At 35.4% G+C, this 72,089-nt stretch overlaps 1 pseudogene; it reads left to right on the top strand.

Annotated features, from left to right (window-relative positions):
• Window positions 1–42,710: 42,710 nt before the first annotated feature.
• LOC140509134 (eukaryotic translation initiation factor 3 subunit H pseudogene) lies at window positions 42,711–43,770 on the top strand (annotated as a pseudogene).
• Window positions 43,771–72,089: the final 28,319 nt, after the last annotated feature.

The raw sequence follows: 72,089 nt of genomic DNA, 5'->3' as shown, positions 1-72,089 counted from the left end.
AGATTGAGAAGTGATTCAAACAATCAGTGCAAAGGCATAGAGATGGAAGATGGAATGTATATTATGAGAAAGAATAAGATGTCTATTCTGAGTGGATTAGTCAGTCAGTCAATAAATATTCATTAAATACTTGACATTTTCCAGGCATTATGCTCAGTTCTGGGAATATAAAATAAGGCAGAAGATATTCCCTGCCTTCAAGGAGATTACACTATACTGGAGGAAGAGAGCATTCAAAAGAAAGCAGAAAAGAAGGGTACAGCCAGGAAGGAAATGAAGAGATGACTGACCAGAGCTCCCTCCTTAAATGAAAATTCTGGGAGAAGTCTCTGAACTACAATCAGAGAGGATGAGGCCTCAGGGGCAGAGTACTGATGAACTAGAGTCCCAGAACTAATTTGATCTTACAGAATGGAAAAGTTCTTGGAGCATGATGAGGTTGAGTGCAGTCATGCTGAAAATGATGAGGACAAGTAAGACCATAACACATATGAAGTGTAACATAATGGAATTATGTTGGAAAGATAAGTTGAGACCAAGTTGTAAAGGGTTATATAAATTAACCAGACTAGTTAATAGTTGATTCTTGAAGCAATAAGGGAACCATTATTACTTGAGAAGAGGAGTAACATAAGAACTCCATTTTTGGAAAATCACCTTGGTAGCTGCAGATGATGGATTGAAGTTCCTTGAAGCAGGAAGTATAGTTAAATGGCTATTGGCAGTAGCACAACAGAGAATTATTAGGGTCAGAGAAAATAGGATGGATAGAAGAGAGGTTATGGAAGTGATAAAGATAAGACGGGGCTACTGATTAGATGAAAGAAGTGAAGTACATTAAGGAAAAAAGAATGATACCAAGGTTTTGAACCTGGGTAAGTAGAAGTATGGTGGTGCTCTTTACAGAAATGGGGAGTTTGGAAGAGAGAGATGTTATTGTTGGTGGTAGTGGTTGTTTTCTTTTGTTTCTAACCCACCCAAATATTGTCATGATAATAGAGGAGCACTCCACCTATCCATTTATAATCTTTCACTCACCTGATCACCCCATCTTCTATTGCTATTGTTCTAGGCATTTGAGTATTGCCTGGAATTGTGGGATTCATAAATTGAGAACAATCAGATCTTCAAAGCACTGAGAGTAATTTAAACTATAATAAACTTTAATCCAGTGATGGGAAATGAGTCATATACTCTGCAGCTTTTAAACAGTCATATCCAGCCCAAGAGAAAGCAGAGAGAGTAAGGATTATGGAGACTAACTCCAGTCCCATCAAAGACTTAACAAACTTAAAAGGTAGAGAAACACATGAACAGCAACCAGTAGAAGGGAAAGTAAAAGGAGAAATTGAAAAGATAAGAGACTGAGTTAGCCAACTGGACCTGTGGAGACTTTTGAGAACCACAGACAGGTTGAAACTGCTTGTTCTCAGATTTCAAGGACTTAGGAATGTACAACAAAAGTTCTGCCCCTTCCACATCTTCCCTTCTCCAAGCCTGTTTAGCAACAGATACTATATTACACTTTGTTTCTTTCTTTCTTTTCTTTATTTTATTTGTTTTCAGTGGTCTAGAATCACTTCAATATATCTAGATTTTTCCCCACCCTCCCCCCCAATCCTCCCCTACCTCCTCACTCCCTCCCTGAGACAACATACAGTGTTATATATGTTCCACACATACATTCCTATTACATATATTTTCACCTTAGTCATGTTGCACAGAAGAATTAAAATGAATGGGAGAAATCATAAAACAAAACAAAACATAATACAAAAGAAAATGGTCTGCTTCATTCTGTGATCAAATATCATAGTTTTTCATCTGGATGTGGAAGGCATTTTGCCTTAAACAACTGGAAATTTTTTAAGTCCTTACATCACAATGAAGTACTAAGTCTACCAGAAAAATTCCCCACATGTTGTGGTTGTTACTGACTGTGTACAAAGTTCTCTTGGTTCTGCTCCTTTCACTCAGCTTCAATTCATATAAGTCTGTCCACGATTCTCTGAGGTATTCCTGTTCATCATATTTTATATCACAACGGTATTCCAATACATTCATATGCCACAATTTATTCAGTCATTCACCAATTGATGGGCATCCCCTTGATTTCCAGTTTTTGGTTGCCACAAAGAGAGCTGCTATAAATATTTTTAAACATGTAGGACACTTTCCAATATTTATGATCTCTTGGGGATACACTCCTAGAAGCGGTATTGTTGGGTCAAAGGGTACGCACATTGCTGTAACTGTTTGACATAGTTCCAAATCACTCTCCAGAATGGTTGGATCACTTCACAGCTCCAACAACGATGAATTAGTGTTCCAACTTTCCCACACCTTCCCCAACGTTTACTCTCTTCCTGTTTTGTCATGGTAGCCAATCTGATAGATGTGATGTGGTATCTCAGGGTTGTTGTGATTTCCATCTCTCTAATCAATAGTGATGTAGAGAATTTTTTTCATATGACTATAGATATCTTTAATTTCTTCCTCTGAAAACTGCCTGTTAATATCCCTTGACCATTTATCAATTGAGGAATGACTTGTATTCTTGTACATTTGACTCAGTTCTCTAAATATTTTAGAAAATGAGATCTTAACCACAGACACTAGGTACAAAAAATCTTTCCCAGTTTTATACTTCCAATTTCAATTTAATGTAATCAAAATTATCCATTTTGTACTTCATAATGTTTTCTGTCTCTTGTTTAGTCAAAAATTCTTCCATTCTCCATGAATCTGATAAATACACTATTCCTTCCTCCACTAATTTTTTATAGTATCAATCTTTATACTAGATCATGTACCCATTTGAACTTTATTCATTGACTACTGTGCCTTAAGTACCTAGCATATTCCAGTGGTCTACCCTTCCATTTCTTAATCAGTATCAAGAAGTTTTGATAATTGCTGCTTTATAATATAATTTGAGATCTGGTAGAGCTAAGCCACCTTCCCTAGAATTTCTTTTCATTAGATCCTTTGATATTCTGGACCTTTTGTTCTTTCAGATGAATTTTAATATTATCTTTTTCAGCTCTAGAAAATAATTATCTGATCTTTTGATCAGTATGGCACTAAATGAGTAAATTAATTTAGGTAGAATTATCATTTTTATTATATTGATTCAGCCTACCCACGAGCAACTGATGTTTTCCACTTTCTTAGATCTGACTTTATTTGTGTGAAAAGTATCTTGTAGTTGTGTTCATAAAGTCACTGGATTTGTTTTGGTAGGTATACTCCCAAATTAGAATAGGCAAAGAAGAAACTAAGTTATCACTCTTTGCAGATGATATGATGATATACTTAGAGAATCCCAGAGATTCAAGTAAAAAACTCCTTGAAGTAATAAACAACTTTGGCAAAGGTGCAGGTAACAAAATAAGCCCACACAAATCTTCTGCATTTCTATATATTAGTAACAAAGCCCAACAGCAAGAGATAGAAAGAGAAATCACATTTAAAGCTAGGGTAGACACTAAAAAATATTTGGCAGTCTCCTTATCTCTTTTGGTTAGATCAATTTCTTCTTTTGCTTTGTCTGAGATTAGGATTGTTACCCCAGCTTTTTTGCATCAGATGAAGCACAATATATTCTGCTCCAACCTTTTACCTTTACCCTGTATGTATCCCCCCATTTCAAATGTGTTTCTTGTCAACAACATACTGTTGCATTAATGTTTTTAATCCATTCTGCCATCCATCTCAGTTTTATGGAAGAGTTCATCCCATTCACTTTCAGAGTTATGATTACTATTTGTATCTTTCCCTCCATCTTCTTTCCCCCTGTTTGTGCTCCCTTCTCCCTTCCACTCCACAATAAGGTATTAATTTTTTACCACCACCTCTCCCATATTCCCTTCTTTCTTTCAGCACCCCTCCCTTTTACTCCCCTCTAAGTTTACTACTTCTTCTCTCCTTTTTAGCCTCCCCTCCCTTTTCTTTCCCCCTTCCCCTCCTACTGTCTATAGAGATAGTTAGATTTATATACTTCATTAAGTTTGTTATTCCCTCCTTGAACCAAATCAGATGAGAGTAAATATCAAACAACGCTCATCTCCCTCGCCTTTCCCTCTAATGTAATACAATTTTGTGCCTCTTCCTGTGATATTATTTACCATGTTCTGCCTCCTCCTTTTCACATTACATCTCCTGTTACAATCCATTTGCACCTTTAAATCACATTTTTATCATCACATCAATTACTTTAAAACTCCTCTCTCTATCTATTTACACCCCTTTAATATTTAATAATAATTATACAGTTCTCAAGATTAACAAATCTCATCTTCCCTTAAAGGGATGTAAACAGTTTGCCGATTCTGAGTAACAAGTTATTGTTTTTGCATTTTTACCTTTTTATGCCTCTTGAGACCAACATTTGAAGATCGAATTTTCTATTGAGTTCTGACCTTTTCATCAGGAAGGTCTGGAAATCCCTTATTTCACTGAATGTCCATCTCTTTGTCTGACATATTATGCTCAACTTTGCTGGGTAATTGATCCTTGGTTGTAGTCCCAGCTCCTTTGCCTTATGGAATATCATATTCTAATTCCTTCAATCTTTTAATATAGAAGCTGCAAGATCCTGTGTGATCCTGACTGTAGCTCCTTGATATTTGAATGGTTTCTTTCTGGCTGCATATAGTATTTTCTCCTTCACTTGATAGTTCTGGAATTTGGCAATGATATTCCTTTGTGTTTTTAGTTTGGAATCCCTTTCAGGAGGTGAACAGTGGATTATTTCAATGAGTATTTCACCCTCTGAATCTATGATTTCTGGGCAGTTTTCTTTGATGGTTTCTTGGAAGATACTGTCCAGGCTTTTTTTTTCATCATGGTTTTCTTATAGACCAATAAATCTTAGGTTTTCTCTCCTAGATCTGTTTTCTAGGTCAGTTGTTTTTCCCATTAGATATTTAACATTTTTTTCTATCTTTTCATTCTTTATATTCTATTTGACTGATTCTTGATGTCTCATAGGGTCATTAGTTTCTATTTGTCCAACTGTAATTTTTCTCAAATTGTTTTCTTCAGTTAACTTTTGAATCTCCTTTTCCTTCTGTCCATTTATTCCTTTTAAGGAGTTATTTTCTCCAGTTAGTTTTTGTACTTTCTTTTCTATTTGTCCAATTTTCCCAGTAGGTTTTGTGCTTCCTTTTCCATTTGTCCAATTTTCCTTCTTAAGGACATTTTCTCTTCGGTGAATTTTTTTTTCATATTTTTAAAATCATTGGCCAGTTTTTCCTCCATTTCTCTAATCTGGTTTTTAAAATTCTTCTTCAACTCTTCCAAGAAAGCTATTTTTGCTTGTGACCCATTCATATTCCCTTCTGAAATTTCAGATGAGAGTACAGTCTCAATGCTGACCTCTTTGGTATTCATAGTTTGGTCCTTGTCCCCAAAAAAGATTCTATGGTCTTTTCTTTTCTGTTTGCTTCATACTCATGATAGCAATAATCATCTTTTTCATGGCTTTTAAAGCAGATCTCTGCTTCTAGGGCACAAGTGGCTCTCTGTCCCACAGTTTTCGTGCCTTGAACTTGAAGCTTTGTATGTTGTGGCCTCTGGTTCGTTCATCTAGAAACTAAAGTGCTGCAGCAGAGATCAGGTGAAGTCTTTTTGGGTTTCCCTGGATTTACCCTGGAGCTAGCTTATTAAGTGTGGGGAAGGGGTGGTTTGGCCACAGGAAGTCTCCTCTGCTGACCCAGAGCATGGACAAGTTCAGTGGTTGGTGACTCTGTCTGCCCTAGTGTCTTCCCAATTTCCCTGGGGTGCTGAGGCACCCCTGGATTCCCAGTGTTTGTGGTTGGGGACTTCATGCCCTGGGGCTCAGGATCTCCTCCCGGTTTGCTGAGGTGTGGCTGTCTGGGCCAGCTCTGGTTCTCCATTGATCCCCTTCAGCCACAGAAACTGTTTAGCAATTTTCCTAGCATCACAAGCTAAGAGACTGTTTGCCCCTCCTGCTGATTCCACTGTTCCAGGATTTTTTTCTGGGAAAATATTTTATGATTCTTTCAAGGTCAATGAGGGGAGGAAGAGAAAGCATTTATCAATCACTCTACCATCTTGAGTCCTGGAAATTCAAGTAGGTGACTTATAGACATTTAATCTGCAGGCTGATAGTCTCAGGAGCTGCTACTGCAGATACCTCAGGCTCTGAGGGTCTCACTCGGTTCCAGTGGAAGCACATTGTGGGCTTATATGCCCGAGATTCCACAGTGTGGTCACTGCCTCAGACCACCTGGGTCTTCCTGCTCCACCCTACCAAGGTGGAGATGCACTGGTAAAGCCTGTGCACTGTGCACTGTGTGCTCCTCCAGCCATGCAGAAGAGATCCTATTGATCTTCCAGTGTGTCCTGTGCTGTGAATCTGTCTTAATCTGTCTCCTAGTGGTTCTGCCCCTCCAAAATTCATTCCAATTCTCTTTTTAGAGGTATCTGAAGGAGTTTGTCTAAGAGCTTAGGTGAGTAGTTGTTCTCACTCTGTCATCTTGGCCCCACCCTCTGCTTGTTTCTTTTATCTAAAAGTTTCCAGTGTATTGATCTTACTTAGAATATGGAGGGGCCAGAGTTTAGCTGGAGGTACATAGAAAATTAAATTAAGAGAGAGCCAACTCTCTATCTGAATGTTATCGATTTTTTTTTTTTAAATGAAAACTCTGAAGAGAACATTGGCTGGATGGCAGAGTACGTCAGAAAATTCTAAGCTCTCAAGATTGTCTCCCGCAAAAGAGATGAAATAGTACTTTAGGACAAACAAAGTGCAAGGTAAAAATAAATATGAATAGGAGTACAACAAAGGTCTTCAGTGCACAAGGTTTGCTCCCTGTGAAGAGTAAACACCTCTGGGCTAGCTTCTATTTTAACAACTAGCAGCAAGCTTCTTACACAACAAGTGGAAAGCCCTGTGGTTAATTGGTTTGAGAGGCTGCCTAGGCCTCAGCCAAAGGAAATTTTACCCCTGAGATAGTGAGGAGAGTTGGGCATCTGTGCCAGGGAAGATCCAGAGAACCACTGCTGATAAGGAATGCCAGATCCAGTTGTGCTGTGAAGACAGTTGGGGGCAATAAGGAACCAGCACTCACTGGGTGAGTACAGAAGTAGTAAGGTAGAAAGCCCCTGCCTGTGGGCACTTACAAAGGGTTGGTGGTTTGGCTTTGGTTTCAGGCTGGAGAGGAAAACTGAAGGTTCGGGACAAAAGGCACCACCCCCATACCCTAGGACTAGAAGTGATTACAAAAATTTAGGTATTACCACAACAATAATGCACAGGCAAAGGAGAAACAATCCAATCATACAAAGCTATTATGGATACAAAGCTATTATGGGAAAAGAGAAGACTGGGGTTCATCTTCAAAGGAGGGTATTGAAGTGAAGAGTACCCCAAAGAGTAATATCAAATGGTCACCTGCTCAAAAAGAATTCATAGATCTTTAAACAGACTTTAAAAATCAAATGACAGAGATGGAGGAAGAACTAAAAACATAAATAAATAAGAATAGTCCAAGAAAAAACAAAAAGATTATGAGTCAATCAATTAGAAAAGGAAATCCAGAATCTTAAGGAAGAAAACAACACTTTGAAAGTTGGAATTGGGCAAGGTAAAGTCAATGAAATTACAAGAGATCAAGAAATAATTAAACCAAATATGAATAATGAAAAAATAGAAGAAAGTGAAGCATCTTATAAGAAAAACAACATATTTGGAGAACAGATAAAGAAGAAGAAACAAAAAAATAATCAAACTAAATGAAAGTTAGGGTCAAAAAAGATTCTTCATAAAATAATACAGAAAACAAATAAAGAAAATTGGCCCTAAGTACTAGAACAAAAGGAGAAAGTAGAAACAGAAATAATCCATCAATCAACACTTACAAGAAATCCTATGAGGGAAATTCACTGGAATATCAGTCAAATTTTGAAACTCCCAGCTCCAGGATAAAATATTAAAAGCAGCAAAAATAAAACAATTTAAATACAATGGTGCCTCAATTAGAATCAAGTAAGACCTAGCAGCAGAGATGTTGAAGGACCACAGATCTTGGAACACCATATATAAACTAGAAAAAAATGGGGGTTCTGGCTGAATATAACATATCCAGCAAAGTAAAGCATAATCCTGAATGAAAAATAAAACAAACATTTGATCAACTGTCAGACTTTTAAGACTTTGTTAAAAAACAAACACCTGAATTTAGAAGATTTGATTTGATCCACTAAGGACAGACTGTTTACTTTTTATATATGTAAAGGGTAAAACATATGTCTAAGAATCTTATTAATAACTGGGTTGCTCATAAGAGAGATATGGGGAAATCTGAGTATGATATGAATTTAAAAAGTAAAATAATTTAAGAACACCTAAAAGGAATAATTATTTTATACAAATGAGATATAAGAGGTAGAACTGATACAGAGGAATTAGATGGGGGAAGAGAACTGGTAGTTCCAATAACCTACTTTCATTGGAAATGCGTTTAACAGAGAACAATATATATAAATTTGAAAGCATATAAAAGTCTTTTAAATTCAGAAGAAATAAAATGGTAGGGGCATAGAGAGAAGGAGAGGACAAGGGATTATCTTTAGAATGAAGGGTGAGGGAACAAGTAAAAAGGGTGTTTAGATTTATGGGAATGGGAGGATAAGGGAGAAGCACTTGGAGGGGGATAGGCAAGTAATAGGAGGGCAAGTTAGTGGGTAGAGGAGGCAGGAGGGATGGGAAACAAGAGATATATACAAAGATAAAAACAAAGATCAGGAGTAGAATTTGTTTGGGAAAGTATATTTCTACATATGTATGTATATGTATATGTATATATCTGTAGTTGTAGAGAAACGTATTTAATTGTAGCTTTCTGGGGGGGCAGGAGGGAAAAAAGAGCTAAGTTTAAAAAGTGCATAGCAGAAAAGAGAACTTATAAGGTAGCAAAGAAAAAATGGACAGTTCTCAACATAAAGTGTATTGTTTATCATACAGGCTTTCCTAAAATGAAAATTTGCTATATATTTTAAATCTTCTCTTATGTTTTGCTCTGCACATGACAAGCTTTTTTTCTTTTTTTACTTTGCATTTAATTTTCAATGCTTCAGTTTATGATATGTTTTTGTTTTCTCTATTCTATATTTATATTCTGTCACATATATACATATATATATACATACACATATATGTATATATAATTTTTTTAAAGTGAAAAAATACCTTATACAAAATACACACATGAAATTATCATAAAAGCACGAATTGGAGAATACAATGTGTATCTTATCTTTTGTTTATAGATTCCATTTAAGCAATGATTTCAAAAGGAATAGAGATTTAATCAATCTGTGTGTGTTTATTAAGCAACACCTATACACGTCAGTGTTCTGCATGCAATAGCAAAAATAAGTTCCTGTACTCAAGTAACTTTTATTCTTTCATGCATGCATGCATGCATGTATGTATGTATATATATTATAATATATGTGGTACTTGAAAAATATTGTATACATATGGATGTATGCATGTTCCTATGTCCCTATCCATCTATATCTATCTATATGTATACATTCTTTTTTTCTTGACTACCTAGGTTCTATTAATTTATTTTTAGTTTTCAACATTCACTTCTACCAGACTGAGTTCCAAACTATCTCCTCATCACTCCCCTCCTCAACTCCAAAATGGCATGCATTCTAATTACCCCTTTCCCCAATCTGTCCTTCCTTCTATCACACCCCTTCTGTTCTCTTAAACCCTTCTCCTTTAGATAGATTTCTATACCCTATTGCCTGTATGACTTATTTCCCCATTGCATGTAAAAACAATGTTTAACATTTGTTTTTAAAGCTTTGAGTTCCACATTCTCTCAATTTCTCTTTCCCCACTCAGACCAATTGAGAAGGCAAGCAATTTGGTATCAGTTATACAAGTGGAGTCACGCAAAACATTTCCATAAGAATCATGTTGTAAAAGATTAAGTGTATTTCCCTCCATCTTATCCTGCTTCCCATTTATTCTATTCTTTGCTTTAACTCTAATCCTCCCCAAAAGTATTTGCTTCTGATTACCGCCTCCTCCCATTTTCCCTGCCTTCTATCCTCCCCTTTTCTCATCCTCTTCCCCCATACTTTCTAGTAGGTTAAGATAGATTTTTATATCCAATTAGTTGTGTGTTATTCACTCCTTAAACCAATTCCAGTGAGAATAAGGTTAACTCATTCCCTCTTACCTCCTCCCCTATGATGTAAAAGTTTTTTTCCCCTTTTATGTGATGTAATTAACCCCATTTTATCCCTCCCTTTCTCCTTCTCTCAGTATATTCCCCTCTCACCCATTCATATTCAAATCACCTTATGCCCTCTGTGTGTGCATGTATTCAAACATGAACATGTATATATGTCTGTGTATGTCTGTATATACATGTATGTGTGTATATGGACATATGCATACACATATGCACACACATGCATATATATTTACATATGTGTATATATACACAGGTATACATATATATACGCGTGTATGTATTTCTGGGAAGTGTTCTGTGGATTCTTTCAATTTCTGTTTTCCCCTCTGGTTCTAGAATATCAAGGCAGTTTTCCTTGATAATTTCTTGAAAGATGATATCTAGGCTCTTTCTTTTGTCATGACTTTCAGGTAGTCCAATAATTTTTAAATGACCTTCCAATTCTACTTTACAGGTCAATTGTTTTTCCAATGAGATATTTCATGTTGTCCTCTATTTTTTCATTCTTTTAGTTTTGTTTTTATAATTTCTTGATTTATCATGAAATCATTAGTTTCCATTTCCTCCATTTTAATTTCTAAGGTATTATTTTCTTCAGTGAGCTTGTGGACCTCCTTTCCCATTTGGCCAATTCTGCTTTTTGAGGCATTCTTCTCCTCATTGGTTTTTTCCTGTCTTTTGCCATTTGGGTTAGTCTATTTTTTAAAGTGTTATTTTCTTCAGGATTGGGGCGGAGGGGTCCTCCTTTAGCAAGCTGTTGACTCATTTTTCATTATTTTCTGGCATTACTCTCATTTTTCTTCCCAATTTTTCCTCTACTTCTCTTACTTGGTTTTCAAAATAATTTTTGAGCTCTTCCATGGCCTGAGACCAATTTATATATTTCTTGGAGGCTTTGGATATAGGAGCTTTGACTTTGTTGTCTTCTTCTGATCGTATGTTTTGATTTTCCTTGTTACCAAAGTAAGATTCTACAGTCTATATTTTTCCCTCTGTTTGCCCATTTCTCCAGTCAATTACTTGACTTTTTACATCTTCATCAAGGTGGAACTCTGTTTCCCCTTTTGGGGGTTTCATACAGTTGTTTTCAGAGATACTTCTAGGGAGTTATAAATTTTTAGCTCTTCCAAAATCAAAGCAGGGGTGTTTACTCCTCTCCTGGCCTGTGGTCCAGTCTGTGAGCGACCTCAATCACTCTTCTGTTTTGGAACTGTGTAGAGGATCCCCTTTCCACTGCTGCCACAAGCTCTGCAATGTCAATGGTCTTCTTTGCCCCAGTACTGCAACCCTGGACTGAGATCCAGATCAAAGCACAGAAAAAGAAAGATAATTCTGCTTTAGCACCAGCAAAGAGATCCTTGCAATCCCCCTCTGATCACTTACTCAATCCCCCTATTTTCTGAGGGCCAAAAGCTCCAGAAGAAGCCATTGTTGCTGCCACTGCCCTCATCACCCTGGGGCTGGGCCTGGATCATGCTCCTGGCTCACACAGGACAGATAGATTTTTCCTTCTGACCTTCTAGGTTGTCTTTGGCATTTTGAGGTTGAAAAGTCTGAAAACCACCACACCTTCCAGTGATTCAGTCCCATTGTCTGTTCTGATTCTGTCTATGCCGGGACTAGTCCAAGCTGGACTATGCACTTCTCTCAGACTGGTGCAACAAATCTTTCCTTTCAACCCTAAAGGTTGTATTGGCTGGAAATTTGTTTCACTCTGTCATCTTGTTGGTTCTGCTGCTCTAGAATTTATTTAAAGTCATTTTAGAGGTATTTGGAGGAGTTTGTGGGGAAGCTTAAGCAAGTCCCTACTTTTACTCCACCATCTTGGCTCCATTCCTCCTATATATACACATATTCTGCATCTGAAGACCTGTGTTTGAATTATGTCATGGATCATTACCATCCATGATCTTGGGCAATCAATTCTTTGGGCCTCAGTTTCCTTATCTAGAGGATAAAAGGACTTGGAGAAGTTAAGCTTTAAGGCCCCTTCCAACTCTAAATATATGAATTTATGATGATAAGTTTATACAAAACAAATAAAAAGTTAATACATGGTAATGCAAAACTTGCCACTGACTTTAAATTAGGCTACCCTATGCAAATTGTTTCATCTCTGTTGGCTTCAGTTTCCTTATATGTAAAGCAGGGATAATAACAACACCTACCTCACATGATTCTTTGGAGTAAAGATGTGATAACATGTGAAAACAGATGTGTAAACTTTAAACCATTATATAAATGCTATATAATAATTTTAGAACAGAGGAGCTGATGCTTGAGGAAGATTAAGAAAGGCATGCGGAAATTGACATTCCAGTTGCCCTTTAAAATAAACAGGGTATTCTAAATGTAAGATAAGAAGAAAAAATATTATTACCATGGAAGACAGTCATACAGATGTACTGAGGTAGAGAGACAGAAAATGGAATGCCACATGTAAGAACAACAAGAGGGCCATTCTGAATGGATCATTGAATGTGTGATTGAGAGTAAAGTGTTAATAAGTCTGGGAAGCTAAGCTGGATTCAGGTTATGAAAGACTTTAAATGCCAAACAGATGGGTTTCAATTTGATCCTAGAGGAAATTGGAAGCCATTAGGGCTTATTGTACAAGGAAATAACTTGGTCAAACATGTGATTTAAGAAATAACTTTAGTGCATGTCTTGGAGAGAGGAGAGACTTTAGGCAGGCAGGTAGACCAATTAGAAAGCTATTATAATAGTTCACCTGAAATGGTATATACAAGGATCATACATAGTGGTTAAGAGACAGAAAGTAATGGATGTGATAGATTTAAAAGCAAAAAGACTAAGCAATTGATCAATATATGGGAAGAGAGTAAGGGATTGAGAATGGTTCCAAAATCACAAACTTGGAGAACTAGACAAATGGTGGTGACCTTGATGAAAATTAGAAAGGTCAAAAGTGAAGCAGTTTTTGGAGATAGTGAAATCTCTTTTGAATATATTGATTTTGAGATGTCTGCTTCCAGATATCCAATTCAACTCCAAAAAGATTAGAGCCGAGGGGAAAAACCACAGATGGATATGTAGAGCTAGACATCATATCAAATGATAATGGAGGCTAACAACTGCATGGTTTCTCATAATATGAACTTGCATGTTTTTAGAACATTTTTCTTTCAAATTTTTATTTTACATTAGTACGATAATCAAGAAATTTAGTTAACCTAACTGCTGTTTTCAATCAACTGTCAGCCATTCACTAGCATTTATTAAACTCTCACTATGTGCCAGTCACTATGTTAAACACAGGTAACACAAATACAAGTAGAAAGAAAGACAGTCCCTGCTCTCAAAGGGCTTTCATAAAACGGAGGAAGACAACACATAAAACAAAGTTGAAATACATGTAAGGGACACCCAGGAAAATTGAAATGCAACCTGGAGAAGAATAAGACAAGTTTAGCCTTAAATGGAAGTTCTGAGAGGATCTATCCCAGACCTGCACAATTTGGCAGTGGGTAGGGGCCAAAAATAAAATTGGCTGAACTACTTTGAGCCACAGACATGTTAGACTGGAAAGACTGACTATGGTTAGTTGCAGTGGGTCATGTGACATACAAGAGACAATGTGCTTTGGCAACCCTACATTTTTCACAAGTCTCTTCAAATCCTTTGGTGAGCTGTAAGTAGCCCACAGCCTATATACTGTGCAGGTGTGATCTATTCTAGAAGAGGAAGGCATAGGAGGAACTGAGTATTTTTCCCCCACATGCAGATACTAGAATGGAAATGTAATTACAGATGGAAGAGCATGGTAGAGGGAATATTAAGTATAGTCTGGAGTCAAGTGAGTTTTATTACATATAGTATGAAAATTGAATTGTAAAAAGTTTCATATAATCTAACCAGGGGACATGTTTTAGATATCACTCAATCAGAACTAGCACTGAAAAGAGAGAAAGCTATCTACATTATATAATTTGAACTGTTTAAAAATATCTTCTCTACTGTTCCCAAATATCTCTCTCATAAAATGGCTCTGCTTATAAGCACTGAAATCTCTTATGGTATTAAGATCCAGTAAAATATTCTTACAGATTGATTTATCAGTGGCCTAACAGAGCTTTTAGACACTTCTTTATGAAGAAGTAAAAAAATGGTGGGAAAGAAAGAGCTAGAGTTGGCAAAAGTGCAGAATTGCCTGAACTGATACAAGGACATGAATATAGGGTACAGAGGGACACTAAAGGGGAGACGGAAGAATGGCAAAACAAATACTTTCTATTTCACCATTCTATATAGGGCCTGGCTTACCTGATACCAATTTTATTTCTTCCAAATTTAAAAGACTTTTATATTCTTCTAAATATTTTTGCATTATTCCCTCTTAAAACCATTCCCAATGAAAGGAAGTTACCAGAATTACCAACCCTCCTCCCCCATCTAATTTCTCTGAATTGATTCTTCCTCTTGCATCTCATTTGTATAAAATAATTGCTCTTTTGAGCTGTTCCTAAATTATTTTATTTTTTAAATTCATATCATACTAGGGTTAACCCCAGTCTTTCTTATGAGCTAAACAATTATTAATAAAAATTAGCATCTTAGACATATATATTTTACATTTTACATATACAAAAAGTAAATGGTCTGTCCTTATTGAACTCCATATAATTAGTCTTTGGTATGTACCTCATATCTCTCTTGGCTCTTGTATGTCAAATCTATTAAAGTTAAGTATTTTGTTTTATTAAAAAAAAAAAGTCTTGAAAGTCTGACAGTTGATCAAATTTCCTTTTATTTTTCATTCAGGATTACGCTTCACTTTGCTGCCTATGTTATATTCATCCAGAGCCTCCATTCTTTTGCTCTTTGATATATGGTGTTCTAAGATATGTGGTCCTTTAAGTTCTCTGCTGCTAGGTCTTGTGTGATTCTAATTGTGACACCAACATATTTAAATTGTGATGTTTTTAACATTTTATCCTTGAGTTGGGACTTCTGGAATTTAATATGATGTGCCTATGAGTTTTCCTCATAGGGTCTCTTTTAAGGGATAATTAATGGATTTTTTCTATCTCTATTTTCCCACCTCCCTTCTAATCCTTCAGGACAATTTTCTTTAATTGTTTCTTGTATTATTGTACCAAGATTTTTTTTTATCGTAATTTTCAGTTACTTTGATTATTTTTATGTTTATGTTTCCTCTTCTTGATCTATTCTCCAAATCTCAATGGAGACAAAAGATGGCCTAGTTTTCCATACAAAAGCATCAGTCTGAGAGGTGAAGACCCTTATAATTTCTGACCAGAAGAAAACAACTGCAATTTACATTCACCCTAAGTCATTAAGACCCAAACAATGAGCAACAGAAGATTAGACTGGGACTTATTATTGGGCATTCAAAAAAAGTGAGAGTGATTTGGGTGTAAAGGCATAGCCAAGTAGTTTTATTTGAATCACAGTGGGCTTTTTTAATCTTTTTTTCTTCAGAACTATACTTCAAGAAATCATAAATAAAAACTGTGCAGAACAAAGCAAATCATCCCAACTTTAAAAAAAAAAAATAAATGGGAAATTAAAAAATAATCTAGTACCCAAACCTCACAATATCATACAAAATACATGACCAAAACTATATTCCTTTGGATGGAGCACTCATATGTAAGGATATGACTCCCCCAGTGAAGAGAAGAATCATATGTGTCAAAGGGAAATGAAGAAGAAGGAAAAGAAGAAGGAAGAGAAGGAGGAGAAGAAATAAGAGGAGAAGAAGGAGAAGGAGGAGAAGGAAGAGGAGGAGAGGAGATGGAGCAGGAGGAGGAAGAGGAGAAGGAAGAGATAGCAGTATTCTCCAACACAAACTGGTAAGTTGGATCCCCAAAAGCCAACTCCTACTACTCACAGATTGTTGTTCATCCTTCATTTTTGATGAGGACCAATAACATTGCAAAAGTGATGTCTTTATATGGATTGGATTTAAGTGAGGCAGGGCTTCTCAGTCATCAACTTCACTATCTATTCCAGGGTTACCAGTCTAGATCACCTGGCCACGGCTCAAGGTATAGTGAATGACCTTGGCATCTTTGATGTCTGACCAATCTCTAAGTGCTTGACATCATCTGTGCCAACTGCCTTCATGACTGTTGCAACAAATTGTTCTCTGCCCATTCCTCCATGGGAAGTCTTCACATGATTCAAGTAAATATTTCCCTAATTCAGTGATTGGTTTAAAGATTATTGGTTACGTTCAACCTAGTTGAGCCCATCTCACAAGTAGTTGGCTACTGGGTTGTAGCCACTGATGGTGCTACAGTTTCTTGGAGCCACAGACAAGAATTTGGTGGAGGTGGACACCAAAAGTTGATGAGAAACCCTGAAAAGGGCATGGCAGGTTTCACATCAGAGGTAGTAGTCCTCTTTGAATATCCCACACCTTCTACTCCAGTGCACACAGCACCTACCATCTCACAACTTTGAATATTTTCACAGGACGTTCCTTATAACTGGAATTCTCTCATTTCTCCTATCCATTTCTTAGATTTCCTGAGTCCCTTTAGGTCACAGATAATATTCCAGCTTCTTTAAAAAGCCTTTCCTGATCTCCCTTAATACTAATGTCTTCCCTCTGTTGATTTTTTATTACCCTACTTATATTTTGTTTGGACATAATTGGTTTCATGTTGCCTCTCCAATTAGATTTTAAATCCTTGGGAACAAGGGCTATTTTCTTTTTATTTACAACATAGCATCATAGCTGACACATGGTAGGATTTTAATAAATGCTTGTTAATTTGACTTGAATTTCTTCTTTTGAAGTGATATAAGCAGTGAGAGAAACTTGCTGGATTCTAGGTATCCCCAGCATGAGGAAAGAGACAAAGAATAAAGGGCACCCAGAATGAGAAGTCATGTAGAGGATGTGATGGACAGTATATTATAAACAATATGTACTTAATAAATGTTAACTGAACTGAATTGTATTGAACCAAAGTAGACAAAGAGAGGGAGCACCTACATTAATAAACTCACAAGTCCACCAAAGTACTCCATTCTTATCATCATTCTCAGCAGGACCACAAGTAACAAGAGACTGCAGTTTTTACATGTTTATATGTGTGTAACATGAAGCACTAAGATAACTAAGCAGATAATCTATTCTGTTCAAGACCTTACACATTAAGTGGAAATATATTTTTAACAACATTAAAGCAACAGCATGAGACAAGGAAGAAAAAGTAGAAAAAATTTAGCTCAGTTTGTCTACAAGTGTGGAAGGGTTTTGTTGGCTGGTACCCGATGGTGGGGTACTATTATGAGAACTAAAGAACCATTGGAACTATAGGAAAGGGACACTAGTTATGTCCAAGTAGAACAACAATAACAACAAAAAAGAATTTGTATTTATGTACTGGCCTAGCAGGCCAATGAGGTAAAAAATCCTGTGTTCATATAAGTAAGGCATCCTGACTATGATGTTATTCTCAACAAAAACAAGTTACATAATCAGGATTAGAAGCATTCTGACTTTTTTCTAAAATATTTCTTATTTGCTCCAGGAAACTGGACATCTGATTTATGGAATATTGCTGTTAGTTGAAACTAGGATCTTCTAACATCTTTTGTTTTAATAAGACCTCAGACAATCCTCTTCCTGAGTTAAAAATCTCCCGGTAAAACAACACATCATATTCAATAGCTACAGACTGTTCAAATATGAAAGACTGGGGAAGGGACACACAAAGAAGTAGAGGTAAAATAAAGAGTATGTCAAAGTATCACTATCACAGAGAACTTTTCTTCAGCTGGGAAAGAGATTCAGGGCCCCAAAAAATTTTCCACTGGCTCTAATTATGCACTACATAATCTAAACTTTATTTAACTTTCAACACAATAAAAGAAATCAAAGTATGTCACACTCAAGTAGGATTCAATTTAGCAGGATAGAAAAAAGGAAAACATTTTATTTGTAAAATAAATTTGTAACATAATGATCTTTAAAGAGTGAATTTGAGCCAAGATGGTGGAGTGATCAGTAACTGCTAACTCCCTCTCCTTGTTGACCTTGACCAACCCAGATATCATCTCAATGGGAAAAACCCTAGAACAGTTGGAGCAGCTGAAGGGGTAAACAGACTCTCAGTCCAGAAAGCTAGAATGTTCGCTAAGGAGGCTTCCTCTTGCTGCAGACAAAGGTGACCAATGCAGGATCAGAGCTGCAGGATCATCAGCTCAACAAACTGGGAAACGATGCTGAATCCTAGGGGGGTGAAGCCAGAAACTGCCAACACCAAGACCCCAGGCATGCCTCAGCACCCCTGTGGAACAGGGAAGGCACTAGCACAGAAAGCTGAGCTTGCCTATGCTCTAGCTCAGCAAAGAAGCCTGCAGCATCCAAACCACACTTCCCTCACACTTAATGAGCTACCTCCAGAGTAACTTCTAGGAAACCCAAAAAGATCTAATTGGTCTCTGCTTTCAAACACCAGCCAACTTAGGATTAGGTAAGCTATAGCATTTAATTTCTACATGAAAGAACCAGAGGCCACAACACACAAAGCCTCAAGTTTTAGGCACAAGAACTGTGGGACAGAGTTCCCTCTGCCACAGATACAGAGATCTACTTTAAAAGTCAGGAAAAGGGTTATTATTATGAGTAAAAACCAAAGCAGAAAAGAAATGACCATAGAATTTTTCTAAGGAGACAATGATAAAAACACAAATATCAAAGGGATCAGCATTGAGACTGTACTCCCAACTGAAACTTCAGAAGGGAAAATGAACTGGTCAGAAGCACTAAGAGCCTTCTTGAAAGAGCTCTGCTAGGATTTTAAAACCCAAATTGGAGAAATAGAAGAAAAATTGGGCAATGATTTTAAAAATGTGAAAAAAAGAATTCACTGAAGAGAACAGCTCCTTAAAAATGAAAATTGGACAAATGATAAAAGAAGTACAAAACCTAACTGGTGAAAATAACTTCTTAAAAGGAACAATTGGACAGATGGAAAAGGAGATGCAAAAGTTAACTGAAGAAAACAATCGGATAAAAAACAGAATTGGGCAAGTAGAAGGTAATTAAATCTATGAGACATCATGAATCAGTCAAACAATATAAAGAATGAAAAGATAGATGAAAATGCAAAATGTGTAACTGGAAAAACAATTGACCTGGAAAATAGATTCAGGAGAGAAAATCTAAGGATTATTGGTCTACCAGAAAACCATGATGAAAAAAAGAGGCCAGATAGTATTATCCAAGAAATCATCAAGGAGAGCTGCCCAGAAGTCCTAGACCCAGAGGGCAAAATAGCCATCTAAAGAATCCACTGTCCATCTCCTGAAAGGGACCCTAAACTAAAAACAGCAAGAAAAATCACTGCCAAATTCCAGAACTATCAAGTGAAGGAGAAAATACTACAGGCAGCCAGAGAGAAACCATTCAAATATTGAGGAATACAGTCAGGATCCCACAGGACCTTGCAGTTTCTACATTAAAAGATTGAAAGAATTGAATACAATATTCCATAAGGCAAATGAGCTGGCACTACAACCAAGGATTAATTACTCAGCAAAGTAAAGCATAATATTTCAGGCAAGGAGACAGATATTCAATGAAATAAGAGATTTCCAGACCTTCCTGATGAAAAGGCCAGAATTCAATAGAAAATGTGGTCTTCAAATGCAGGTCTCAAGAGAGGTATAAAAATGTAAACAAGGGAAAAGAAAAAAGCAAACTTGTTACACAATATGGGCAAACTGTTTACATTCCTATAGGGGAAGATGATACTTGTTAATCTTGAGAATTATATATTTATTATGAAATTTAAAAGGAAAATTCATAGATAGAGGAAGTGGGTAAAATTAAATGATGTGATTATAACAAATGTGATTTAAGGGTTCAAAGTGCTTATAATGGGAGATGAAAAGCAGGAGGCAGAAAAAAATAAATTCCATCACAGGAAGAAGCACAAAAATATGTCACAGTAGAGGGTAAGAGGGGAGGGAGATGAGTATTGTTTGAGAGGTGCTCTCATTTGATTGGATTCAAGGAGGGTACAACAAACTCAGTTAAGTATTGAAATACAACTAGCTCTATAGGCAATAGGAGGGGAAGGGGTAAATAAAAGGAAGGGGAGATCAAAAGGGAGGAAAGAAGTAGTAAGGGAAAGGGGAATTAAAGGGGAGGGGTGCTGAAGAAAGGAGGGAACACTGAGGGAGGCAGGGGTCAAAAATTAAAACTCTGTTGGGGAGGGGAAGGGAGAAGGGAGAACTAAAAGCACAAATAAGGTGAAAGGGGATGGAGGGAAAGACACAAATAGTAATCATAACTGTGAATGTGAATAGGATGAACTCTTCCTTAAAAGAGATGGAGAGCAGAATGGATTAAAAATCACAATCCAACAATATGTTTTTTACAAGAAACATATGTGAAAAGGGGAGATACACATAGGATAAAGGTAAAAGAGTGGAACAGAATTTATTTTGCTTCAGCTGATTTAAAAAAGCAGGGATAGAAATTCTAATCTCAGACAAAGCAAAAGCAGAAATAGATCTAATCAAAAGAGATAAAGAAGGAAACTATATCCTGCTAAAAAGCACCAAAGGCAAAGAAGCAATTTCATTACAAAATGTATATGCTCCAAGTGAAATAGCATCCACATTCTTAGAGGAGAAGTTAAGGGAGTTACAGGAAGAAATAGACAGTAAAACTCTACTAGTGGGGGATCTCAACCTCCCCCTCTCTGAACTTGATAAATTCAATCTCAAAATAAACAAGAAAGAAGTTAAGGAGGTGCACGGAACTCTGCATAAGGTAGATATGATAGATCTCTAAGAAAATTGAATGCAGATAGAAAGGAATATATCTTTTTCTCAGCAGTACATGGCACATATACAAAAATTGACCAAGTACTAGGCCATAAAAACCTCACAATGCAGTGCAGTAAGGCAGGCACAGTCAATACATCCTTCTCAGAACATAATGCAATAAAACTTACATGTAATCAAAGGCCATGGAAACATAAACCAAAAACTATTTGGAAGCTAAACAATTTAATCATAAAAAATGAGTGGGTTAAATAAAATATTATAGAAACAATGAACAACTTCATTCAAGAGAATGTCCTACCAAATTTTATGGGATACTGCAAAAGCAGTTCTTAGGGGAAGTTTTATATCTTTGAGTGCCTACATAAATAAAATAGAGAAAGAGCAGATCAATAAATTGGGGATGCAACTGAAAAACCTAGAAAAAGAACAAACTGAAAATCACCAAGTAAACAGCAAATTAGAAATACTGAAAACCAAAGGAGAGATTAATAAAATTGAAATTAAGAAACTATTGAATGAATAAATAAAACTATTAGTTGGTTTTATGAAAAGCCAATAAAATTGATAAACCTTTGGTCAATTTGATTTAAAAAAAGAAATATGAAAAGCAAATTACCAATATCAAAAAGGGCAAACTCACGTCCAATGAAGAGGAAATTAAAACAATAGTAAGAAATTACTTTGCCCAACTATATGTGTATAAATTTGACAACCCAAATGGGATGGATGATTATTTTAAAAGATACAAATTGCCCAGGCTAACAGAAGAGGAAGTTGAATACTTTAATAACTCCATCTCAGAAAAAGAAATTGAACAAGCCATCAATGAAATTCCTAGGATAAAATCACCAGAGCCAAGTGAATTCTATCAAATATTTAAAGAACAGATAATCCAATACTATATAGACTATTTGGGAAAATTGTGGAAGAAGTAGTCCTCCCAAATTCCTTTTAGGATACAAATATGGTTTTGATACCTAAACCAGGAAGAGTCAAAACAAAGAAAGAAAATTAGAGACCAATTTCTCTAATTCATATAGATACAAAAATTTTAAATAAGATTTTAGCAAAAAGAATACAGCAATTAATCACAAGAATAATACATTATGATCACATAGGATTTATACCAGGAATGCAGTGCTGGTTTAATATTGGGAAAACTATTAACATTATTGATCATACCAACAACAAAACTAACAGAAACCACATGATTATCTCAATAGACACAGAAAAAGCTTTTGACAAAATACAACACCCATTCCTATTGAAAACACTGGAGAACAAAGGAATAAATGGAACCATAAAATAATAAGCAGTATGTACCTAAAGCCTTCAGCAAGCATTATATTCAATGGGGATAAGCTAGATGCATTTCCAATAAGATCATGGGTGAAACAAGGAAGTCCATTTTCACCACTGTTATTCAATATGGTACTACAAATATTAGCTGTAGCAGTAACAGTAGGAAAAAAATTGAAGGACTTAGAACAAGCAAAGAAGAAACTAAATTATCACTCTTTGCTGATGATATGATGATATACTTAGAGAACACCAGAGAATGAAGGAAAAAACTATTTGAAATAATAAACAACTTTGGCAAAGTTGCAGATTACAAAATAAATCTGCACAAATCTTCTGCATTTTTGTATATTACTAAGAAAGCCCAACAGCAAGAGATAGAAAGGGAAATTCCATTTAAAACTTGGGAGTCCACCTGCCAAAACAAAGCCAGGGACTATATGAACACATTTACAGAACACTTTTTGCAGAAATAAAGTCATATCTAAGTGGAAAAACATCAGTTGCTCGTGGGTAGGCCAAACCAATACAATAAAAATGACAATTCTAACTAAATTAATTTACTTATTTAGTGCCATACCAAATTTTTGTGTAGCTACAAATAATAATCAAAATTTATCTGGAGGAACAAAAGGTCCAGACTAAAAGGAAACTAATGAAAAGAAATGCTAGGGAAGGTGGCCTAGTTCTACCAGATCTCAATTTGTATTATAAAGCAGTAATTATCAAAATCACTTGGTACTGGCTAAGAAACAAAATGATAGGCCAGTGGAATAGGTTAGGTACCCAAGACACAGTAGTCAATGAATATCACAGTCTACTGTATGATAAACCCAAGAATCCCAGCTTCTAAGATAAGAACTCACTGTTGAACAAAAATTGCTGGGTAAACTGGATAACAGTATGGTGAAAACTAGGCATAGATCAATGCCTGACACCATACACAAGAATAAAGTTCAAATGGGAATGTGATTTAGGTATAAAGATTGATACTATAAACAAATTAGTGGAGCAAGAAATAGTGTATATATCAGATTTATGTAGAAGGGAAGAATTTTTGACTCAACAAGAGACAGAGAACATTGTGAAATGCAAAACGCATAATTTTGATTACATTAAATTGAAAAGGTTTTGCACAAAAAAACTCAATGCAAACAAGATTAGGAGGGAAGTAGAAAATTGTGATTTTTGCAACTAGTGTCTGTGATAAAAGCCTCATTTCTAAAATATATGTATAGGACTGGGTCAAATGTACAAGAATACAAATCATTCCCCGATTGAAAAATGGTCAAAGGAGATGAACAGGCAGTTTTCAGAGGAAGAAATCAAAGTTATCTATAGTCATATGAAAAAATGTTCTAAATCACTATTGATTAGAGAGGCACAAATCAAAACAACTCTGAGATACCACACCACACCTATCAGATTGACTAACATGACAAAAGAGGATGATGATAAATGTTGGGAAAGATGTGAGAAGGTTGAAACACTAATTCACTGTTGGTGGAGTTGTGAGCTGATCCAACCATTCTGGAGAACAATTTGGAACTATGCCCAAAGGAATACAAAAATGTGCATATCCTGTGACCCAGCAATATCACTTCTAGGACTGTATACCCAAGAGATCATAAAAATGGGAAAGGATTCCACATATACAAAAATAATTTTAGCAGCTCTCTTTGTGGTGGCCAAAACCTGGAAATCAAGGGGATGCCCATCAGTTAGGGAATGGTTGAATAAATTGTGGTATATGAACGTAATGGAATACTATTGTGCTATAAGAAATGATGAACAGAAAGACTTCAGAGAGGTCCAGAAAGACTTATATGAACTGATGCTGAGTGAAAAGGGAAGAACCAGGAGAACTTTGTACACAGCAACAACCATAATGTTCGAGGATTTTTTCTGGTAGACTTTCCCAGTGGTCTCTTAAGGCAAAATGCCTTCCACATTCAGAGAAATAACAATGGAATTCGATCAGAGAATGTAGCAGATCATTTTCTTTTGTATTACATTTTGGTTTGTTTTATGATTTCTCCCATTCATTTTAATTCTTCTTTGCAATAAAACTAAGGTAAAAATGTATTTAATAAGAATGTATGTGTAGAACATATATAAAATTGTATGCTGTCTTGGGGAGGGAGAGTTGAGGGAGGGGGAATGGAAAGGGAGAAAGGGGGAAAAATTTAAGTTATATGGTAGTGATTGTAGAATACTGAAAACAAATAAAATGATAATAAAATTTTAAAAAGGTTGAAGTCATTGAAGTTTACATGGCCAGTTGGCATTAAGATGGAATGTTGCATCTTGGAGTCAGGAAGATGTGATTTGAAATTATGCCAAAGACATTTACTAGTTATATGACCAGGGTAAGCAACTTAACCTTTCTCAGTCTCATTTCCTCATATGAAAAATGGAGATAATTAACAGAACTTATAAAATTGTTGTGTTATATCACACATGTAAAGCACATTGCAAATCCAATGCTTAGCAAGTTGTCTAACACATAACAAGCTCTTAATAACTGGTTATTGACTGACATATTGATTGTTATATAGCATGGAAACAATGGACCTGATTGACCTGAAAGCATGTCTTACCCTTTCTTATTTTTTTCAGGGTTTATCTCTTTTGCCCATTGTTTCCTAGATTACATTCAGCAAATGAGTTGCCATTATCTTATGCAGCTGACCTCATTAATAAATAATTACACGACATAGGTAAGATGATTCTCTAAACCAACATTTTTATGGTGCATATTTGAGATCCATTAAGGTATATTTAACCCTGAGTGGGGAAGAAAAATAATTGGGATCGATGAGACAGAAAGCAAGCACCTTGAAGCAGTCAGTCAAGGTTGGAGTTGTCTGGGGAAAGTAAACTGGGCAGTATTTGAAATGCATTGGAGTTCTCTGTTGAGGAGGAAGAGGTAGCCTCTGTATATAGGAGGGACATCAATTTTTAATTTTGATTTATATTCCATATTTTCACTGTCTTGTATGTAACTACATCAATCTTCTTTTCTTGTTGTTAGGAAAGAGAAGACTGGTAGATAAAACTATGCATTCAATAATGTATAACTGTTTTCTTTATGTTTGCTGTTGTAAGCCTACTTGTTACTAAATGATATATTTTTAATTAGCTTTGTCTGCTTCACATCCGAAAGGCTAGCTGAGTGTGCTCTCCCTACAGACCTGTTAGCAAAATGACCTGTTCCCAGTTACAGATTTTTTCCTTCTCTATGCAGGACAAACAAGGTACATTTTATTCAAATGTTAGACATCAAAGCTTTACATCACTCTATTCTATCCCAACTTGCTTCCCTCAGTTCTTACCACTATGCTATTGTTTAAGCACATGCCCTACACTAATTTGCTTGCTTTACTTGACCTATTTTCTTATATATCCCATCTCCTGATTCTGTCTCGTGCCATCATCTGTATCTCAAATTTCATCTCAATTCAAGTAATTCATTCTTTCAAATGCCTATTTTACTCACATATTTTAGAAAATTCTTTCTGGATAATGTGGGAGAAATGTGTGCTCTAATACTTATAAATCTGTTTTTGTCAGGAATTCTTCACATATTTATTTTTAATAGTATTTTATTTTTTCCCGATTACATGTCAAGGCAATTTTTAGCATTCATTTTATAACATTTTGAGTTCCAAATTTTTCTCTTTCCCTCTCCTTTTATCTTTCCCCTCTCCTCCCCACCACTATTTCCAAAATGATAACCAATTTGATACAGGCTATACATGTGCTATCATGTAAAACATATTTCCATATTAGCCACTATTGTAAAAGAAGAAAGTGGATCAAAAGGAAAAAAATAAAGATGGAAAATGATGAAATAAGTGAAAAAAAAAGGTATGCCTCATTCTGCGTTCAGAGTCCCTCAGTTCTAAATTTGACATGGATGGCATTTTCCTTATTGAGTCTTTTGTATATGTCTTGGAACACTGTGTTACTGAGAAGAGCTAAATCATTTATAGTTGATCATTGTACAATGTTGCTGACACTGTGTATAATGTTTTCCTGGTTGTGCTCATTTTACTTTGTATCAGTTCACATGTCTTTCCAGGTTTTTTCTGAAATATGCCTATTCATCATTTCTTATTGCACAGTAATATTCTATTATATTTATATACCACAGCATGTTCAGTCATTCCCAAATTGACAGGTATCACCTTAATTTCCAATATTTTGTCACCAGGAATAGAGATATTATAAAAATTTTTTGCACATGTAGGTCTTTTTTTCCCTTTTTTATGATCTCTTTGGGATACAGAACTAGTAGTGCTATCGTTGGATCAAAGGCTAAGAACAGTTTGCGGGGGTTTTTTTGGCATAATTTCAATTAGCACTCCAGAATAGTTGGATTAGTTCACAACTCCACCAACAGTGAATTAGTGTCCCAATTTTCCCACATCTTCTCCAGCATTTATCATTTTCCTTTAGCAAATCTGATAGGTCTTACATAGTACCTCAGAGTTGTTTTAATTTGAGTTTCTTTAATCAAAAGTGATTTAGAACATTTTTTCATATGCCTATATACAACTTCCTTTCTGTCATCTAAAAACTTCCTTTTCATATTCTTTAGCCACTTATTAGTGAAGTAATGACTTGCACTCTTAAAAATTTGACTTGGTTTTCTATGTATGTGAGAAATGAGACCTTCATCAGAGAGACTGGCTATAAAGATTGTTTCCCATCTATCTGCTTTCCTTCCAATCTTGGTTATATTGGCTTTGTTTACGCCAATCAAACCAAAATTAGAAGTGAAGTAGAAAGCTGGGGAACATTATTTTTACAGCCAGGGTGTCTGATAAAGTCTTAATTTTTCAAACATATAGAGAACTGAGTCATTTTGTTTTAAGAATACAAGCCATTCCCCCATTGACAAATGGTCAGATTATACAAACAGGTAGTTTTCAGATGAAGAAATTAAAGCTATCTATAGTTATATGAAAAAATGCTGTAAATCACTCTTAATTAGAGAAATGCAAATTAAAACAACTTTAAGGTTCCACTTCCCACCTATATTGGAGAATATGGGATATAATTAGAACACTGATGCATTGTTGGTGGAGATATGAATTAACCCAATCATTCTGAAGAGCAATTTGAAACTATGCCCAAAGGGTTATAAAACTGTGCAAACACTTTGATCCAGCAATACTACTAATAGATCTGTATCCCAAAAAGATCATAAAAAGGGAAAAGGATCCACATTTCCAAAAATTATTTATATCAGTACTTTTTTATCTTTATTTTTTTATCAACTCTTTCTTTGTTGTAGTGGCAAAGAATCAGAAATTGAAGGGATGCTCATCAACTGAGGAATGGATGAATAAGTTGTGGTATAAGAATGTAATACTATGAAATACTATTGTTCCATAAGAAATGATGAGCGGGAAGATTTCAGAAAAAACCTGGAAAGACTTACATAAACTGATGCTGAGTGAAGTGAGCAGTACAAGGAGAATATTGTATACACAGTAACAAGCAAATTGTGCAATGACCAACTATGATAGACTTTGCTCTTCTCAGCAAGTCTATTATCTAAGACAATTCTAAAAGACTCATGATTGAAAATGTTACCCACATCCAGAGAAAGAACTATGGATTTTGAATGCAGATCACAGTATACTCTTTTCTTTCTTTTTTTTCTTTCTTGTGGTTTTCCCTTTGGTTCTGATTCTCATTGAAACATGATAAAGGTAGAAACATGTTTAATATGACTGCACATATATAGACAATATTAGATTTCATGCCATCTTTGGGAGGGGAAAGTAAAGGAAGGGTTAAAATCTCATAAAATCTTATAAAAATCTTATAAATAAATCTTATACTCAAAATCTTGTAAAAGCAAATGTTAAAAACTAAAAATAAATAATTTTTAAAAAAGAATTTCGAATTTTGTATTTAAGTGAGATTATCAATTTGTTCTTTTTTTTTTCACTTTTTTAGTTCCATGCCCAATTCATTGATCTCATCTTTCTCATTTTTTTAGTGTAAACATTTAGAGATATAAATTTTCCCCCAAGAACTGCTTTGGCTGCATTTTATAAGTTTTGGTGTGTTATCTCATTACTGTCATTCTCATGGATGAAATTATTGATTGTTTCTATGATTTGTTGTTTGACCATTTCATTCTTTAGGATTAGATTGTTTGCTTTTCAATTAATTTTTAATCTTTCTTTATTTCCATGGCCCTTTGTAACATGCACTTGTTATTGCACCATGATCGGAAAAGAATGTGTTCAATATTTCTGCCATTCTCCATTTGATTGTAAGGTTTTTATGCCCCGATACATATCAATTTTTTGTGAGTGTAGGTGCCATGTGCTGCTGAAAAAAACATATTTCTTTCTGTCCCCATTCAATTTTCTCCAGAGGTCTATCATAATAACCTTTTCTAAAATTCTATTCACATCCTTAACTTCTTTCTCATTTATTTTGTGATGACATTCATCTAGATCTGAGAGGGGCCAGTAGTAGTCCCCCATTAGTAAACTCTTGCTGTCTATTCCTTTCTGTAACTCACTTAATTTCTCTTCTAAGAATGCTATACCACTAGGTGCATATATGTTTAACATTGATACTACTTCATTGTCTATGCTGCCTTTTAGCAAGATGCAATTTCCTTCCTTATCTCTCTTAATTAGATCAGTTTTTGCTTTCGCTTTGTCTGACATCAGGATTGTTACCCATGCTTTTTTCGTACTTCAGCTGAAGAATAATATATTCTGCTCCAGCCTTCTTACTTTACTTTGTGTGTTTCTCTTGACTTCAAATGTATTTCTTGTAAGCAACTTATTGTAGGATTCTGATTTTTAATCCACCCCACAAGTCACTTCCCTTCTATGAGAAAATTTATCCCATTTACATTCATAGTCATGATTACTGCATATTTCCTTCCATACTATTCCTGCCCTCTGTTCTTATTTTTCTTTATCCTTTCACGCTGTACCTCCTCGGCAGAGTTTTGTTTCTGACAACCATATCCTTCAATCTACCTTCCTTTCTATCATCTGGTCTTTTCTTTTTCTTTCCCCTTTTCTTCGCTGCTTCCCCATCGAATAAGATAAATTTCTACACTCAACTGAGTGTGTATGTTAACCTTTCTTTGAACCTAATCTAATGGAAGTAAAGTTCAAATGATGCTCACCCTCTTTCACTTTTTTCCCTCTACTATAGGATGTTTTGTACCTCTTCATGTGATATAATTTGTTCTATTTTGCCTCTCCCTTTCTTCTTCTCCCAGCACAATTTATTTTTCATCACTTAATTTTTTTAATATCATTAAACTGAAGTCAACTTATATGCTTGCCATCTATGTATACTCCTTCTAACCGTCCTAACAGAAAGATAATTCTCAAGACATAAATATTTTCCTGTTTAGGAAAAACTGTTTACATTTTATTTTTTCATATTTTTTTATATTTTATTCATTTTATATATTTTTCTTTCCTGTTTATCATTTTAGCCTTCTCTTGAGCCTTTTATTTGAAGACTGAATTTTCTGGACATCTCTGGTTATTTCATCAGGAAAGTTGGAATGTCCCCTATTTCATGGAATGTCCATCTTTCCCACTGAATGATTATGCTCAGTTTTGCTGGGTAGTTGACATTGTAATTCAAGCTCCTTTACATTCCATAAAATCATATTTCAAGGCCTCTGATTCTTTAATATAGAAGCTGCTTGGTCCTGCTTAATTGTGACTGTGGATCCTTGATATGTGATATTTTTTTCTGAATGTTTGCAGTATATTCCCCTTGGCCTGAGAGTTCTGGAATTTGGCTGCTGTACTCTTCGGAATTTTCATTTGAGCATCTCTTTCTGGAGGTGATCAGTGAATTCTTTCAATGACTATTTTGCCCTCTGGTTCTAGGATGTCAGGGCAGTTTTCCTTGATAACTTCTTGAAAGATGTTGTCCAGGTTATGTTTTTTCTTTTATTTGTTTTGTTTTTTATCAGGGCTCTCAGGTAGTCCAATATTGCAGCTGCCTGAACAGGGACCCAGCTAGCTGGATAACTCAGCTCCTCCTCCTCCCCTTCCTTCTCCTCTCCAAAGTAAGGTAAATTTGGATTGCCAGAAGATGCTCAGTTAACTTGGGTTTTACTGGCTAGATTCCTTTCCTCCCCTCCCCTCCCCTCCCCTCTCTTCTCCACTCTTTTTCTCTCCTCTCCTATCTCTCCCCTTAAAACTACTGCACTCTGAAGCTCATACTTTGGATAACACTAGGACCCTGCCTAAGGGCTCTCTTCTGGATCCTCTTGGCTTAAGAGTGATTATCAATAGTAACTGTTGCAGTTTCCCTCCCAGCCTGATGTCTTTCTTTTTCTTTGCCTCATTAAAGGGGCTATCCCTTGGCTACTTGTTAAACAGGTCTATTCAAGGAATGGGTGTTACCTCCCCCTAAGTAAGTACCCAAATAGACCTTGGCCTAAGGGAGTCAAGGTTTCCCAGTGCATCCTGGGTCATCTCCAGTCATCCTGATCAATATCTGGTCACTGGATTCAGGTGGCATCAGAGGAGAAGTGAGGCTGATGACCTTTCACAGCCCTCCCTCACTCAAAACAAAGTCAAGTGCAAGTCATATCATCATTTCTCTGATGGCACGTTCTTGAGCAATGAAGAATGAACACAATTTATCTCTTTGCCTCTACTTTCCAGGTCAGTTTGATTTTCCAGTGAAATATTTTACATTTTATTCTATTTTTTAAATTCTTTTGATTTTGTTCAACTGATGTTTGATGTCTCATAAAGTCAGTTTATATTGGTCAAATTCTAATTTTTTTTAAGGAATTATTTTCTTCAGGCAGCTTTTGTACCTCCTTTACCATTAGACCAATTCAACATCTAAAGGAGTTTTTTATTCCTTTATCAGTGTTTTTTTTCCCCCAATTCAGCCAATTCTATTTTTTCATGGAGTTGTTTTCTTTAGTCAATTTTTTTGCTTTCTTTTTCAAGCTCTTTACTTTTTGTCATAATTTTTCTGCATAAGTCATTTCTTTTCCCAATTTTTCATCTATATCTTTTACTTGATATTAAGATCCTTTTTGAGCTCTTCCAAGAGGACCTTTTGAGCTTGAGAAAAAATCATATTCATTTTTGAGGTTTCACATGTCAGCATTTTGACTTTGACCTCTTCTAAGTTGCTGATCTGTGCTGTGGCTAAGAGTCCCTGGATAGCTTGCTCAGACACTTCTCTGTGTTCAGCTGTGCACCCTACCTGTAAGATCTATGAAGAGGTGAAGAATTCATGACCAAACAATAGATAGAGAACATTAGAAAATATAAAATAATTAATTTTGATTGTTTTAAATTAAAAAGGTTTTGCACAAACAAAACCAATTCCAGCCAAGATTATAAGGAAAGCAGAAAGATGAGAAAAAATCTTTACAGCAAATCTCTCTGATAAGGCCTCATTTCTCAGATATATAGAGAAACTGAGTCAAATTTACATGAATACAAGCATTCTTCAATCAATAAATGGTCAAATTATATGAACAGGCAGTTTTTGAGATGAAGAAATCAAAGTTATCTCTAGGTATATGAAGAAGTGCTCTAGACCACTTCTGATTAAGGAAATGCAAATTAAAACAACACTGATCTACCACCTCATGCCCATCAGACTGGCTAATATGACAGCATAATATGCTAAAGATGTGGGAATATTGGGACATTAGTGCATTGTTGGTGGAGTTGTAAACTTATTCAACCACAGGGCAATTTATTTTCCCAATTTTTCTACTATCTCTCTTATGTGATTTTTCACTTCCATTTTTATCTCTTCCATGATTTCCCTCTGGGCTTGAGACCACGTGCTATTTTTCTTTGGTATTTTGCCAAAAAGTATTTTGATATTGTTGTCCTCTTCTGAGTTTGTGTCTTGATCTTCCCTGTCACCTTAGTGATTTTCTATGAACAAATGTCTGTTTGTTTTGGGGTTTTGCTCAACTTTTTTGCCGTTTTCCTTTCTTCTAAACTAGAACTCTGGGACTTACTCAAGCTTCTTATGCCAGGTACTACAGACCCTTATTGTTTACCTCATGCTGCACTGATGTTGGCTTGAGGCCCACAGGTGACCCTTATGTTTGGCGCTGCACTGAGGATTTGCAGTAGGAAGTAACTAGTGCTGCCAGAGGTCTTATGCATTTGGCAGCTTAAGTGGTGCTAAGCTGGGGTTCTAATGGTGGTGTCTTCAGTGTGTCAAGTTCTGTGAGGTGTTTCCACTTTTATCTGGGTCTACACTTAAAGCACTGGTGGCCTGGCTGTTCGTCTGAATCTATGCTGAAGAATACGGTGGTTCATGGAGCTGGTGTGTCAATTCCCCTGGCTATACTGAGGCAAATGGTGAGTCTGGGTGTTAGTGGTTTTCTGCTCTACCACATTGTTCACAAATTTAACCATTCTCAATATATCAATTAACTAGCATTGGAAATATTCTATTTTGGGAACCCTGTTTTGTTTATGACGTAACAGTGTCCAAAATTCTCACCTAGGCAGAAGGAAACACTAAACTGCACAGATATGTTATTGAAATGACAAAAAAAATTTCTGGATTCCCTATCCCCAACCCCCAAAAAGGAACAACTGTCCCTCAAAGCAGAATGGAATGTGTTGTAAAATCAAATAACCGTACTTTGATAATTCAGTGGCTATCCATGGCTATGTGACCTTATTGCAGACTCTCCATATCTTCCTTCATTGTATGGGATTCACCTGCATCCTTCCATCAATTCTCCACAGGAAAATTAATCAATATGCTGGGAACCTTTTAGATCTCTTAAAATTATTATTATTTTTAATTTATTTCATTTTCATTTGGGGAACAAAACAAGCATTTTCATAACAGTATAATAAAAAAATGATTATGTATGAAACTACAAATCAGCCATGTGCAACTTGCTATTCCATCTGAATATATAACAAAATTATCACACAAATTTCTTCCTGTCTTCTTTTTCTTCCCCATCCCCTGCCCTGGCACACATACATGCACACACACATGCACATGTACACATATATGTACCCACATGCATATGTGCATATGTAAAATTATTCTATATATACTTCTATTCCTTCTATGAATGCAGTTATAATTTTTCTTCCTATTTCCTTTATTTTTAATTTGTGTATTAATAAAAGTCAAAATGACTTAGTTGGTCAAAGTTGTATAATACTGTTGTTACTGGATACAGTGTTCTCTTGGTTCTCCTCACTCTGCTCTTCATCATTGTTCTTCTCTACTATTCCAAGCTTTGAGTGTTTTGTGCAACTGTTTCCAGAGATAATTTTAAGGATCTGTAAGTTTTCAGTTCTTCCAAATTTGGTATGATCTAAGGAGAGGTGATTACTCGTCTCCTGGCTCATGTTCTTGTCTGTGAGTGACCACAAGCACCCTTTTCTGTTCTGAAACTGTGAGAAGGGTTCCTACTCCACTGCTGCTACAAGCTCTGCCATGCCAGTGCTCCTCCTCACCCTAGGATGGCCACCCTGTATTACGTCCAATTATGGGCAAAGCAATAGAGTCCTGTCTAGGTGCCAGCAAAGAAACCCTATATAATCTCCTGACCCGTTGTTTAATTCCATTTTTGTCTGTGGGCTGAGAGCTCTGGAAACACCTGTTTCCACTGCTGCCACTGCTGATTCAGCTACTCCCATGTCACATTCCTGGTTTGATGGGGTGAGGGCTGTCCTGGGGCTGAAGCTAGACTGTGCTCCTCTCTCACTTAGGTTGACAATCCTTTCATACTGACCTTCTAACACACTCTTTGGTGTTTGTGAATTGAGAAGCCTGGAAACTGCCACATATGCCAGTGATTCAGTCCCCTAAGGCCTGCTTAGGGTTTTCTGGACTTCGTCTCTACCTGTGTGGCCTGCATTGGACTGCTTTCTGCTCTCAGCCTGGTGCAACAGACCTTTTCCCGTCAATCTTCCAGTTTTTATTGGGCTGGGAATTTGTTTCACTCTGTCTTTTTGTGGGTTCTGCTGCTTAAAATTTGTTTAGAGTCATTTTTATAGGTATTTAGAAAGGCTTGGGGAAGAGCTCTGGCAAGTCCCTGCCTTTACTCCACCACCTTGGCTCCACCCCTCATTTCAGAAAATTTAAAAAGCAATGTAAATTCTAGCTACTATCCCTAGAAATTATATATGTAACCATATTCCCTCATTAAAAGTGTCCAGTAATACCTCAAAATAAGAACAGGTCAAATGTGACAGGGATAAAATTTAGATCCCAGTCTATACTTCTGCCTAGGATACTTTATCTGCATAAAAAGTAAAACTAAATATCATGACTATTATGTGTTTTGACCCTCATTCAAAATGCTATCATAAGGAGCTTAGGTGACTCAGTGTCAATAGCCCTTTTGAGAATAAAAAATATGAGTAGTATGTTAGTGTACAAGGATTTCTTGAAGCCTCTACTATGACAGGTACCATATTTAGCTTTTTCACTAACTAGCAGATTGACCTTGATTAAATCATTTGTCTTTTACCTTTATAAAAAAGAGATAATTTAAAAATGGAGTTGCAAAGGTCTTTAACACATTGAAACATAAACAGGAAGGAGGTCCTAAAAATCATTAGTAAGTTGAGTGTCATAGCCATGAGATCCACCTATGACCCACTTTTTCCAAATTTTGTCATGCCATCAGATTGACTGGTTGGTTATTGTCCTTCATTCTTAAAGAGGACCAAAATGACACCTCTACATTGGAGTCAACATATAGTCTGTCTGACTGTGTCTGATTAGACCAATAAGAGCTCAGAAGGCTTCTGCCATAGGTCAGGCACAAATAGTTCAAGTGAATATTTTGAGTGGAGATGTCTCTAAATTTACACATCTTGTATTTCTTTTGAGTTACTTCAATTCTGCATTTCTTGTTGAGTTTGACTTGCACTATTATTTCCCATAAACCCGTCTTGAAGTCTAACTCCCAAATCACTGAGTTAAAATGGAAAGAATGAGAAAGGTATAGGAAAGAAAGCCATCCTCAAAATGGAACCTGAAAAAGGAGAAAGCTGGAGTTTGCTGGGTTTTCCTACTGTACTATCAAGTTACTATATTATCAAGGATTAGTGTAGCAGATTAGCAGTCTTTCACCTTCTAGGTAATAGGACAAGTGAATGCTGTATTAAAGAAGAAAGTGTTAATTCCCTCTACCACAGTGAGGTAGCATGTTCGTCATACTAGTATGGAAGGACTCAGTTAAGACCACAGAACTAAGGGTCCTGAATAGCATTAATGTTCAGAGTCAGAAAAGAGGGCAAATAGAGGGGCTTCAAGGGATGAGCTATCATATTCTAGCTAGATCTGGGAGGTTTAAGAGCTTTGTTTCCATTTCAATCCCATATCTATTCCTTCTTTTTCTCTCTGAATTTCTTTTCTCTTACATATACAAACTTACATAGGATTTTGAAATATAGAAGTAAATCAACAATTATTTATTAAGCACTTACAATGTGCTAAGAACTGTGTGGAGGCCTGAAGAAACAAAGAAAAGTAAAAAGAGTTGCTCCCTAAATATGTATGAGATACTAAGGGATCAAAGGTGGGTAGGGAGGGCATTCTTTGCAATTCTGGAAGATAACCAGTGCTAAGTCATGAATCAGAATACTAAGAGTGACATCTGAATGTAATAATGTTATTAAGAAAGACTTATAAGGTAGGGGTAAAACACAAACTTAATAACTAGTGAACCTAGGTTTGACAAAGTTCATTCAAAAAGTGTATTTAGAAAAATAAAAGAAACAAATACTACATTATTCATAAATAAAGACAGGCATGGTTACGGTCCTACAAATTCTTGCAATGAAAAAGAAATGAAGAACTTGAGCAACAAATCAAATAACCAAAGTTCCTCCCTTCCAAAAAAAATTAAGCTTGAAATTTTTAGCTTTATTGTGTGGGAAAATAGCAGAAGGGAAGAAGGAGGAAAAAATATTTTAGAAAGGCAGCAGTTTGGGCTAAACTAATGAAAAAAGGCTTGTGGGTTTGGGATGCATCCATTTCTTTTGCTTTAATTTCCGATGGGAGCTCTGGCGGGAAAAAAAAGAATGTGCTTTGATTGGGAGAAAGCCAGGTTTCTGATTTGTTATTCCCCATCTCATTCACAGAGGCCCATTCCCACCCTGATAAGGTCCCTTTCTGGTCTGCTTATCTGAATATTTCTCTTCTTCCTATCTTTTTCAGTCCTTCATTTCAGGAGAAAGAATAGGAAAGCTAAACTAGATGAGGGCATAGAAAGCAAAGGAGAAGGAAAAGAGGGGAAGATTGAGAAGATAAGGAGAAATTATTTTAGAAAAATAATTTTAGAGTGAGCCATTCATTAAACATTTATTAAGCACTTTCTATGAGTCAGACCCTGAGCTAAGAGCTAGGAAGACAAAGAAAGGCAAAATCCAATCTCTACTCTTAAGGAGCTTACAGTCTAACAGAGATTCCAATGAAATGTAACATTCAACAGATGATAACCATGTCAAATATAATCTTTTAAATGTGATATAACTTCTATCCTTAAAGAACAATAATACTCTAGAGGGTGGGGAACCTGTGACCTTGAGGCCACATATGGCCTTCTAGATCATTAAGTGTAGTCCTTTGACTGAATCCAAAGTTCACAGAACACATCCTCTTAATCAAAAAGATTTGTTCCATGGTTTGGATTCAGTGAAAGGGCTGCACTTGAGGACCTAGAGGACTATGTGTGACCCTGAGGCCACAAGCTCCCCATCCCTGGTAAGCAATGCCAATGTACCTGTAATGATCAAGTGTTGTTCTTGGAGTCAGCAAGATCTATGATCAAATTCAGTCTTAGACACTTATTTACATGACCTTGGGCAAGTGAACCTCTGCGTGGTTCAGTTTCCTTAACCATAAAATTGGGATGAAAATATCACTTATACCCCCAGGATTCTTGTAAGGATCAAATGATATAAGATATGTAATGCATTTCTCTAATTTTAAAACACTATATAAATGCTAATTTTTGTGGTTGTTATCTTTATTAATTACATATACTGGGTCAGGGGAACTGAAATATAAAGAAATTACCTTTATGTTTGTTGATGGTAAGCAATTTACATTTTCTTACATTTGGACAAATTAGATTGTTGACAAGATTGGAGGAGTTATAAGAAAGAGACTTACTAATTTTCATCATTATTAATATATTTAGATTAATCATAGTTTTTCAAAAAGATTTATATACACTGAGTCATTTTATTCTCATAATAATTATGTGAGAGTTGCTACTACTATCATGAAAATAACAACTACTATTACTTCTTATTTTTATTTTTACCTCTGGATTCTATTCTAGGGATTTTGATACAATAAGCCCCATTTTATAAGTGAAGAACATGAGACTCAGAAAGATTAATCTTCTTGTCCATGACCCACAGCTAGTGATGCTCAGAAGCAGGACTCAAACATTAGTCTTAGGTCTTGCCTTCTTTCTACTATGTAGAAACATATCTGTAAATTTTCCTTTAAAATCTGTTGGAAGAGAAATTGAGGTCCTTTAGGCACATACAAAAAAAAAAAAAGAGAGAGAGGCTGTACAAGCAGTAATCATCATACTTAGTCATTTTGCCCAAGGTCACTCCTGATATAGAGAAAACATTTTGAGATCCAGGGGTAAAGACTAAAGCTAACATTGTTATTGGGAAATTAGGCATTACTACATCTGTGGGTCATTATTGCTAAATGGAAGAGTGACTTAACATTCTAATAGCTTTACTTCATAATTTCTGAACATTAACAAGGACTTCCCCTATATAATTGTGTCTGCTGAATTCCCAAAAGGAGATAGCCTATGGTAATGGGAGAAGTCCTGAAGTGAGAGTCAGCAGGCCTGGATTCTAATAACAGTTCTGAAAATAATAAATCACAAAATCATGAGATAAATGAACTGCTACTCGGTGAAATGACACACCTTTGTCGTAATCCAATTAGTGGTACAGCTAATAAAATAGCATTTCTCTTGTACGTACAATGTATTATGAATGCAATAGGGACTGTACGGATTTTAAAGATGAATACTCCATGGCTCCTGGTTTCACGGGACTAAGAATATGAGATGTGTACGCACACACACACACAAAAATGGATAACCAAGGTATAATTTGATAGGTACCAAAATAGGAAGAATCTTAAAATCTGAGTTGTCATATATCTTCCATTAGTAGCTATGAGTAAGTCACTTCATCTTTCTAAGCTTAGCTCTTTACTTTGCAGTGGGCCAAATAATACACTTCCCATATCACAGGTTTTGATGAGTGTATCCAAGAAGAGGAATTGGAAAATTTTGGCTTGAATCTTAGCTCTGCTTCTTACTATCTATTGATTTTCAAAAAGTCACTTCACTATTCTGGGCCTCAGTTTCAACTTCTGTAAAATGAGAAAGTTGAGTTGGAAGATTTTTCAACTCCCTTTCTGCTTCAGATTCTCTGATCATGGAAGAACACAAATACAACTTGCTTAATTCCTAGACAGTACCCTGTAAATATCTGTAAGATCATAGGACCACAGATTTAGAGGTAGAAGAAAGATAAGATGCCATTGAGTTTAATCACCTCACATTATGAGACCCAGAGAGTACAAGTGATCATAAAACCAGCCCAAGTTCAACAACTTAGCAAGTGTCTGAGGCAGCATTTGAACTTGTTTGCCATACTCCAAATTTATCTCTCTATCCACTGCACCACCTACCTACCTATGGCTGATGGAGAATCAGGAAATGGCAATGTTGAAGAAGGAATATTACCACTTCCTCAACCTGACCAATGAGTTGGGCCACTGCTCAATGAGCTAGTACTAGAAAGGGTAGCCTGGGGGGCTGTATCTTCAGGAGGGACCCAAGTCTCAGTCAGAACCAAAAAATGAATGGAGTGGTAAAGGAAAATATGTAAGATGAAACTAGGTTTGTTGCTTATGGAGCACGGATTCCAGAGAGCAAAATGGAAAAGGCTGATAGTTTTGGGATGGGTTATAGGTAATTGCGGGAGAAAGGATATGGACAATGGGGAACATGAAATGGAGATTGGAATGGTGACCTCAGGGGGTTCAGAAATCATTGAATGAGAAGTGTAAGATCAAGGGGGTGGAGTTTGCTATTCATTGAGGGAAGATTTTAGAGAGATTATGAACTTCCATACAGGTATGGCTCAGGTTGGAATTCTTTGACAAGGATTTCAAAGCCTTAGGAAGATAAGGTAAGGTAGGAAATAATGGGAGTACAAAGAATGGTATTATCCTCCTCTCCTCAATCTCCTTCTGAAATTCCAAAATCAAGACAACCAGAAATGCAATTGTAAACATTTCTAAATCAGCTCCTAATCAAAAGGGAAAAACACTTTAAGAAGACAGAACAAAGGCAAGTGCCTAAGAACAACAATCAATGGTACCATAAATGAAAGAAAATCTTGCAATATATTACAGCAGATAAAGGCTTATGAGTAAGTATACCTTATACTACAAAACTAATACATACCTTCTAAAGTTGGAAGGAGAGATAAACCTTCTTATATGATGTAAAATTTCAATTATTTCAAAACGAGAACTGAATTAATTTGGGAATATAAACAAGATTCACAAAAAAGAAAACTAGAAAAAAGAATTCCTTTAAGCAACTGGAAACAGATAACTGTTGATGAGGTGTTTACAATCAAATAGGAAAAGACATCAGTGTACTATTAGAATACTCCTTCCTCCAAAAGTACCAGTGGGAAGTTAACTAAGACAAGCACAGTAGCTTTGTATAGTTTTGTTTGATTTGATGGTCTAAAGGAAGAAGAAAAGAAGGAAAAGGAATGCACTAGAGAAGAAATGAGGAAGAAGGAACAACTTATTATTTCATATAAAAGGATTGTGAAAAGTAAAATACAGAAACTCTTCTTTTGAGGAAGAGGTAGAGAAAGTAGGAAATTATTGAACCACACTCTTACATGAACAAGAAAAAAAAGTGTTGGTCACAAACATACACAGAGTATGTTGTAGAAATAAATCAAACTCAATAGGAAAACAAATAGAGACAGGAAGGGAGTAAGGGAAATATAAGTAGGAGAGTGTGATGGGAGAAGAAATAGTCACAAGCAAAACAAATTTCAACTTCAGAAGTTTTATCATCATGTTGGGATAAAAAAGAAAGAAATTATAAAAATCAGACATAGGTGTCCAGGCTTAAATAGAAAAGATAAAAAAATAGAAAATGACTACTTTGGTTACTGATTACCACTATTCACTACTTTGGTTCTATCTTCATCCTTTCTTCTTTGTAAAGAGAAAGTAAAGAACAAAGGAAGGAAAAGTAAAACACATCACAATGGAGAAAGAAATACATAACAATCATAACTGAATTTGAAAAGCAGGAACTCTAACTTATAAAATTCAGAAGAGTAGAAAAATGGATTAGAAAACAGAGTCTTACAATAGGTTGTTCATAAGATAGAAAATGGAAACATAAGGATTCAAAAAGAATTTAAATAAAGTGCTTGAGCAGAATTCATTATGCTCCAGGAAATATCAAAAATCAGTCATCATGGTCCCAAATAGAAACCGTAAACATAAAAATAAAAAAAAAAGAGATTAGTAGGAAAACTATATCATGTTTAATGAAATATCAAAGCTTATATACATGCTGAATGATATAGTATCTAAGTACCTAAAGGAAAAGTTCATCAAATTACAGGGAGTAATAGAAAGTAAAACTATAATACCTGAGGGTCACAGTATCCTCTTTTTTTTATTTTAGAAAATCTAATCCTCCCAAAAAAAGAAAGAAAAGACAAGAAGTCAATGATCTGAATAGAAATTACATAAAGCTAGACATTATAGTTAAAAGGAGTATATACCTATTTCTAAGCTGTGCCAAGTACCTTACAGACATGTACAAGAGAATAAAAACCTCACAAAAAGAGCAAAACATAATTAATGTTTAACACATCATTTACTGACCACAAGATAATAAAAATCCCAAATTCCCACTTTATTAAATAAAGAAGGGGCAGAGCCAAGATGGCAGAGTAGAAAGACACACATACACTAGCCCTTCCCATATAGCCCATAAAATACCCGTAAAGAAAGGCTCTCAACAACTTCTACAGCAGTAGAAGACACAGAACGATGGAGTGGAGGAGATTTCCAGTCTAGAGTGATCTGGAAGCCTGACAAGAAAAGTCAATTGCACAGAACACTGAGCAGAGCCCACCCCAGGACCTGAGCAGGACTTGGGGGCAGAATCTCCATGGCAGCAGCCTCAGTTAACAGATCCCTCAACCCATAGGCACCAAAGGCAGATTCAAAAGTCAGTGAAAGGGGTTTTTTACCTGTGTGACAAGGGAGCAGGGTCTTCCCCTAGCCCTGGCCCCAGACAGCAGCACAGGCAGCAGCAGCAGCAGCAGCAGCAGCCAGCAGTGATGGCTAAAGCGGCCAAGCAGGCCACAGTCAGCATCCATTGTTGGATAAAGCCCCTGGGGTAACTGAGCAGCTGATCTGAACCTCAGCCCTGTGTGGCTGCCCCACCCCTGCCTAAAGCCCCTGGAGGAATTGAGCAACTAATCTGTATCTCAGCCTGGAGCCCAGCCAGGGTGTAAACCCCTCTCCCTTGATTGTGCCACCTTGGATGAACTGAGATCTTCCAGGTCCCCAGAGTATACAATACTTTTGACAAAGGACTCAAAAGTCAAGTAACTGGTTGGGAAAATACCCAAAAAAGGGGAAAAAATAAGACTATAGAAAGTTACTTTCTTGGTGAACAGGTATTCTCTCCCATCCTTTCAGGATGAAGAAAAACAATGTTGACTATCAGGGGAACACATAAAAGTCAAGGCTTCTGCATGGAAAACCTCCAAAATAAATATGCAATGGTCCCAGACCACTGAAGAGCTCAAAAAAGATTTTGAAAATCAAGTAAGGGAGGGGAGTAAAAATTGGGAAGAGAAATGAGAGCAATGCAAGAAAATCAAGATAAGAGAGTCAATAGTTTGCTAAAGGAGACCCAAAAAAATGCTGAAGAAAAGAACATCTTTAAAGATAGGCTAACTCAATTGGCAAAGGAGGTCCAAAAAGCCAATAAGGAGAAGAATGCTTTAAAAAGCAGAATTAACCAAATGGAAAAGGAGGTTCAAAAGCTCACTTAAGAAAATAGTTCTTTAAAAATTAGAATGGAACAAATGAAAGCTAATAACTTTATGAGAAACCAAGAAATTACAAAACAAATCCAAAAGAATGAAAAAAATGGAAGATAAAGTGAAACATCTCATTGGAAAAACAACTGACCTGGAAAATAGATCCAGGAGAGACAATTTAAAAATTATGGGGCTCTTTCCTCCAGTCCTCCACTAAATGGCATCCTGTAAAGAAGGTACTGGCTCTGGTTCTCCCAGTTCAACTTCTACAGCCAATGCATCCTCGGGCAAAGGAAAAGGCAAATGCTGCTTGGGAGATTCGGCCATGAAGTGCAGTTCCACGGCCTGGTTGTTTTGAAAATAATTAAACATTACCAAGAAGAAGGACAGAGGAATGAAGTTGTCCAGGTAGTACTTTTGGGTCTGGTGGTGGAAGACAGACTTGAAATCATTAATTGTTTTCCCTTTCCCCAACACACAGAGGATGATGCTGATTTTGATGAAGTCCTATATCAAATGGAAATGCACAGTCTTCGTCATGTAAATATTAATCATCTTCACGTTGGTTGGTACCAGTCTACATACTATGGCTCTTCTGTCAGCCATGCTGTCCTGGATTCTCAATTCAGTTACCAACATGCAAATGAAGAGTCTGTAGTTCTCATTTATAATCCCATAAAAACTACTCAAGGGTCTCTATCACTGAAGGCATACAGGCTGACTCCTAAACTGATGGAAGTTTGTAAAGACAAAGATATTTCTCCTGAAGCATTGAAAAAGGCAATCACCTTTGAGCATATGTTTGAAGAAGTGCCAATTATAATTAAAAATTCACATCTGATCAAAATACTAATGTGGAGGAAACTAGAAAAGAAATCAACTGTGGCAGATAAACATGAATTGCTTAATCTAGCCAGCAGTAATCATCTGGGGAAGAGCCTACAATTATTGATGGACAAAGTGGATGAAATGAGCCAGGATATTATTAAATATAACACCTATGTAAGAAACACCAGTAAGCAGCAGCAGCAGAAACATTAATATTAGCAATGCCATCAGCAGGAGAATCTATAGCACCAGAACAAAGGAAAACCTCCTCTTCCTGAAGAGAACATGTCCAAACTCTTCAAACCTCCTCAGCCTCCTGCTAGGATGGATTCACTCCTTATTGCAGGCCAAATTAATACTTACAGCCAAAATATCAAAGAGTTCATTACACAGAACTTGGGCAAACTCTTCATGGCTCAGGCTCTCCAAGAATACAACAACTAGAAAGAGAAAACCTGTGATTTCTGGTCTGATAAATTGTTTCCAGATAAAGGCATTGATACATACTCTGAGGTCACCTGTGGACAACTCTTCCAAGAAACAGAATTTTCTTAATGAAAATGACAGTACTCATTTGTTATCATCGACTCATTTTGGCTATGAAACTTCTTATGAAAAAATGAAATTTGTTTTTAATATTCTTAAAAATAATTAAAAAATAAAAATTATGGGACTACCTAAAAGCTATGATCAAAAAGAGAGCCTAGACATCATCTTTCATGAAATTATCAAGGAAAACTGGCCTGATATTCTAGAACCAAGAGGCAAAATAAATATAGAAGGAATTCAGCAATCACCTCCTGAAAGATATCCAAAATGAGAAACTCCTAGGAATATTGCAGCCAAATTCCAGAGTTCCCAGGTCAAGGAGAAAATATTTCAAGCAGCCAGAAAGGAGCAATTCAAATATTGTGGAAATAAAATCAGGATAACACAAGATCTAGCAGCTTCTACATCAAAGGAACAAAGAGCTTGGAATAGGATATTCCAGAAGTCAAAGGAAGTAGGATTAAAACCAAGAATCACCTACCCAGAAAAACTGACTATAGTACTTCAGGGGAAAATGTGGTCATTCAATGAAAAAGAGGACTTTCAAGCATTCTTGATGAAAAGACCAGAGCTGAAAAGAAAATCTGACTTTCAAACACAAGAATCAAGAGTAGCATGAAAAGGTAAACAGGGAAGAGAAATCACAAGGGACTTACTAAAGTTGAACTGTTTACATTCCTACATGGAAAGACAGTATTTGTAACTCTTGGAATTTTTCTTAGTATCTGGGTAGTTGGAGGGATTATTCATACACACACACACACACACACACACACACACACACGCAGAAACAGAGAGAGACAAAGAGAGAGAGCACAGGGTGAGCTGAATAGGAAGGAATCATATCTAAAAAAATAAGATTAAGGGGTGAGAGAGGAATATATTGGGAGGAGAAAGGGAAAAACGTAATGGGACAAATTATCTCTCATAGAAGAGGTAAGAAAAAGCTTTTCCGATGGAAACTTACTCTCATCACATTTGCCTCAAGGAAGGAATAATATGCATACTCAATTTGGTATGAAAAGCTATCTTACACTACAGGAAAGTAGGGGAGAAGAGGACAAGCAGAGTGAGGGAGATGATAGAAGGGAGGGGAAATGGGAGAAGAGAGTAATTAGAAGTAAACATTATAGGGAGGGACAAGGTCAAAAGAGAGAATAGAATAAATGGGGAGCAGGTTAGGATGGAAGAAAGTATAGTTAGTCTTACACAACATGACTATTATGTAAGTCGTTTGCAAAACTACACATATATAGCCTATATTGAATTGCTTGCCTTCTCAGTGGGGATGGGTGGGGAGGGAGGAAGGAAGAGAAGTTGAAACTCAAGTTTTAGGAACAAATGTTGAGAACTGTTTTGGCATACAACTGGAAAATAAGAAATACAGGTAATGAGATAGAGAAATTTATCTTGCCCTACAGGACATGAGAGAAGATAGGGATAAGGGAAGGGAAGGGTGATAAAAGGGAAGGCACATTGGTGGAAAAGGCAATCAGAATGCATGGTGTTTTGTGGGGGGAGGGAAGAGATGGGGAGAAAATTTGGAACTCAAAATTTTGTGAAAATTAATGTTGAAAATTTGAAATAAATAAATAAATATTTAAGAAAAAGAAAAGAAAGAGGAGAATTTGTAGCAAATAAAAAATATAATTACTAGAAAACTATTTTGAAAATTACAGGCCAACAAAACAGATCACTGAAATGTATGAGTATTTGTAAATATATTACATCTTAGAATAGAAAAAATACAAAATTACAATAACACAATCCTAGAAAAAGAAATTGGATAAGAGTTAGAGAAACTTCAAAAGAAATAAAAAGGCAAACCTAGGAAAATATGGGTGTAAATGAAAATTTCAATGTTAATTATTTTTAATTAGGTAAAGGAAAAAATCTTACCAAATTACCTTTTTGAGCAACTATAGTTATGATAGCTAAACCTAGAAAAGAAAATCTGTGAAAGCAACAAACTAAGAGCTCTAATGAATATCAACAGAAAAATTTAGAACACAACATATTAACACATTCAATAATTTTGCTTTTATTGGATTTATAGCATGAATGTGGGGTTGTTTCATAGGAAAAACATTACTATGAAAGATCAGGTTAATACAAAGGAAATACAAATCACATAATTATACCAATGTTTAAAAAAGGTTGGAAAGCAGAGGAATGAATAGATCATTCCTTCATACAGTAAATTATCAATTTAAAATTCATAGTCATCATTTTTCTCTGATAAAGGCTATGGTGGTCTCTAGTAAGATCTGGGGGAAAAAGCAATGGTGTTTTGTTTCATCTCTATTTTTTGACAGAATTTCAAAAGTATCATCTATAAGACCAAAAAAGTAATTGAGGAAATATAGAAAGAAGAAATAAAGTCATTATTTTTAGTTGACATTATGGTTTACTTATAGCACTGTACAGAATCCCTCCAAAAATCTTTGAAATGATTATTTCACTTACATAGGAAAATGCTAAATTCAATAAAATAATCACCCAATATTTGTATATCACCAACAAAACCTGGCAAAATCAATTAAAACATTCTTTTCAGAATCTCTGTAGAATCAATAAAGTATTTGGAATTTCAGCAACTGAGACACAGACAGGAATTATACTAACTCTACAAGACACTATTGACAGAGATAAAGTGAAGAGTTTCTCATTATTATTATTAATATTAATTTCCCTGACTATATGATAAAAACATAAATACAACTTGTATTTATTTGCTGATATAGGGACATATTAATCAACAGTCAACAGTTTATATAGCAAGAAAAAACATCAATTGTTTACTCATTGGGGAGAATTCAGTTGTCAGAAAGGATTATGGGTGATAAAATGAATGATTTTAACTACAATAACATTGATTTTTTATAAACAAAATCAATGCAGTTAAAACGAAAAAGAGTTTATCTTTACACCAAATTTCTTTAATTAAGATCATATATAAAAGATACATACCCATTAATATAAATGCATATTGAATCGTTATCCAATAAATAAATGGTCAAAGGATATGAACATGTTTCCAAAAGAAAGGCAAGTGATAAATAACAGTGTTTTAAATTATGAACAATGAGAGATATATAAATATACCTTAGGTTCCACCTCATACTAATCATACTGCCAAAAATAATGTTTAAAAAGTTGCCTAAACAATTTGGAAGGTAAGTAGACACCAAAAAAAAAAAAAAATGTCATTGAACTTCACATATCCTTTGTCACAGTGATGTCCCTACAAGGCTTATACTCCAAAAAGACTAAAGAAAGGAGAAAAAGCCTCACAGGTTCAAAATTATGTGTAGTAGCACATTTTTTTGTTGTAGCAAATAAGTTGAAATAAAGTGAATGTCCTTCAATTGGAAAATAGCCGAACAAAATGTGGTATATAAATGTAATGGGACAGTATTATGCAATAAATGATGACACTGATAACTTCAGAGAACACTGGAAAGTTCTAAATAAAATGATAAGAATTGGGAGAAAACTTTATGCAATGATAACGTTATGGAGGAAAACTATTTTTAAAGGACTTAAAAATTCCGATTAATACAATCATAAAGCATGAGTCCAAAATAATGAGTAAGAAATATATCCGTCACCTCCTGACAGAAGGGTAATGAAATATCCGAAAGAAATATACATTCCTGACTTGACTTATCTGGGATTTTACTTTGCAGAATATGTAGATATGCATTGGTATGTATTGTGGTATATTTTTGAAACTGACTGAATGAGGGGGAAATAATGAAGACGTTACTTTCATATATTTGAAATTTAAAAAAGACTTTTCAACTGAAAAAATCATCAATTATTAAAAACACATTGAAGAGACAATAGGAAAATTGAGAAAGGACACAAACAAGCAGGAAAGTGTTACAATTCCATGATAAATTAAAAATATGCTTAAATACTACATGTAATTCACATGTTGATATTGACAATCTCATATATACTCGTACTTTGTAAAGGAACATGTCCATATTTGTTTATTTTTTTCAGTTTGTGATTTTTTTAAAAAACTGCTAAAAGGAGAAAGATTAAGACAGCAAAACTATATAAAATCTATACCGCATTTGTATTTTTGTCAGTCATTTATAGAATTATTTTATACTTGTATAGCACTTTACAATTTACAAACTACTTTCGCCTACATTACTGCACAGGTTTCCATTCTTTCAGGAGGCTGCATAGAGTAATGGATAAGAGATAGCTTTGAACTCAAGAATATTTAGTTCAAACCTCACCTCTGACTCATACCTGCTGTGTGATCCTGGGCAGGTCACTCTATCTCTCAGTTCTTTAAGCAGTTGTCTAAGTCTGAAGTTACAGAGAAACTCAGTCTTCATTGTTAAGTGTTTTCTCTTCAGGACTTTCTCTATAATAGTGTAATCATAGGGCTAGTGACTATCCTTGCACATATATGATTGCAATTGTTCCTCCCAACAATGTTATTAGGGATTATTATCCCAATTCTAAAGGACGACAAAAATGAGACACAGAAAGATTACATAAGAGATTAGATGTTAAATTTCCTTATTTTTTTTTTTTTACCCCCACTATTCTCCTGGTTCCCAAGTTTCTCAAAGCCAAGGACAATTTTTCAACTTCAAAAGGTCCCCCCCCCCATTCAGTCGTTATTCTATGAACTTATATTCACTGAAAAACTTTATAATGATAAAAAACTACTATGAATTTATTAATCATTTACATGAATTAGTGTTTTATCATAATATGTATTTCAAAATGATATGTTAGTGAGTATATAAACATAAGGTATTATTCAGTATACAAAACCCTATAATTGCTTATTTATAGATTCCCACATGAAGTGATTGATTTAGTACTCAGTACCCAAGAAGTCTATCACTTATGCACATCTTAACTCATCACAAGTTCCTTTTATTTCTCACCCTTTATTTCCTTATCTGTAAAATGAGGAAGTTGTACCAGTTGATCTCTGAGGTCTCTTCTCTTTCTAGCATTCTATAGATGGTTAATTGTAATCACTAAATGGCATTTGACTAAAAAGGGTGACAGGCTAGTGACAGCAATATATTCACAGGGCTATGATGTTGCTCAGTGCCAGCTGTGACAGGCCAATTAGTAAGGATATTGAAAGTTACATTAATTGTACATTTGCTCCCCAGGGGTCTGCAATCTTTTCTTTCTATACTAATGATACATTATTTCAGGCTATTTCTAGCTAATAGTAATCTAAAGATGTTAACTTTCTTCTCTACTATGATATTACCACAAGAGTAATAAACTTTGGCATTTTTCCTAGCAATGATGATTTTGGTAGGTGACTGTGGGTCACCTGCCATGACCATCTTACAAATGTGGCCCCAACAGCACTAAAAAAGCAGTTCTAGATAAACACTGGACCTGCCAAGCCTCAAATCTTACTGAGCCATCCTTTTTCTTTAGACATTATTGGCACCTATTACTAAGATTTTACCAAATAATACCTAATATTAACCTTGATTTGACTGACTACTAATGTTCTTTATATAAATGGGATTGAGCTCTTTGAAAATACCACAAATATCTTCTATCTATAATTTTAGACAACCTCAATCAATCATGTAGAAAAATTCCCATCACAAGGTGTATTTCCCAATGATAACTGGACATGATGGCATTGCACCAATCTGTAATTAAAATGATTTGTCCCATCAAATTTGAATCCTTAAACAGAATATACAAGTAGAAGTGAGAGGCAACATGTGGTTACAGAGAAGCCCAGGGTATCAGTGTTATATTTTCAAACAAAACTAAGCACAAGAGGCAGAGCCAAGAGGGCAAAGTAGCAGGAAGTATGATTGAGTTCTATTCCCCCACTCCACAAAGGTTTATAAAATACATAAGATTGATGGATGATTTGGTTATCCAAGAAAACAAGTCTGTGAATCTTTTCAAATAACGGCAACACAAGTAGAAAGAGAGGTCCCAAGACAAAGTCTAATGAGAAGTACACTGCACAAATCAGTTCAGCATTGGAACAGAAAGGGGAATAAAGTTGTGCATAATGATAAAACAAGGTCCCAGACCTACCCAGAACTACACAACCTTGTGCTGTCTGTAGGACAAGATATCAATTGTCAGTTCTGTCTTTCACTACCAAGTTTGCTCTGATAGATTCAGGGTAGGCTGAAAAGAGGACATATTCTTAGAAGTGTTGTTCCAACATGAGGAGTGGTCATGGAACTAAGTTCTGTACCAAGCAATGAACAATTCCAGAAGCAAGCAGCTACTATGTGGCTCTAACTGCAGTTGAGTTCCACTCTCCAGCCAATTGTAATGCCTGCACAGGAAAGGTCAGAGTGGGGATACTAGACCAAAGAAAAGGCCACAGTTCTGTCACCTTGAATGAGAAGAATTTTCCATGTGGCTGATAGTGATTGAGTCTGGTGGCAGTCACCTTTCTAGGTGACTTATTAAGATAAGCCTGAAGATTTTTTGCTCAGGTCTAAATCACGGTCAGGAACTTGCGAAACTCAGACAATGATGATAGTCATGAGGTTTTGGCCTGGATCAAACCATTCTGGGGCCAGTGAAAAAGTGTAGGACCTCAGCTTGTTTTATACCTAATATTTGGGAATAGCACAACATTATATATGTCATCAAGAAAATAGCAGAACCATCCCAGACATTTCCAACAGGAGCCTACAGAGACTTGGCCTTAGATAAAAGGTGAAAGTGAGTAAGTAAACACCAGCAATTCCCATTAGTAATTCCCGGCATAAAGGCTGAGTCTAAAATAAACCAGTGAGGAAGTAAACTGGAAGAATGAACAAATAAAAATTTCCTCCATAAAAAACCCTACTATGCAATAGGGGAGCCTTAAGACAAAATCCTAGAAGAGGATTTATCCCAAAACATTGGTTATCAAAGTCTCAAAGAAAAGCAAAACTCAGAATTGTGTGGGTCAGAAACCATCTAATCAAATAACAATCAGAGACTTCTCAAGGTAGAAACAAAGCAGCAAGATCTTATTACAATCTTGCGAGAAACAGCATCTCCCCTCTGATGAGCAATAAGGAGAGTGAGGCAATTACAGAAGGCAAAAATAGAGCCCTAACACAGATTCCACCCCCCTGCTGCCCTTTTACTCCCATTGGCTGGGAGGCAGGCTCACAATCTAAACACGACAGTCTAGCCTGTGAATAGGGGACAAGGTATCAGTGGAATAACCAATAGACATTATTTTGACGTGAATGTTGATGTTGTAACCCAAGGGGGTAAGGGCTGTGTTATGCTGATATGACAACCCGAGGGGGCTAGTTTAAGTTTCATATTCCCAAAAGTCACATGATTTCTGGGAAACCAAAACTTAGGTCTAACTGTCTACTAAAAGCATTTTGTTAAGCACTGAGAAGTCTTCACTAACTTCATTCCATTCAGAATCACCTTAGATCATTGTGTTGCTTAGAATAGCTAACTTATTCACAGTTTATCATCATACTAAATATTGCTGTTACTGTGTACAAGGTTCTCCTGGTTGTGATCCTTTCGCGTTGCATTAGATCATGTAAGTCTTTGCATGGTGCTCATCACTTCTTATACCACAATAGTATTCTATCAAAATCATATACTATGATTGTTTCTGTCATTATCCAACTGATGAGAATTCCCTTAATTTACAATTTTTGCCACCATATGTGTGTGTGTGTTTGTGTATTTGTACATGTGGGTCTTTATTTTTTTTTATTTTTTTAGGCTATAGTTCTCATATTACTATTACTGGGTCAAAGGCTGTGCAGTTTTAAATCCCCTTAGGCATAGCTGCATATTTCTCACCAGAATTACTGCATCAAATTGTAACCCCACCAATTTTTTCAGATGTCTTCCATTATTTATTATTTTCCTTTTCTATCACACTAGCCAATCTGATAGGTGTGAGGTGGTACCTCTGAGTTATTTTAATTTTTATTTCTATAATTAATAGAGTATTTAAATTTAGAGTATTTTATATGACTCCACATAATTTTAATTTCTTCTTCTGAAATTTACCTGATCATATGCTTTCATTATTTATCAGTTGGGAAATGGCTGGTATTATTATAAATTTGACTCAGTTCTCTGTATATTTGATAAAGAAACCTTTATCAGATAAACTTGCTGTAAAACATTCTCCTAGTTTTTTGCTTTGCTCTTAAACTTGGTTTTGCTTATTCAAAACCTTTTAAATTTAATGTAATCAAAATTATTTAGATCCCATTTTTAGATCCCATAATGCTCTTTATCTCTTGTTTAGCCATAAATTCTTCCTTTATCTGTAAGTCTGAGTGGTAAATTATTCTATGCTCCAATAATTTACTTGTGTTATCACTCTTTGTCTAAATAAATGCAATCCATTTTACCATCTGCTTTCATTTCATGGGTGAATTCATTCCATTCACATTCACAATTATGATTACTAGCTATATATTTCCATCCAACCTGCTTCCCCCCATTTATCTTTTTTTCTTTTTCCTTTCACCCTGTCCATCCACAAAAGTGTTTTGCTTCTTATCAACATCTCTTTTCAATCCTTTCAATCACATTATTTATTTTCTAACCCCCCATGTACTCAGCTTCCCTGTAGGGTAAGATAGATTTCTATACTCAGCTGAATGGATATCTTATTTCCTCTTTTAACCAATTTTGATGATAGTAATGTTCCAACATTGCCAACCACATTGTCATCTTCCACTCCACTGTAAAAGCTCTTTCATGTCTCTTTTGTGTGAAACAATTTATCTAATTCTACCTCTACCTTCATTTTCTCTCCAATTACATTCCTTAATCCTCACCGCATTCTTTTCTTTTTTGTTTTAAGAGATTATCAGGAACAAGACTCAGGGGAATGGATCACTGGCAGCTATGGCAATTTCCACATTTCTCAACACACAAATGCCAAAGACAGCTTAGAAGGTCAGTAGGAAAGGTCAAGTAGACCTGGGTAAAAGAAGAACATGGCCCAGTATCAATTCCAGGGTGGAAGCTTCAGTGTCAGTGACATTGTCTACTTCTGAAGTTCTTGGCCCACCAATGGCTGGGGGGTGGGGAGAGGGAGGGATCAAGCACCTAAACAGAGGAAGATTATAGGGATCTTTCTGCTTGCACTGAAACAGTATTCTCTTGTTTTGCCCTTTCTTCAATACTGATCACAGTCCTGGTTGCAGTCCTAAGTGAGGAGGAGCACTGGTGTGGAAAAGCTTGTAGTAACAGTGGAGAGGAAAGCCTCTTCACATTACAGGGCAGAAAAGAGTGCTTGTGGTCACTCACAGACCTGAGCACAGATGAGGAGAGGAATAAACACCTTTCCTTTCATCATACAACATTGGAAGCACTGAAAATTTGCAGGTCCCTAAAAAAATCTCAGAAAACAGCTGCACAAAACACCTGAAGCTTGGGAAAAAGCTCCAAATTGGGATCAAAATCGTACCTTAACAAAGAGCTCAAAGACAAGTAATTGGCTGGGAAAATGAGCAAACAGTAGGAAAAAATCAGAGTATAGCATCGTACTTTGGTCACAAGGAGTATCAAAACATACACTCGTAAGAAGACAACAAAGTCAAAGTTGCTACATCCAAAGCCTTCAAGAAAAATATTAATTTATTGCAAGTCATGGAAGAGCTCAAAAACGACTTTGAAAATCAAATAAGAGAACTAGCAAAAAATTTGGGAAGAGAAATGAGAGTGATGCAAGAAAATCATAAGAAATGAGTCAACAACTTGCTAAAAGAGACCCAAAAATTGCTGAAGAAAATCACACCTTAAAGATCTACAATTAAATATCAAAAGAGGTCCAAAAAGCCAATAAGGAGGAAAGAAATGCTTTAAAAAGCAGAATTGGCCAAGTAGAAAAGGAGGTCAAAAAGCTCACTGAAGAAAATAATTTCTCAAAAATAGCATGGAGCAAATGAAAACTAATGATATGTTGATAAATGAAGAAATTATAAAACAAAATCAAAATAATGAAAAAAAAGTAAGCCAACATGAAATATCTCACTGGGAAGAAAATTTGACCTAGAAAACAGATCCAGGAAAGGTAATTATTGCACTACCTGAAAACCATGACTAAAAAAAAAAGGGCACAGACATCATCTTTCAAGAAATTATCAAGGAACACTATCCTGATATTCTAGAACAACAGTGGAAAATAGATATTGAAAGAATTCACTGGTCACCTCCTGAAAGAGATACCCAAAGGAAAAGTCCTAGGAATATTGTAGTCAAATTCTAGAGTTCCCAAGTAAGAGGAAAATATTGCAAGTCACCAGAAAGAAACGATTTAAGCATTGTGAAAACACAATCCAAATAATACAAGATTTAACAGTTCTACATTAAGGGATCAGAGAATTTGGAAAATGATATTCCACAGGTCAAAGGAGCTAGGATTAAAAGCAAGAATCACTCGCAAAAACTGAGTTACACTACTTTAGGGGAAAAAACGGATATTCAATGAAAAAGAGGACTTTCAAGTTTTCTTGATGAAAGGATGAGAATTGGAAAGAAAATCTCGTACAAGATGGTGGAGTAGAGAGATGCACATGTGCTAGCTCCTAGCCCACAGCCCATAAAATACCTGTAAAGAAGATCTCCCAACAAATTCTGGAGCAGCAGAAGGCACAGAACAACAAAGTGGAGGAGATATCTTTTCCAGAGAGACCTGAAAAAACTGACCCGAAATGTCCATCGTGCACTGGACCTGGAGTAGAGCACAGCCTTGCCTTGGCAGCAAGGCACCAAGAGGAGCAGATCCACACAGGCTGCAGGGACAGAATCTCCAGCAGCCACACAGGTCCCTCAACCCACAGGTGCCAAAGGTCAGTGACAGGGTCTTTTCAGCTTACTGAGAGGAAGTGGGGTGTCCCCATAACTCAGGGCCCCTTGGGAGGCAGCAGAGGAGGCAGCAGCGGACAAGGGCTCCCAAAGCAGGCAGGAGCTTGGATCCATCATTGAAGGCCTCGATGTAAACTCCCTGAGGCAACTGAGCCCCTTGTGGCTAACCTGCCCCCACTTGAACAGCTGAACTTAATCTCACACTGAATAGCACCCCCACCTCTGCCCAAAGCCCTGAGGCCGGGAAGCAGCATTTGAATCTCAGACCCCAAGTGCTGGCTGGGCAGAACTGGAGGCGAGGTGGGTGTAGAGAAGAAACTCAGAAGTCAAGTCACTGGCTAGGAAGATGCCCAGAAAAGGGGGAAAAAGAAATAAGACCATACAAGGTTACTTTCTTGGTGAACAGGTATCTCCTCCCATCCTTTCTGATGAGGAAGAACAATGCTTTCCATCAGGGAAAGACATAGAAGTCAAGGTTTCTGTATCCCAAACATCCAAAATAAATATTCAATGGGCTCAGGCCATGGAAGAGCTCAAAAAGGATTTTGAAAATCAAGGTAGAGAGGTGGAGGAAAAACTGGGAAGAGAAATGAGAGAGATGCAAAAAAAGCATGAAAAGCAGGTCAACAACTTGCTAAAGGAGACCCACAAAAATGCTGAAGAAAAGAACACCTTGAAAATTAAGCTAACTCAATTGGCAAAAAAGGTTCAAAAAGCCAATGAGGAGAAGAATGCTTTCAAAAGCAGAATTAGTCAAATGGAAAAGGAGGTTCAAAAGCTCACTGAAGAAAATAGTTCTTTCAAAATTAGAATGGAACAGATGGAGGCCAGTGACTTTATGAGAAACCAAGAAATCACAAAACAAAACCAAAAGAATGAAAAAATGGAAGATAATGTGAAATATCTCATTGGAAAAACAACTGACCTGGAAAATAGATCCAGGAGAGACAATTTAAAAATTATGGGCCTACCTGAAAGCCAGGATCAAAAAAAGAGCCTAGACATCACCTGTCATGAAATTATCAAGGAAAACTGCCCTGAGATTATAGAACCAGAGGGCAAAATAAGTATTCAAGGAATCCACTGATCACCGCCTGAAAGAGATCCATAAAGAGAAATTCCTAGGAACATTGTGGCCAAATTCCAGAGCTCCCTGGTCAAGGAGAAAATATTGCAAGCAGCTAGAAAGAAACAATTCAAGTATTGTGGAAATACAATCAGGATAACACAAGATCTAGCTGCTTCTACATTAAGGGATTGAAGGGCACGGAATAAGATATTCCAGAAGTCAAAGGAACTAGGACTAAAAGCAAGAATCACTTACCCAGCAAAACTGAGTATGATACTTCAGGGGAAAAAATGGTCTTTCAATGAAATTGGGGACTTTCAAGCATTCTTGATGAAAAGACCAGAGCTGAAAAGAAAATTTGACTTTCAAACACAAGAATGAAGAGAAGCATGAAAAGGTAAACAGCAAAGAGAAGTCATAAGGGACTTACTAAAGTTGAACTGTTTACCTTCCTACATGGAAAGACAATATTTGTAACTCTTGAAACTTTTCACTATCTGGGTCGTTGGTGGGATTACACACACATAGAGAGACAGAGAGAGAGAGAGACAGAGACAGAGACAGAGACAGAGAGCACAGAGTGAATTGAATAGGATGGGATCATATCTTAAAAAATGAAATTAAGTGGTGAGAGAGAAATATATTGGGAGGAGAAAGGGAGAAATGGAATGGGGCAAATTATCTCTCATGAAAGAGGCAAGCAAAAGACCTTTTAGTGGAGGGGAAAAGAGGGGACGTGAGAGAAAAACATGAAGTTTATTCTCATCACATTCCACTAAAGGAAGGAATAAAATGCACACTCATTTTGGTATGAAAACTTATCTTGCAATACAAGAAAGTGGGAGAGAAGAGGATAAGCAGGGTGGGGGGGGATGATGGAAGGGAGGGCAATGGGAGGAGGGAGCAATTTGAAGTCAATACTCTTGGGGAGGGACAGGATCCAAAGAGAGAATAGAAGCAATGGGGGGCAGGATAGGATGGAGGGAAATATAGTTAGTCTTATACAACATGACTATTATGGAAGTCATTTGCAAAACTACACAGATATGGTCTATATTGAATGGCTTTCCTTCCCAAAGGGAATGGGTGGGGAGGGAGGGATGAAGTTTTGGGAACAACTGTCGAGTGCTGTTCTTGCTACTAGGAAATAATGGGGTATACAAAGTTATCTGGCTGTACAGGACAAAAGAGAAGATGGGGACAAGGGAAGGGAGGGATGATAGAAGAGAGGGCAGATTGGTGACAGGGGCAATTAGAACGCTCAGTGTTTTGGGGCGGGGGAGGGGACAAATGGGGAGAAAATTTGGAACCCAAAATTTGTGAAAATTAATGTTAAAAGTTAAATAAATAAATTTTAAAAAAAGGAAAATAAAAGAAAATCTGACTTTCAAATACAGGATGCAAGAGAAGCATGAAAAGATAAACAGAAAAGAGAAATCATATGGGACTTATTAAAGTTGAACTGTTTATATTCCTATATGGAAAAGTTATATTTGTAACTCATGAGAACTTTCTCAGTAGAATAGTTGACCTATTCAGGTCATGGAAGAGCTTAAAAATGGATTTTAAAATCAAGAGAGATGGAGAAAAAAGTTGGAAAATAGTTGGAGGGAACAGATAGATAGATGGATAGATATAAATATAGATATGTATACACAGAGCACATGGTGAATTCAATATATAAAATATGCTGGAATTCAATATACAGAAATGATATCTAAAGATAAAATTAAGGGGTGAGATATGAGTGTACTGGAAGGAGGAGGGGAGAGCTACAATGGGCTAAATTATCTCATATTAAAGATACAAGAGAAAGTTTTTACAATGGAGGGGAGGAGGAAAGTGAGAGAGAATTAGTGAACTTTACTTTCATTGGATTTGGCTTAAGGAGGCAATAACGCACCCATTTAATTGGATATGAAAATTTACCTTACCCTATAGGAAAGCAGGGAGGGGTGGAAGGGTGGGGAAGGATAGAATGGAGGACAAATGGAAGGAGGGGTTAATCAGAAGCAAACACTTTTGAGGAAGGACAGTGTCAAAGGAGAGAATAGAATAAATGGGGGCAGGATAGGATGGCGGGAAATATAGTTTGTCTTTCACAACATGATTATTACAGAAATGTTTTGCATGACTACACATGTATAACCTATATCAAATTGGTTGCCTTCTCAATGAGGATGGCTGGTGAGGGAGGAAGGGAGAAAATGTGGAACTCAAAGTTTTAAAAATGAATGTTAAAAAATTGATTTTACATACAACTGTGAAATAAGATATCCAGGCAATGGAATATTGAAATCTATCTTGCCCTACAGGAAAATAGAAGGGAAGGGGATAAGAGAAGGTGCAGGTGACAGAAGGAAGGGAATACTTTGAGAAAGGGTAATCAGAATGCGTGCTATCTTGGGGGAAAGGGGAGGGGACAGAAGGGAAGAAATTAGGAACTCAAAACCTTGTGGAAATGAATGTTGAAAAACTACAAGTAAATTAATACAAAAAGGAGAGATCATCACCTCTTAGTCAACTCACACCCGTGTTCTTAGTCTATATATACTTTCTTGTAATTGTTCTAATAATGATGAAGTGCTTAGGAGTTAGAAGTATCATCTTCCCATGTAGTAATATATACAGCTAACCATTACTGAATCCCTTATGATTTCTCTTTCCTGTTTACCTTTTTATTCCTTTCTTGATTCCTGTATTTGAAAGTTAAATTTTCTATTTTGCTCTGGCCTTTTCATCAGGAATGCTTAAAAGTCCTTCATTTCATTAAAGATTACATTTTTCTTCTGATGAATACATTATATTCAGGTTTGCTGGACAAGTTATTCTTGGTTGTAATCCTACCTCCTTTGCCTTCTAGAATATCCTATACCAAACTCTCTGATCCTTTAATTTGGAGTTGATAAAACTTGTGCAATTCTGACTATGACTATACAACAGGAGCAGTATTTTTTCTGGCTTCTTGAAATATTTTGTCCTTGACCTAGGAGCTCTGGAATTTGGCTATAATATTCTTAGGAATTTTTATTTCAGAATCACTAATAGGAGGTGATCGGTGGATTCTTTGAATTTCTATTTTACGCTCAATAATAGGATATCAGGGCAGTTTCCCTTGGTAATTTCTTGAAAGATGATATCTAGGTTATTGTCTTTATCATGGATTTCAGGTTCTCTAATAATTCTTAAATTGGCTCTCAAACTATTTTAAGTTGTTTTTTCAATGAGATATTTCACAATTTCTTCATTTCTTTTGCATTATTTGACTATAATTTATTATTGATGGAGACCTCACAGAGTCATTAACTTCCACTTTTCAAATTCAGCTTTAAACTATGTTCTTCAGTGAGCTGTTGCACTTCCTTTTCCATTAGGTCAGTTCTTAACTTCAGTGATTTTTGAAATTGTTTTTCTGTTTGGCCAATTTGATTTTTAATGAATTCTTCTCTTCAGTAATTTCTGTACGTCTTTTTCCCCCCATTTGGCCAATTATGCTTTTTTATAGAGTTCTCTCTTCCAGACTTTTGGCCTCTTTTCCCATTTGGCCTCTTCTGCTCTTTTTTTAATATTATTTTCTTCAGTACTTTTTATGATTCCTTTACCAAGTTACTGATTTGTTTTTCATGATTTCTTGCATCAGTGGCATTTCTTTTTCCTACATTTTTCTCCATCTCTTTTGATTTTAAAATCCCTTTTTAAGCTCTTCCATGACCTGAGACCAAAACCTATTTTCTTTGAAGCTTTTTATGTAGCTGTTCTTCCTTGTAACCTTGGTAACTTTCTATGGTGAGGTTTGTTGTTGTTGTTGCTGTTATTATTTGGACATTTTTTCCATCATATTTCTTGATCTTTAACTTTATATTAAAGTTTGGCTATGACCCTAGTAGAAAGGGGAGATTGTCCCAAGCTTCAGGGTTTTTTTGTGTGTGTTTCTGTTTTTAAATCAAGTTCTGAGGATCTAGAAATTTTCAGTTTTTTTCAAGGTAGTATGAACAAAGGAGAGGTGTGTTTATTGCTCTCCTGACTTGTAAATGAATACAAGCACTCTTTTTCATACTCAACCTGTGTCCAGGGTCCTTGTTTATTCTACAGTTCCTCCTCACTCTGGGACTGTGATCCAAAAGCATGTATGGGGAATGCAAGAGAGTCCTGCTTTCAATATCAGCCAAGGGTCCCCTGCAATCTCCTTCTGACTGACACTTCAGAAAGCTGCCATCATTGCCAATTCAGTCATCCCTCTCAGGGTCTGTTTCAGGTTTGCTGGAATATGGCCTGGGCTGCACTGGAATCTTCTTTCACACCAGTGAGACTGACCTTCCCTGATGACATTCTGAATTGTCTTGGGCTCCAAAATTATTTCGCTCTATTTTCTTCTGGTTCTGTCATCTAAGAATTAAATTTAAGCATAATTTTAATGTCTTTTGGAGGGGATTTTGGAGGAGTTTAGTGATTCTGAGTCTTTGATCTATTATTTTCACTGCATTCTCCCCCCAAAAAAATAAAATCTGGAATTTTTAGAGGGTTGATGACATTGTTTAAAAAACAGTTTAGAAATTATTTTAAAATGAAATGAAAGCACTAAAAGAAAATCTGTGTAAGAAATGAGAGCTATGGAAGGAAGAATTGGAATGATAATCAACAATATGGAACAAAATCCAAAGTCCAGAAAGCTAGAATACACTAAAATGAAACTAATGATTCCACATAGCAATATGAAATATTAAAACAATCAAAAGACTAAAAAATAGACAATGAGGCAAAGTGCAACACAGAAAAACTATTCACATGGAAATATGTGTATGATATTTTAAGAAATCATAAAATTTCCCAGACCTCTTAGAATTAGAAATTGAGAAAGTATTCACTAGCTCTATCTTGAAAGAAAGTCAAAAATAACAATAAAATAAGAAAAAAAAAAGCTCAGCAACATTATATTCAGAACTTTCAGGTCAAAGAAAAATTACTGCAAACAGCCAAAACGAAACAATACAACTACCAAGGTACAACAACTATAATTACATAGAATTTAGAAGTGACAACCATAAAGAAACTGAGAAATCAGAATATGATATTTATAAGACAAAATATCCAGGATTACTAGTAAGAATAACTTGTCCAACAAAAGCTCCTTTCCAGAGGAGGGGAAAAATAGACTTTTTATTAAATAAAATGTTCCCAAATATTGCAAGAAACACTGAAATTATGTAAATCATTGAAATACAATAGATAAATAAAGGGAAATATAAAAAGCATACATAAGTATATAGTCAAGAGAGACTAAAATAAGATTAAACTGTATACATTCTAATACAGGGATATGATGCATGAGTCTCCTGAAAATCCTGTTACCATTAGTGCTCACAGATGGATTTTGTTATTTTTTTAATTGTTGTTTTTCAAAAAAGAATGGGAAGAAAGGGTGAAACTATTACACTACAGAAGAACTAGAGAGAGCTAGTAGAGAAAATTACTTCAAAACTAGGATGGACAAAAAGAAGATTTATAAACAATAAAGAGCAGACAATCCTGTGTTAACACTTGAAGCTCATTCTTATCTGAACTAGTCAAAAGAGGGAAGAGTACATATACATTGTTACATACAGAAATATAATATACAGAACAGGATAGCAGTAAGGACAGTGAAGAAGGAAGATGGAGAAATAATAGAGTTCATTAATTAAGGAAGGAATTAGTCCTAAGCAAAACAAGCATTAAGGAGGGCAGGTTGTGAAAAGAGTTTTAAATATAAATTTAAATATAAAATAAAAAAGAAAAACCTGGTTTTTGGTGGTTGGGTATTAAGTGAGGGAAAGAGAAGGGCAAAGAATAAGAAGTATATGTAAGTCACTGGTGCTGAGGACATTTCTTCTCTCTCAGCACCTTATTCTTTATAAAGTGAAAATGCGAAACAAAGAGAAGAAAAATTTTAAGAGAAGAACATGAAGAGAAACACAATTAACCATAATTGTCATGAATGTCAATGAGATCAATTCACCCCTAAATAGAAGAGAGCAAAATGAGTTAGAAAGTAGAATACAAAAACATGTGCCTTAGCAAATAAATGATTAATAAATAGAGATTCTCTCTCTGTTAAAATAAGTGACTGAAGAATAATATTTGAAATTTTAAGAATTCCCTCCCAAAAAAAAGTATCAAAAAAGATCTCAGACAAAGCAATAGGAACAATATCCTTAGTTAAAAAAGTAAAATGAGAAATTATATTTTGCTAAAAAGTGTCAAAGATAGTAAATTGGTATCAAAAATAAACATATTCATCAAATGGCATTTCATTTCAATAATTAAAGAAAATAATAAATAGTTATGATGAGATATATTAAAAGCTTAACAGTGGATTTATTCAATTTACCTCCTTCTACACAAGTAACCAAACCAAGATAAAACAAAGCAAAGGCATTAAGGGTCTGATAGAGCTATGGAGATCAGTAAATGAAAATATAAAGGATTATTTCTATTCCTCAGCTATATGTAACACTTAAAAAATTGATAGCATATCAAGGCATTGAAAACTTCACAAAAATTCAGTAAAACAAAAATACCAAAAATGTATTTTATAGGTAACAATGCAATAAAAAACATGCTCCATAATGGCCCACTGAAGTAATGATTAAATCTTAGGAACTAAATAACTTGTTCCTAAAGAATGTGTGGGTCAAAGATCAAACTGTAGAACCATCAGTAAAGAAAAAGATAACAATGAGATTAATAAAAGAAAGTATAGATCAATTAATTTGGTATACAACTAAAAAATTAGCATGTCAAGAATTTAAAGAAATAAAAGACTAAAATAGAAATCCTCAAATTCAAAGAAGAAAATTAACAAAATTGAAGGGAAATATAAACAACAAACCTTTGAATCAATAGATAAAATATGAACTTTTTTAAGAAAAAAGGAGAATACGCTAGTTGCTTTAGTTTTTGAAATGAAAAAGAGTAGTGGTATAAAAATGAAAGAAAAATATGAATTTGGAACTAATAAAGATTAAACAGAGCAAAAATTTAGAAATTTCATTCAATTATGCACCACTAAAACTGATAATCTAAATGAAATTGATAAATATCCACAAAAAAATATAAAAGACCAATACTTTAAAAAAAAAAAAAGAATTAATAGACAGCACAATCTGGTAAAAAAAAAATATGATAATTTAATATTAAACCCTACCTCATAAAAAGCATAATTAAGCATACTGATTTAAAAGTTAATTCCAAGAAACATTTAAAGAAAAATAATTTAAAATGCTATGGGGGAAAATGGAAGAAGAAAGAAATCCTATGAGATACCTTTGATTTCGGATTCCTTCAAATACTATTTAAAATAACATCTTCTACAGGAAGACTTTTTCAAATCTCCCTTAATTGTAATACCTTTTCTATTTTACTTTCTATTTAACCTGCATATAGTTTCTTAGTGCATATCTGTTCACTTGTGTCTCCATCTAGATTGTGGACTTCTTGAAGGCAGGGACTCTATTTTGCCTTTCTTTATATTCCTAGCATTTAGTACAGTGGCTGGCACATAAATAGATATTCAACAGCTGTTTAATTACTGATACTGTGTTTATACTGATACCTAAACCAAAGAGATTTATAATTCAGAAATGTCTATAAAACAATACATTTAATGAAAGCGATACAAAAATAAATAAATCAAACATTAGCACGAACACTCTAGTAAGCTATCAGAAAGATTATGCTCTATCGACCAGATGGATTTTTATACTAGGAATTCAAGAATGATTGAATTTAAGGAAAACTGTAAACAAAACTGACAATGTTAATAACAAGAACTGCAAAAAATTATATAGCTATATCAATAGATGCAGATCAAGTTTCTGAAGATTCAATAGTCATTCCTGGTTCAAAAGAAGAACTGCAAATCATTGGAATAAATGAACAAATAAATAAATAAGCAAATTTTTTTAAAAATATGACAATAATATTCATCCCTAAATCAAGAAAAATAATTATCAGCAATGGGGGTAGAGTAGAAGCCTTTCCAATAGAGACAGGAAAAATGTACAGATGGCCATTATTACCATTACCATTAATACAGTCCTGCAAATGCTAGCTGAAGTGATAATACAAGAAAAAAAGTGACACGTTTATTCTTTCCCTCTGAAAGGGTCACCAATTCAATATATAAATATCTTATTTGCCCTTTGTCTCCCCCATTAGATAACGAACTCCTTGAAAGCAGGGACTGTTGTTTTGTTTTTTTACATATGTATCCCCAGAACTTGAAACCATTGCTGTTGTATCATAAGCACTTAAGAAATGCTAGTTGACTGACTGACTGATATGTAAAGTGAAAACAAAATTCTTGTCTTGCTTTTGTTTTTTTGCAGATGACATGAGTGTATATTTAGAGAATCTCAGAGTCAACTGAAGATTTAATTAAAACAATTATAAACTTCATAAAAATTGTAGGATATAAAATAAATCCACATGAATTGCCAGAATTTCTGTATCATACAATTCAGCAGGAAAAGGAAAACATTTTATTTAAAATAACTACAAAATGTGTAAAAAAAAAACCTGGGAATCTCCTTCTCAATAAACAGATGGAAACTGTGTGAAAACAAATACAAAACATTTTTCAACAAATAAAGCCAGGTCTAAGCAATTGGAGAAATATCAATTCAACATCAAGAGACTGAGTCTGTTTGAAAAATTACTTGACAAGAGAGGGCAGAGACAAGATGCCTGAAAAAAAGCATGGACTCACCTGAACCTTTCCAAAGTGGTCACAAGCAAAAGTAAAACTGTTTTGAGGAGAGGAAGGGAGAAATAAAATCATAAATGTGGTAGGAGGGATAGGATGGAGAGAAAGACACAGATAGTAAACAAAATGACAAATGTGAATGGGATGAACTCTCCCATAAAATGAAGGGGGATAACAGAATGAATTAAAAGTCATCATCCTACAATATATTGTTTACAAGACACACATTTGAAACAAGGGGATACACACAGGGCAAAATTAAAAGGCTGGAGCAGAATATGCATTATGCTTCAGGTGAAGTAAAAAGAAAACAAGCAGAGGTAGCAATGCTGATCTCAGACAAAGCAAGAGCAAAAATAAAAGGCACTAGTTGGTGCAGTAGATAGAGCACCAGTGCAGGAGTCAGGAAGACCTGAGTTCAAATCTCACCTCAGACACTTGACACTCACTAGCTGTGTGACCTTGGGCATGTCACAACCCCAATTGCCTCATTCTGGGTCATCTCCAGTCATCCTGATGAATATCTGGTCACTAGATTCAGATGACTGCGAAGGAGAAATGAGGCTGATGACCTTTCACAGCCCTCCCTCACTCAAAACAAAGTAAAGTGCAAGTCATGTCATCATTTCTCTGATGGCATGATCTTCTTTGGCAACAAAGGGTGAACACACACCACAGACAATGAAATAATATCATTACTAAATATATATGCATCAAATGGTATAGCATCCAAATTCTTAGAGGACAAGTTAAGGGAGTTACAGGAAGAAATACACAGCAAAACTATACTAGTGGGGAACTTCAACTTTCCCCTCTATGAACTTGATATAAATCTAACCTCAAAACGAATCAGAAAGAAGTTAAGGAGGTGAACAGAATTATGGAAAAGGTTGATATGATAGACCACTGGAGAAAAATGGATGGGGATAGAAAGAAATATACTTTTATCAGCGGCACATGGCACATAAACAAAAAATTACCATTTACTAGGTCATAAACACTTCACAATTCAGTGAGAAAATCAGAAAATCAAATCCCTTTCAGATCATGATGCAATAGAAAAATTATACATAATAAAAGTACATGGAAAGATAGACCAAAAATTAATGGGAAACTAAATATCTAATCCTAAAGAATGAGGGCATCAAACAATAAATCATAGAAACAACCAATTACTACATTCAAGAGAAAGACAATAATGAGAGAATATAGAAAAACTTATGGGATGCAGTAAAAGCAGTTCTTAGGGGAAGCTTTATATCATTGAACACCAACATGAATAAAAGAGAGAAAGAGGATATTAATGAATTGGGCATTAATAAAATTGAAATTAATGAAACTATTCAACTAATAAATAAAATCAAGACCTGGTTTTATGAAAAAATAAAATTGATAAACCCTCAGTTGATTAGATTTTTAAAAAGACATCAGAAAACCAAATTACCAGTAATCTAAAATGAAAAAGGTGAGTTCATATTTAATAAGGAGGAAATTAAAATAGTAGCTAGAAATTATTTTGCCCAATTGTATGTCCATGAACTTGACAACCTAAGTGAAATGGATGAATATTTACAAAATTATAAATTGCCCAGATTAACAGAAGGGGAAGTAAAATACTTAAATAACCTCTTCTCAGAAAAAGAAATTGAACAAGTCATCAATGAAATTCCAAGGAAGAAATTCCCAGGGTCAGATAGATTTACAAGTGAATTCCATCAAACATTTCAAGAACACTTAATTCTAATACTACATAAACTATCTAGGGAAATTGGCAAAGAATGAGTCCTACCAAGTTCTTTTTTTATGATACCAATATTGTGCTGATACCTAAAGCTGGAAGAGTCAAAGCAGAGAAATAAAATTATGGACCAATTTCCCTAGTGAATATAGATGCAAAAATTTTGAATAAGATATTAGCAAAAAGATTACAGTAACTTATCAAGTGAATAATACAGTTTGATCAGGTATAATTTATACCAGGAATGCAGGACTGTTTCACTGTTAGAAAAACTATCAGCATAACTGATCATATTAGCAACAAAACTAACAGAAATATATGACTATCTGAATAGATATAGAAAAAGTTTTTGACGAAGTGCAACACTCCTTCCTACTGAAGCTATTGGAGAGCTGAGGGATAAATGGAGCCTTCCTTAAAAAAATAAGTTGTATCTACATAAAATCATCAGTAAGCATTATATAAAATGGCAATAAGTTTGATGTATTTCTAATAACATCAGGGGTGAAAACAGTATCACCACTGTTATTCAGTATGGTACTAGAAATGTTAGTTTAGCAATAAGAGAAGAAAAAACCTGTGGGAATTATAATCAACAAAGAAGAAACTAAGTTATCAATCTTTACTAAATTATCAATCTTTACAAAGAACGTGATGCTATACTTAGAGAATCCTAGAGAATAAAGTTAAAAAAAGTATATGAAATATCAAACAATTTTAGCAAAGTTGCAGGATACAAAATATACCCACATAAATTATCTGCATTTCTATATATTACTAATAAAGTCCAACAGCAAGAGGTAGAAAGAGAAACTTAATTTAAAGTTACTGCAAACACTATGAAATATTTGGGAATCTACCTGACAAAATAAACCCAGGGACTATATGAGCACAATTACAATACACTTTTTGCACAAATAAACTCAGATTTAAACTAGAGAAAGATCTGATGCTTGTGGGTAGGACAAGCTAATATATTAAAATGACAATTGTACCTAAATTAATTTACTTATTCAGTGCCATACCAATCAAACTACCAAAAAATTATTTTATAGACCTAGAAAGAATAATATCAAAATTCATCTGGAAGAACAAATGGTCCAGAATATCAAGGAAATTAACGAAAAGAAAAACTAGGGAAGGTGCCCTATACCAGATCTCAAATTGTTTATTATAAAGCAGTAATAATCAAAAACCGTCTGGTACTGGCTAAGAAACAGAGGGATTGATCAGTGGAATAGGTTAGGTACACAGTAGTTAAAGACCATAGCAGTCTACTATTTGCTAGACCCAAGGATCCCAATTTCTGGGATAAGAACTCCTTGTTTGAAAAAGACTGCTGGGAAAACTGGAAAATGGTGTGGTGGAAAGTGGGCATAGACCAATGCCTGACACCATATACCAGGATAAAGTCGAAATGGGTACACGATCTAGGTAAAAAGGCTGATACTATAAACAAACTATGGGAGCAAGGAATAGCTTAGTTCTCAGATTTATGGAGAATGGAGGAATTTATGACCAAACAAGAAATGGAGAACATTATGAAATGCAAAACGGAAAACTCTGATTATGTTAAATTGGAAAGATTTTGCACAAAAAAAACAAAAACAGTGCAACCGAGATTAGGAGGGAAGTAGAAAGCTAGGAAAGAATTTTTACAACTAGGTATTTGAAATAAAGGCTTCATTTCTAAAATATATAGAGAACTGAGTCAAATTTACAAGAATACAAAGCATTTCCCAATTGATAGTCATAAGATATGAACAGGCTGTTTTCAGAGGAAGAAATTAAAGCTATCTATAGTCATATAAAAAAAACTCTAAATCAGTATTGATTAGAGAGATGCAAATCAAAACAACTCTGAGGTACCACATCACACCTATCAGATTAGCTAACATGACAAAACAGGAAAACAATAAATGTTGGAGAAGATGTGGGAGATTTGGAAGACTAATTCATTGTTGGTGGAACTGTGAACTGATCCAACCCTTCTGGAGAGCAGCTTAGAACTATGCCCAAAGGGCTGTAACAACGTGCATACCCTATGACCTGGCCATTTCTAGGGCTGTATCCCAGAGATCATAAAAAAATGGTTAAAGAACCCGCATGTACAAAAATATGTATAGCAGCTCTTTCTGTGGTGGCCAAAAACTGAAAATCCAGGAGATGCCCATCAATTGGAGCATGGCTGAACAACTTGCAGTATATAAATGCAATGAAATATTACTATTCTATAAAAAATGATGGAAGGTAGACTTCAGAATAACCTGGAAAGACTTACATGAACGGATGGGTGAGTAAAGTGAGCAGTTACAAGAGCATTATACACAGTAATAGGCACAGTATGCAAGGGCTGTTTTTAATACACTTAGACCTTCACAAAAATGTAAGAACCTAAAACAATTCCAAAGGACTCTTGATGCAAAATGCCATCCACATCCAGAGAAAGAACTACAGAGTTGAAATGCAGAATTAAGCTATTATTTTCTCCTTTACAATGTTTTCTTTTGTTTTTCTCATGGTTTCTCCCATTTGTTTTAATTCTTCTACGCAACATGACTAACATGAAAATGCATTGAATAGGAATTTATTTGTAAAACCATATAAGATTGCATTGTATGTCATCTTAGGGAGGGAGAGGAGAAGGGGAAGAAAATTTGGAATTTATAGAAGTGATTATTGAAAATTGCAAACAAATATAGTGATAAATTTGGGGGGGAAATAAAAAAACTAAAGTACTTGGCAGTACAATTTAAATTAATTTACTTGTTCTTTGCCATGTCAATTATATTATAAAAGGATTATACCATAGAGATAGGAAAAATTACAACAAAAATCCACCTAGAGTAACAAAGGGTCTAGTATCCTAAGGGAAGTAAAGAAAAAAAAATGTGGAAATGAAGGGGGGCCTAGGAGGGTCAGACCACAAACTATACTACAAACCAGTAAAAATCAAAACAATGTGATTTTAAGAAATGGAGAGGCTGATGAATAGAACATATTAGGTACACAACAGAAATGAATTAACACTTTATCCTAGTATTTGGTACTAGATCCCAGATAGTTGTATAAGAAGATTCTATTTGACAAAAATATTAAAAAATAAAATTTAAATAAAACCTGTCAGAAAACTTCTATACAATTTAGATGAAAAAAAAAAACGGTATAGGCCAACATCTCACACTATTGCCATTAAACTCCAAATGGGTACTTGACTTAAATGTATACGGTGCTGTCATAAAAATAAACAAATAAAGGATTAAAGAAGAAATTAGAGGATGGAGGTAGCACAGTGGATAGAGTATAGTGCCTGGAGACAGAGAGACTCATCTTCAGTGTGTTCAAATCTGGCCTCAGACATTTACAACCTTTTGACCCTGGGCAAGTTACTTACCCCTGTTTACCTCAGTTCGTTATCTGTCTGATGATCTGGAGAAGCAAATAGCAATGCACTTCAGTGTCTTTGTCAAGAAAACCTTAAGTGCAGTCGCAAATAATCAGAGCCAAAAACAAAGCAAGAAATTATCTATCTAATCAGTGTAGAACTTTCCTGACTTTCCCCGCTTCCCTTCCAGGCATAGTGTCTGTCTCCCAAGTCTGAAATGTTCTCCCTCTTGCATTCTAACTATTTTCCTGGCTTCCCCCAAATTCCAAATAAAATTTTAACTTCTGCAGGAAGCCTTCAGTGGCTTTTACTCAATTATTTCCTATTCATGCTCTGAATAGCTTTTTTATTTTCTTAATATTGTATCCTGCATTGGATTGTAAGTTCCGAAAGTATGGGAACTGACTTTTGACTCTTTTTGTATCCCTTACCCTTAACACAGGGCCTGGTAATAAATATGGATTAAGTGATTGAAGATTTTATAGAGGGGTGGAGACCATGGCCAAAAAAATGGTAGAGATAATTACAGAGGATGAAATTAATAATTCAAATAAAAAATATTAAACAGATTTTGTACAAAGAAAATCAATATGTTTACAACTGGAGGCAAGACAAGAAAATTGGGGGGGGAATCTTTCTCCAAATGGTCAAAGGACAGGAAGAGGAAGGAATACAAACTACCACAATCTATGTGAAAAAAAATTACTCTAAGTCACTAGCAATTAGAATTAAAGTACCATCAGAACCTAGGCATAGATGTTGACCTCCAAGCAGGGCTTGTAACCCATCTTTCCCCTCAAATTTCCTGTTTTCAGCAAGTATTCTGCAGCTCACTTGGCTGCCTCCTCCACCATTCACCACTGCAATTGATACAATCAAAAAGAGAGGAAGTTAAAAAGGAAGAATGTGTAAATAGGTGATTTTTATTTCTGCAAAAATAAAGTCCAACATGTTACTTTTTTATTTTACAATTTATAAAAAAGCTGTCTCCTTCCTCCCTCAGAGAATACCTCATAACTCCTCAGTCACTCTGCCCCCTCTTTCTCATATTTCCCCTAGTATTATACAGAAATTATAGCAACTCTGAGCACCTCTCCCATTATATTGGCAAGGTTGAAAAAAGAAAACAGAAAAAGTTGGAGCAGCTATAGTAAGACATTAATACGCACTGTTTTTGGAGCAGTGGACTGGTTTATTTTGGAAAGCAATCTGTAGCTATGTCCCTAAATTTATTAAATTGTGCATATCCTTTGACTCAGTGATGTCAGTATTAGTTCTATATCTCAAATTATAATGTAAATGTTAGGTATTATTATTGTAGCTGTTGCTACCGCTGCTGTTATTGTTGTTTTTATAATAAATGTTAAAAGGGACAAATTTGGAGAAGCCTGAGAAAATGTCTATGAACTGATTCAAATAGAAGGATGAACCAGGAGGTCAAATTATACATACACACACACACACACACACACACACACACACACACATACCCCTATGCATGCATACACAATACACACACACAAATTTATGTATATAAGTATACATGCATATACACATATGTACACATATGTGCATATATACACATGCATATATACATAAGTGTATATTTGTATGTACAGATATTTGTGTATACCTATGACAAGCTCATGTGTGTGAACATGCATACATACATACACACACATGCATAAATGCATATTTGGAACCTGCTCAATGGGAACAATTGTTTTGCTTAACTATGCATGATTGAAATGGGTTTTATTTTTCTTTCTTTCTCATTGTGACATGTGGGGTCAGGAATGGAAGAGAAAGGAAAATTTTGTTCACGTAAAAAAATTTTAAAAGTCTAATTGATAGCAAATTAAGCTCAAAAGAAATAGAAACTTCATGTTCTAATTTAATTGCTATGTTAAAATACTTATTATTGTCTTAATAATATTATAATCTTCTTTGGTTGAAATTTAGAATGATTAGCACTTTCTTCTATGGTTATCCTCACTAACATAACCACTTTGGGATTTATTCTTGGAAGACTTTTAATACGACATAGATCATGAACCAAAGGTGCATGCATGCCAAAACTAAGGCACCAAATGGATAAACCTAAGGTTATTTTTTTCCAAGAATCATAGAATTTAGAGTTAAAAAAACTTTAAAGTGTCTTGTCAGAGAATCTCCCTTTATTGATGAGGAAACTGAAGTGTGAAAAGCTATGGGATCAGCTCAAGGTAATCCTTGTAGAAAGGGGCAGAAACAGAATTTGAATCCTTATAAAAAAAATCCTAGGGTTTGATACCTAGTGTTCTTTCTAGTACATCAAACTTCCCCTATTCCTGATTCTTGGGATATATACAAATGTGTGTCTGTTGTGTGTGCATCTATTAACTGATATGCCCTTCCTTTCCATTATCCTAAACAAAGCTGAATTTATTTCCTTTGCTTCTC

The sequence above is a fragment of the Notamacropus eugenii genome, chromosome 5 (genome assembly GCF_028372415.1).
Source record: "Notamacropus eugenii isolate mMacEug1 chromosome 5, mMacEug1.pri_v2, whole genome shotgun sequence".
NCBI lineage: Eukaryota > Metazoa > Chordata > Mammalia > Diprotodontia > Macropodidae > Notamacropus > Notamacropus eugenii.
This window is presented reverse-complemented; position numbering and strand designations above follow the sequence as displayed.